The sequence below is a fragment of the Podarcis erhardii genome (genome assembly GCF_964252035.2).
Source record: "Podarcis erhardii genome assembly, chromosome: 14".
NCBI classification, from domain to species: Eukaryota; Metazoa; Chordata; class Lepidosauria; order Squamata; family Lacertidae; genus Podarcis; species Podarcis erhardii.
Window position 1 is genome coordinate 19386220 of NC_138503.1, and position 71216 is coordinate 19457435.

Genomic DNA, 71216 nt, shown 5'->3' on the forward strand with positions numbered 1-71216 from the left:
GAAAAAGAGAGAAATTTGCTTTTTATCTTCCTGCTACCCACATTCTGTTCTCCCTTTGCCATAATGCTGCCTAAATCTGCCCACCCAAAGGGAGTAAACAAGGAGTATTCTCTTTGCAAGCCAGTTTGTGGTATTTCCCCCCACAGTTAAATAGTATATAATATTTTTGGAAATAAAACATTAAAGGGGAGGGACATGCCTTGCAGCGCTCAGGTGGGATTTAATTTTGTAAATAACTGGAAAAGCAAAAGGTAGGCCTTTCATGTTGTTTCAGATGCATAGTGGCTGTCCATGTCTATCACAGGCACAAAGGGATGGCCTTGTTAACTTGCGCTGGTCATTGGAGACCACAGTACAGACATGGCCCAGCCTGATCCATTGGTCAAGACAAAGAGCCATCTTCCCTCCAGCCACATTGAATGATTGGCACATTTTTGGACACCCACCCAAAATTCACAGCTCCGTAATTTACGTCTCGGTCCAGCTGTCTGAGGATCAGCCTTGGTTGTATCTTGCCAGTTCTCATCAGGAAGCAAAGCCTTTAACGGAGTATCTTTGGGGGGCATTCCCAATGGAGGGGAAAGCACTGTGCATCTCACTCTCTCATTGCACTTTCCCACTGCTGTGAGTAGGTGCAACAACTGTGAACATTTGGACCTTGGGAGGTCTGGGTGAATTCCCATGAGATCTAAATGAGCGCCACTGAGCAATATCTTAACTCTGACCTAGGAACCTGCCTTGTACCAAGTCAGACCATTGGTCCACCTAGCCGAGTATTGTCTACAGTGACAGGCAGTGGTTTTGCTTGGTGTCAGGCAGGGTTCTCTCCCAGGCTGACCTGGATATGCTTCCAATTGAACCTGGGACCTTCTGCATGCAAAGCTGATGTTCTGCCACTGAGCTATGACTCTTATTTGCAATAGGTAACTTTCTGCCGTCTTGGTCCTGGAAGGTCCTTTTGAGCAGGATCACCTGCCTCATTCACTGTTCATTCAATCTTGCACTGTTCACCCCAAAAGCTGTTTAGCTTTAGAAGATTCTCTTTGCTTCTGTGGAACAAAGTGACTTGCAATCGACATCCTTGGGCCTTAGCTTCCGGAGACAAAGAATGCATGTGTCTAGCATCCCTGTTTTCAGAAGCCCACAAGCACGAGCTGAGCACAACAGCACTCGGCAGTATTCAGAGGCATACTGCCTCCTGTGGTGGAGGTAGAACATACTGTATTTTTTGCTCTATAAGACTCACTTTTTCCTTCCTAAAAAGTAAGGGGAAATGTGTGTGCGTCTTATGGAGCAAATGCAGGCTGCGCAGCTATGAGATTCATAATATTTTTTTTCTTGTTTTCCTCCTCCAAAAATAGGTGCGTCTTGTGGTCTGGTGCGTCTTATAGAGCGAAAAATACGGTAACCATTTTGGCTAGCAACCATTGATAGATTGAAAAGTGCTGCGAATAAGACCTGGCATAGCTCAGTTGGTAGAGCATGAGACTCTTGATCTCAAGGTCGTGGGTTCGAACCCCACATTGAGCAGGGGGCTGGACTAGATGACCCTTGTGGTGCCTTCCAACTCCATGATCCTGTGTTCACAACTATGAAGTATTAGGAGTGTATGCTAAAGGGAGGTGGGAATCACAGTGCAGCAGGGCAGAGCCTATCGCTGTATTATCTGCAACAATGTATGTTCTTCCTCCCCTTTGATGTCTTTAGGAAACCCAAACGGATAATATTTACACCTGATATTTTTGTTTCCACCAGGGATAGGGTGTGAATTTGTTACCTGTGCAACGTTAAAAGCAAAATAAACTGGAATTCTATTTTTTAATACAGCTTTGTCTTCTCTTTGCTTTTACATACATTTTGCAGAGGTTGTAGAACAGACATAGACGAACTCGGCCTTCCAGATTTTTTGGTACTACAACTCCCATCATCCCTAGCTAACAGGACCAGTGGTCAGGGATGATGGGAACTGTAGTCTCAAAACATCTGGAGGGCCAAGTTTGCCTATGCCTGTTCCAGAACCTTTTGCAGAGGTGTTTTTCCATAGCATCCAGACACATGAAGTCTAAGGGTGAAGCTGGACATAACAGGGACACCCAAGTTTTTTTAGTCACATCTCTGTCCTGGTTGCATCTAAGCAGGGTCAGCATATATTTTCATAAGAAAATCTCAGGTTAGGTTGGAGAGAATGACTGACCAAAGATCCCTCGTCAGTCTTCATAGCATCAACTCATCATGCCTTAAGACCATTTGAACTCTGATTTCGTTGGTCGTAGACTGAAATTCTTAACCAATACTATGCTGACTCCTGTGCTCCAAAAAGCACATGACTGACATGGGACAGGATTATGTTTGTTCACAAATGCATGTCACTTGATTTCTCTACACTTGTCTGCTGTTATCTTAAAGGCTAGCTGCAGAATGAATGTACAGTGGTACCTTGGTTCCCGAAAGGCTTGGCTCCCAAACAATTCAGCTCCTGAACACCGCAAACCTGGATGTAATGTGTTCCGGTTTGCGAACGTTTTTTGGAAGCCGAACGTCCATTTTGGCTGTCGGCATTGTTTCCGGGGCCAATCAGAAGCCACGCCTTGGTTTGCAAACGTTGTGGAAGTCGAATGGACTTCCAGAACGCATTGAGTTCGTGAACCAAGGTACCACTGTATAAACTGAAAAACATCATGAAATGACATGCAAGTGCCTCTCCTGTGGGAGCCCATTCTCCCATGCCCAGGATGCTGCAGTCGGCCAAGGGATGAGCCTTCACGTGTGAACTAGCTCTTGATGACTACCAGCTGAAGGCAGCCAGTTAGCCCACTGGGAGGAGGCAATGCCAGCAGGGAGGAGCATCATTGTCAGAGTGGACCCGCCAGACAGCACTTTGCAAGGGATCCAGGGCTGGTCTGACACAAGGTCATGATGGTGCCCCCCTCCCCGCCTCCACAATTGCATGTACAGAATCTGACCAAACTAGCAGTTGACTCTTTCTCCAGCGCTAGTGATAAGGCAACAGCTTCCGCCATAGCCACGGGCACCTCTTAGAAGATTCACGGGGATGGTGGGGCAGCTGCCTCCCATTATATAATAGCAGAGCCACAACAGCTGCAAGTGTATTGTTAGCCCAGAAATGGAAGCAAGAAGAAATTCCGACGGAAGAAGAATGGCAGACAAAATTAATGGACTACACAGAATTAGACAAAATGACAGGAAGGATTCGCAACCTGCGGAACCAGAGATTTACAGAAGATTGGAAAGAAATATACGAATTATTTGAAGAGCAACTGTAATCAACAAATTACGCTAGTAGGACTACAAGAAGTTTTGTAAGGAGAAATATATGAAATATTGCAAAGTAGGGAAAGAAGAATAGAGATATTAGTTATGAGATTTAAAGGTAATCGTGAAAGTAAGAAATATATATTAAGTGAATAGATTGGAAATTTTTCAGATGTGATTGATGGAAGTCAAAAAATTTGTATAAGATGTAAAAGTATGTTTAATTACTGTTGAAAATGATATGTTAAAAACATGTGTGTGTGTGTGTGTGTGTGTGTGTGTGTGTGTGTGTAATAGCAGGGCCAGACCTGGATGGTTGCTACTTGGGTCAAGCATAGTCTTCCATTTATTTGTTTTTTAAAAAGATCCATTGCGTCGCCTTATCAGGTCACAAAGCACTTGATCCATACAAGGGAACGGAAGAGTCGCTGCCCTTTTGCATGCATAGAGTGGACAAACAACCGCTCTTTTCAACTCGGAGCTGCACTGGGAACATTCCGTGTAGGGGGCTGCCTCTCCTGGTTGCCATGGTGACTGTGATCAGCAAGAGCTCCATCCACGGCGTGGCCGTGGGAGGGAGAAGGGCAAACTCTCCCTATCCCCTCAAGTGCTCTCCAAGGGCAACAGGTACACATAATCCTGGCGTTGCTGCGTTTTCAAGTCCCCGGCGAGCACCTAAGAGCTACTAAACGGCCAACTCTAAGCTTTGCACCTGTTGTACCGGGAAGGCTCAGCACATGGCTTCTTCTCTGATTAACGCTTTAAATTAAATCTCGGGGAGGGAATTGCTGGATGTGTTCCAAGACACCTCCATTTCCTGCTTTGGCTCAGTTCCAGTCAGGGAAAACCCTTCCTTTCTTGCCAGACATTGCCTTCCTTCTCTCGAAAATCTGCAAGAAGGATGACCACCAGCCCCAACTAGCCCATTTTCAGACGTTCAGTTCTACGGAAAGCTGAAGCTTCAAAGCTTGCTCAGCCTTGCAGGCCCATTGCTTGGAGGCCGTAGCATCAAGTGGAAGAAGAAGAAGAGAAGAGTCTGGATTTGATATCCCACTTTATCACTACCCGAAGGCGTCTCAAAGCGGCTAACATTCTCCTTTCCCTTCCTCCCCCACAACAAACACTCTGTGAGGTGAGTGGGGCTGAGAGACTTCAAAGAAGTGTGACTGGCCCAAGGTCACCCGGCAGCTGCATGTGGAGGAGCGGAGACGCGAACCCGGTTCACCAGATTACGAGTCCACCGCTCTTAACCACTACACCACACTGTGTAAACAAATCATGGCAGATCAGGGACCCACAGGCAGGGCCTTCAGATTTTCTTTGGAGCATCCACACCATTCTCCTTTTTCAGTGGAATCGTTCCACATACGCAATCAGGGAACATGCGAACATAGGAAACTGCCTTACATTGAGTTCAGATCCTTGGTCCATATAGCTTAGTATTGTCTGCATTGCCTAGCACTGACTCTGCGGGATTTTAAGCAGGAGTCTTTCGCCAGCCCTGCCAGGAGATGCCAAGCATTGAACCGGGAACCTTCTGCATGCAAAGCAGATGCTCCACCACTGAGCTATGGCCCTTCCTTGGGTTTGGCTCCTGGCAAGAATGACCCTACCATTATGGAGAAGGAACCAGCTGCCTCAGGCAGCAGATACTGAGGGACGGGGACCAGGCAGCTTACCTTGCACCCCATAAACTAGCCTGCCTGCAAATCACCCAGCTCTGCCCAATCAGTTGCAGATGTTTCTTTTGAAATAAACAAATAAAAATTCTAACCTTAAAGGTGCCTAGCACAGAAATCATACAATTATTTGCCTGTAATCTGGCAGGCTTTATCCAGCTTTGCCTGTCGCTGATGGGAGTTGTCCAAAACATCTGAAATCACCTGTATTAGAAGTTTTAAATGTTTTTAAATGTTTTTATATGTGTTGGAAGCCACCCAGAGTGACTGGGACAACCCAGCCAGATGGGCAGGGTATTATTATTATTATTATTATTATTAGGGTTAGTGAAAGCTAGTCTATTTCAATTCCAGCTTCTTGCTATAGTAGAGGATGGGGAAAAACAACAACAAACACCTCTTGAATGAAGATGGCCTTACCTTCTGCCAAGGCATGACAGATTGTCATTTAAAGTACACTTCCACCAGCATCTCAAAAAGGTACCTACAACCACGGATTTGCTAATATGCAAACTTCATGAATCCCTTAGCTCATTGCCATGGAAGGCTGTGTACACATTGCAAGCTTAAAATGTTCTCCTCCCCTCTCAGCTCAGATTGAAACTGCTTTATAGAAAACACATCCAGATGCATTATTTCATAAGAAATGACAGAATACATGTGCTGGCAAGAGTGAGTGCCTGCCAGCATATAACACCTCTGCTAAGAGATCTGCCCTGGCTGCTCCTGGGTTAAGTTCAAGGGGCTACTGTTGGTATATATAGGGTTGCCATATGTCTGGGAAATCCTGGACATGTCCTGGTTTTTTGGGGGGTGGGGGTGACTACATGCCCACCCGGCGGGATTTTTAAAATCGTAAGCAAATGTCCAGGTTTTGGGTTTCTTTTAAAAACAGTTTGTGTGCACGGCTGATTGGGTTCAAGCTTGAGCTCTGGCTCTGGTCTGGGCTTGGTGGTAGCGGCTGCCCCAGGGGTGACCACCCCAAAAAAGTCCAGATTTTTACATTTGGAAATATGGCAACCCTATGTTATATATATATATATATATATATATATATATATATATATATATATAAAACACTGCTCTTATATCCCTTATGGGGTATCCAACCGCCTGTATAGAGTCCTTATGTAGGTTCTCTATCGGTAGGAGAAAATAACAGAGGCCAAACAGAGAATATTGAGAAGCAAAGTAGCTATTATGCCTGATCTTTATTAAACTGTTGAAACAGGGTGCTCACTCACCACATGCAGGAAGAAGGAGGAACCCAGAACAATGGTGTGCAAGCCCCTATATACTTTTGAAATTGCCCACCCTGTAGCTCAAGACCCCCCCCCCCAAAAAAAAAATCATACATACATCACAGAAGGATCAACCCACAGGGGCAGACTCGTTCCGTGTGTGGTTTACCCTTGAATCTGCCCTGCAATAAGGCAGATGGCAGCACATTGAATCTAGCGAGGGTAAATGACTGTAATTCTAAATTTGGTGTTTTTCTACTGATAATTCCATCCATTGTTTTATTCTCGTTGTAAACCGCTTTTGAGGTTGCTGCTTTTTGCAATCGAGTGCTATTTTAATTTTATGAAATAAATAAATGTGGTTTGTGGGTAACTGGGTATGTAAACTAGCTTCCAAAACCAGCAGTAGACGCAGAGTAAATGGGAAGGGTGTATGATAACTGGAAACGGTGTTAGGAAGCTTGAAGTGTGAGGATGAGAGATCAGTCGCCGAGACAAAAGGACACGGAAGAAGAATGCACCTGGATTTTGCCAGTGTAATTCTTGCTCTGGTGACCAGTGATGAATGTCTTTCTGTGTCTCTGGTCATCAGCACTAAACTGGGCTCTCCAAATTATCTCTTTTGCTATATATGCCTTGGAGGGGGTGAACACGGGAGGCAGCTGCATTTGCTGCACAGCGGAAAAAGCTTCAGCCTTGCTCGGCAGCTCACCTTACAAATTAATCTTCCTTCCCATCTGTCCGGTACAGGCCTGCTTGGGCAGACCTGAGTGCTGACAAGGCAATGGATTGATGCGCATCTGCCATAAACCACACCAAAAGCAAATGAAAGCCTTCGGTTGTTCCGTAAAGAGTGGCAAGAGGGCCGTTTCTGACAATTGCCCTGCGAAAGTCGGTCGCCTTAGGGCAGGAGGAAAATATTGCAATCATCTTTCTTCGCTTTCACTCAAGGATCCACCATGGGACCTTGTGGGAAGACAGAAGAACCAAGCCGCTAAATCTTGCCCAAGCAAATTCCTTCGCTCTCATTTCAAGGGTTTGCAAATAAGGTGACTTACCTTTGAGTTACAGTGGTACCTTGGGTTACAGATGCTTCAGGTTACAGACGCTTCAGATTACAGACTCCGCTAACCCAGAAATAGTACCCCAGGTTAAGAACTTTGCTTCAGGATGAGAACAGAAATTGTGAGGCGGCGGCGGGCCGGCAGTGGGAGGCCCCACTAGCTAAAGTGGTACCTCAGGTTAAGAACAGTTTCAGGTTAAGAACGGACCTCCAGAACAAATTAAGTTCTTAACCCGAGGTACCACTGTACAAAGGTGCTAGGATTGGAAGCCTCTGAGCATGTGCAGAGCTCTGCACCCAAGACACCAGAGCACAGTTGCCTTTTTTCTTTCCTTTATCTTAATCACTTGCCTCGCAGGGTTTTTGCAAAGAAAAATTGTATGAGGAAAGGGATTGTATACAGTACCTTCTACAGATAAAGGGAATGAAATGAAATTATAGCGGGAAGCTGCCTTGAGTCCCTGTCATGGAAAAAAGCATGAAATAATAATGATAATAATAATAGAAACTGAGAATGATCAGGAACATACCAGTGAGTAAATCCTATGGAACTAAGTGGGATTTAAGATTTTAGCAAAATGCTTTAGATGGCAGTGACCCAGTGTTGACCCAGTTACCTGGGAGTAAGCTCCATTGAATACAGTGGGACTTTCTTCTGAGTAGACAGTGTCAGGCTCCATTTACAATCAAGGAATCAACACTCTCTGTGTTTCCTAAGAAATGTCTGCCTTTGCAGTGAAAGACTTTCAAGTGGTGACCTTTTCCTTCGAAATTATAGGGCTTCTCAGCATCACCGCTTCCTTCATTTGGTGCAGGGATTTTATTTTCCATATAAACAGGACTCTGTTTTTGCACTGGCACACATTCTGGGATCAAGTCAGAAACCGGGATGGCTTCTGTCATTCCGGACTGAATCTGGAAAATTGGGACACTTGGAGGGTCTGTCTGTAGTAGAGACTGCCCTCCCCATTCAGCGCTTCCAAGGAATGAAGGAAGCTGCCTGCTTCTTCCATCTGCCTCCTTTACCAAACTCCTCCATCAGGGCAAGGCCTCTTGGAGGCTTTTAGCCGGCTCAATAACAAAAGCACCCTAGCAGCTCCAGAGATGGAAAGAGTACGCCAATTAAAGCCAGGGTGTCTTGCAGAGAGTGGAGAGGGTGGCCAAAGTACAGAAACAACAACTGAAGGGCCCTTGATCTTCTTTGCCCTGCAAAAAATGTGTTTAAGGAATGTGGAAAGGCGAGCCGGGTGAATAAATGCCACCTGGGCTTGTGGAAAGCAATCGGAAGCGACTCCCGAAGGTTGAACGTTTGTTGTGATCCGCACCGCGCCGCCATTTTGACCGAGGTACATCAGGGCATTGGGTCTCTGCCCCAAAGAGCTTACATTCCAAAGGTTGAGCAATAAGTTAAAATAAGTTATATTAAGTTACAATAAGGATTTGCCGAGTTAAGAATTTGAACTGGAATACAAAAGGGGGAGGTGAGAGGAGGTCCGGGAAACAAGGTAATGGAAATAAGTGATGGGAATTATAGTTGTTTTGTCTTTTTAATTGTGTATTTTTGTATTTTTGTTATTTTTTGTTTTTTGTTGGCTTTTTGTATTAAATTGGAAATTCTAAAACAAAAAAAATCAAAGAGCTTGCATTCCCCGCACGGGACACAAGAGGACCAAAATATTATGCATCCTGTGCAGGGTTGAAAGCGACGAAATACGAGAGATGTGCAATTGGTCCCTCAGGGGCCTTCAATTTCCGAGAAGTAGCGCTAGGGGAGGGGTTCTCAACCCTGTACCACCCTCCTGAAAATAATGCAGAGATGGGGAACCACAGGCCCAGGACATGAAAGTGGCCCTTCAGGCCTTTCTATCTGGCCCTCAGGATCTCAAGCCAGCCCCTTCCCTTCTCCCCAGGCTACACCTCTCACAGAGCCTGCATTGCACTCTCCTCAAATATTTTTTGAACGGCTAGTCTGTGTTCTTGAATCAAAAGGAGATGCACTCTGCTGCAAGTCAGAGTGGATTGAGGGCCATGAGATGCGAGCACCTCCTGCCTGTCGGGAAGATCATGTTCAGCAGACCAACCTGTCCCTGCAGAAACACAGTCGCTCTGGCATGCAGAGGTTTTCCTGCTTCAATCCCTCGTGGAATCTCCATATAGGGCTGGCAACCTATAACCCTGGAAAGCCACTGCCAGGCAGCAGAGCCAGTGCTGAGCTAGACGGAGCCATTGTCTGACTCGGGCATAAGGCTGCTTCCTTGGTTGCATTACGCATATCCCATCGGGCAGGCGTGAAACAGTTCCAGGGAACTTGCTTCCCTCGCCTCCCTGCCACAAAGACATCTCAGCTCCAAATCTCAGATTTGGTGAAATTGGCCAATGGGAGCACCTTCGCTTCATGGAGGCACCTTCCCTTTGAGAATGTCCAACTATTGGGTGCAAAAGGTAAAAGACCCGCGGACAGTTAAGTCCAGTCAAAGCCGACTATGGGGTTGTGGCACTCATCTTGCTTTCAGGCTAAGGGAGCCGGCATTTGTCCATAGCCTTCCGGGTCATGTGGCCAGCAGGACTAAACTGCTTCTGGCGCAAAGGGACACCGTGATGGAAACCAGAGCACATGGAAATGCTGTTTACCTTCCTGCCACAGCTATATCTATTTATCTACTTGCACTGGTGTGCTTTTGAACTGCTAGGTTGGCAGGAGCTGGGACTGAGCAACGGGAGCTCACCCCGTTGCAGGGATTCGAAATGTCAACCTTCTGATCAGCAAGCACAGGAGGCTCAGCGGTTTAGACCACAGCGCCACCTGCATCCCTTTTGCAGTCTATTGGGTGCAGTCGGGGAACAAAACGTGCTTTTATTTTTTGAAAACAGATTTATATTAAACTTTTAAAAAATAAAACACTAAGGATAAAACAAAAAGGTTTAAAGGTTTAACAGATTTTAAAAATCTCAGTGACTATACAAACTGATTAACCATTCATTTTTCCTTAGAGAGAAAATAACTCAAAAGATCCACAATCCAGAATACATGGCGGAGGGGGGGGCAGGCATCTTTTACATTTGTGTAATCAATAAACGCTTCCCATATTTTCTCAAACAGGTCCTTCATCTTTTGCCTCCTGGTCAGCCCTTAGTGACCTTAGCTTTTGTGTTAATTTCTCTAAAACATTTTCAAAGTTCTGGGTGTCAGTGGTCAGTATTTACATTCTGAAGCATTTTCCAGTCCCAAAACATTTGAACTAGATGGAACTCCGATGTGATCCAGGAGGACAAAGCGATCCAAATATTTCCATGTAGAAGCTGCCGTATTTCCCTCCTTGGCCAAACTTGCATAGAGAGCAGCCCTTTCCAAAGAACTCTCCTGAAACTTCAGTTCATCTTTCCAATCTGTCCTCATTCCTTCCCAGTGTCGCCCTCTCCCCCACCTGCTGTAGTTAGTGCTGCCAGGTATTTAAAGGCACTAACCTTTAATTAACTCTGTAATTGAAAATTTGAATAGGCACCAGAACTTAACACCTGACACATTTCACTGACAGAAAGGGAAGCGGAGATGCTTTTGGCGGGGAGGGGAGGGGTTCAAAATCTCAAATAAGGGAAGAATGAGAACTAGCTTTGATTTTATTTTTAAAAGAAAACTATTGCTGATTGACTTGGCACAATTATTTTCCCCTTTCATATTTCCTCCTCAATTTTACTTAATAGGTATTATTTATTTTATACCACACCCTTCCTCGCAAAACAACCTGGTGAGGCAAATCAAGTTGATTATTGATGTCGGGTGTCCCCCCCCCCCACCATCAACAAGTTGAGCAGCCAGTGAGAGTAGCTCAAAGAAGGCTGAATGGAAAAGATCAAACAGCAAAAGAACACTTTTGCAAACTACATTAAAAAAACTTTAGGGATGTTGGTGGCAGGCTTAACTCAAGTCCTTCTTCATGGCTTAATGGCAGAGGCAAAGTTCAGACAGCCTGCTAAGCCATAGTTTGTGCAAACCATAGTTTAGAACAGGCACCTCCAAACTTGGCCCTCCAGATGTTTTGGGACTACAATTCCCATCATCCCTGACCACTGGTCCTGTTAGCTAGGGATGATGGGAGTTGTAGTCCCAAAACATCTGGAGGGACGAGTTTGGGGATGCCTGGTTAAGAATAACCATGGTCTGCGCTTCCAAAAGTACAACAGGCAAAGCATGGTTTAGACTGCGCTTCCTCACTGCTTTTCAATTCACGTACTATTTCCAGCTCTACAGTGGCTTTTTGCGGCGAGACAATGTCTGTCAGGACACTTTGACAGTTGAAAATGTCGCACCACACCTTGGTGATCACAACAAACTTAATGGGAGTGAATCCCAAAATAGGGTTAGTTTTCAAAAAAGGGAGGGGGAATTTGACAGCAGCATAAGGGCTAGGAGAAAAAAAAAGGATGTTCTTTAGCTATAGCCAGCTCCAGAGTACAGTATAGGAAAGTTCTCGGGAGCTCATCTTCGTCAGCCATATCGCTGCCATGGAGTCACAAGATACCCCACTAAGTCTGAAAGACAAAGGCAGAGAGGCCGATGTTTACAAACCTCTAGTGGAGATTCTGCTGAGCTGGAGGATCTGCAAGGAAGCAAACATGTCAAGATGTTACATTTCCCTGGCCTAATGGGCAGCTGGAAAGGTAACAAGCCCGCCTTTGCCCAAGCGAGAGATGCACAAGGATCTGAAGAGCAAAGCAAACACAAATGTATAGAAGGGCAGGCACCAGATTGCTCCCAGGCAATAATGGGTCACATTCCTCACTGAGACAGGCTGGCTTGCCAGGCCAAGCTTTGCAGCTTACACAAATGTTAATGGTGCTATTTTAAAAGGGGAAAGCTGAAGGGCTGCATCTTGGGGATGGATGTTCATGTGTTAACCTCTGAAAAAGGTGTGGTGTTTCGATGCTAGCGGATTAAAGAGAAACTTGGGTTTTCTGTCCACTTGTGACAGGACACGTTATGATGTTGTGCAACAGAGGAATCCAGTGTGACAGCTGTGCTAGCAGAAACTCATTACAGGAAGTTGTGCTATTGTGGAACAGATTCAAAGGCAACCAGCTTGCGCATCCTATTCTGCAACAAACTTCCGCTGCCAAAACTCATCATGAATGCCTCCCTTGTTCTCTTATAATGGCAATGGCGCCCACTTGAGCTGCAAAAAAAGCTCTGGATAGAACAAAAAATAAATATATATATTTTTTAGCCTATGTTGTGTATTAATTGGCTTTCCAATGCCAGGAATTCTGTGTACCATTCTATGAATTATTTCTGTTAAGTGCAAGATTATCACTGTACTTTTCTGCATCTCCAACCTCACTTCTTACAATTGCTGCCTTCTTCCCACAGATGTGTATATATGTACCTGAAAATCACACATCTGATCAAATGTAGTCCTTTGTCTTTTAAGGAGCCCAAAGACACTTGGGTTGTTTTCAGGAATAGAACTGCGTTCTAATTTTGACATTCACCCCTGTAGGCAACTTAGGTTTCATATTGTGGGTGCAGGAGGTCTTGTTGAATCAGCCAAAGGCCTGGTTTTAGAGAAATGTTTTTGCCTGGTGCCTAGAGAGATGTAATGAAGGCACCACACAGGGCTTCCTGGGAAGAGCATTTCACAAGCAGGGAGCTACCATCGAAAAGGCCTGTTCTTGTGTTGCTGTGCTCCAGACCCTGTCGCAGAGGAGACACGTGAAGAAGGGCCTCAGATAATGATTGCAGGCTCCAGGTCTGTTCATCTGGGGGGAGGTGGTCCTTGTGATATTGCGGTCCTGACTGGGTGAGCCACTGGGCTCATTTTGCATTCTTCCTAAGCGGTTCAAATCCAACCCCCATCTCTGTAACTGCCTTAAAGCAAAACAAGTTGATTCCAATCCTCCCCCTCTCTGCAAACACAAATAAATGAAAAAAGAGAAGCAATAAAAGTTGGGGAGGGAGGGAAAAGAGTCGTTTTTTCAGCAATGCATAACAAGGGCAGTCAGGAGTTAAAATGGCTGCCTGGTTGCCATGGCACCCTTTCTTTTAAAGAAGAGCAGAGTTGATTACAACATTAGGAACCAAAGAAGGAAAAATAATGGCATCAAGGGGAGGGAGTCAGACACAACAACATTCACTTTGGAGCTGGCAGCTGGACCGAAGGGGAGCAATCTACGCCCCATTAGCGCTCATGACAAAACAAAGTATGTTTGCTGGCTGTTCATTAACTATAAGCATCGGCTCTGCTCAGCTTTCTTGCAAGGCTGGCTTTGAGTAATCAGCCAACCTCCCAGCTGCAATGGTCAACATTTGTGGGTCGCAGCTGCGAGGTTATCGGGAACAGATAACAGGGCTGTTTAAACTGGGGAACTGGGGAGGGGGGACTGGGAGCAACCTACCTTCCGAGCTGTGTGGCAGGGTGCAGGGAAACATATTGTGGCATGCTCTCACACCCATCCACTCCCCTGAGAAGTTCCAGGAACAGCCCTACCTCCTTCCGGTCTTCTTTGGACAAGAGACTCTCCTCCACATTAGACATTTAAAGCACATGGCTTCACCCCCAAAGAATCCTGGGAAGTGTAGTTCACTAAAGGTTCTGGCAACCGCAGCTCTGAGAAGGGGCAAACTAAACTTCCTAGGATTCTTTGGGGGTGAAGCCGTGGGCTTTAAACGTAGGGATATGACCCCCTGTTTCCTTCACAGAGCAGCAGGTGACAGAGTGGCTTGGTCATCAATCCCTCTTCCTGGGGAATTCCAGAGAGAAAATAGAGTAAAATAAAAATGTGGCAGCCTGAGAAAGGAGACATTTAGAGGCGGCAACTTTAACCTACAGATTTTATAGGCAAAATTTGTTTGGATGATAAAAACAGCCACTTGCTTGTTCTGTGACTGGGCTAAGCTCAAGGCCATCTCTATTTTGACATTTGGACGGAGGAATGAGGGGCAGGTAGCGCTGCCCCCTCAAGATGGCTACAGGAGGCGCATTAGAACCAGACTTGCACGAGCCCCAAACACAGTCTCTCTTCCTCTCTCTTTTCGACCCTCTGCTCCCGGTTCACAGCCTTCGTGCCTTTCGAGGCCGGCAGCCATTGTGTGGGATCGGGGTGTCGTCTGTAATGGAAATCACCTCCAAGCCACCCATGGTAAGTCCTTTGATGGCTGCCTGAAAGAGAAAGAGATGAGTGTTTTTTTCCACCCTTCAGACAACACAACATTTAGCTTCCTGCATGGGAAGACGAGAAGCTGACTCAGGCCCCATCTGCACTATACCTTTAAAACACACTGTGGTTTAACCAATTTAGCAATCATGGCTTCCCCTCAAAATGCTGTTTGTTAAAGGTGCTGAGAGTTGCCAGGAGACCCCCTGCTCCCCTCTCGGAGCTATAATTCTCAAGAGTTCTCTGGGAAGAGGGAATGATAGTTGCACCACTCTGCAACTCCATGAGAAGAATTAAGGAGTCTTAACAACTCTTAACAAACTACACTTCCCAGAGTTCTTTGGGAGGGAAGCCATGATTGTTTAAAGCAGAGTGCTGATTGGGCCTTATATGAAATCAGACCAGTTTGTTGTCGAAATCAGGCTTTCCAGACCTTCCACCATCCCTGACCACTGGACATACTGCCTGGGGATGATAAGAACTGTAGTCCACAACAGACGGAGGGCATGGGTTGGGGAATCCTGGGTCTACATACTGATTTGCAGCGGTTCTCCCAGCCTCACCTGGAGATGAGCCAGTGTAGTGTAGTGGTTCGAGTGGCCGACTAGGAGCTGGGAGACCAGGGTTCAAATCCCAGCTTGGCCATGAGGTTTGGGTCAGCCACTGCCTCTCAGCCTAGCCTACCCCACAGGGTTGTTGTGGAGAAAAAGGAGGGATATAAATGCAATAGATGAATAAGATGCTGCATATTGAACCCAAGACCTTCCCTGACCACCTTCCTATCCGGTCTGTGGTGTCCTCTCTATCCTCTTCCCACTATTGCAATTCGGTTTGTGGGAAAAACCCTTCTATTAGAGCCAAGCGAAAGTTCCCCTCTCTCCATGCTTAATTACAGCTTGGGGGTAGGCGGGGATGTTTTTGGGGGGGCTACAGTGGGAGAGGGAAAGCTTCTCCCCGTGTGCTGTGGCCCCTGTGAAAATGGCACCCTTTGTATGGCAATTAGGCTTTAGTGTGGGGGACGCAACTCTTCTATAGGTTCCCAGTAGAAGGGTCTATTCCCCCCCCCCAAGCCTAACTGCTTCAGGGGTGTGGGAAGGGTGGGGGGAGAGATGTATTTATTTATTAGATTTATATACAGCCCTTTAACAAAAGATCTCAGGGTGGTTCACAAGATAAAAACATGATATCAAACCACAAATAAGTAGTTAAAACAGAAGCAAGAGAACAATAAGGTAAAGGTAAAGGGACCCCTGACCATTAGGTCCAGTCGTGAATGACTCTGGGGTTGCGGCGCTCATCTCGCTTTACTGGCTGAGGGAGCCGGTGTACAACTTCCGGGTCATGTGACCAGCATGACTAAGCCGCTTCTGGCGAACCAGAGCAACGCACCGAAACGCCATTTACCTTCCTGCCAAAGTGGTACCTATTTATCTACTTGCACTTTGACGTGCTTTCAAACTGCTAGGTTGGCAGGAGCAGGGACCGAGCAACGGGAGCTCACACCGTCGCGGGGATTCGAACCGCCGACCTTCTGATCGGCAAGTCCTAGGCTCAGTGGTTTAACCCACAGCGCCACCCGCGTCCCTTACAATACGCCCCCCCCAATCCACATTTTAAAGGCTGTAGAATATTAATCAGCTGAAGGCCTGGTTGAAGAGGAATGCTTTTTTGCCTGGCACCTAAAGATTTATAAGGAAGGTGCCTGATGAACCTCCCCAGGGAGAACGAACAGCAGCTAAGGAGAGATGGGGAGGCTCAGTGGCCAGCGAGTTCAGGCAGAAACAAGACTCCAAATTGAGGCTACTTCCTTTGCCATAGGTCAGTTTCTCAATGGAAAAATTGCTTGACCCTTCATTTCCCAGAGTCACCTATGCATATAAATTAGCAAAGGCACGTTTTACGGAAAGTTTCACCCCAGAACTGTGTCTTGAGCCATGTAAGTTCTTGACAATCCCCATTAGTCCTCATCGTCAACTGAAACAATTGGCTAATGTCCGTCCCCCACATTTGTTTCTGCTTCTACCTTTTAATTGTTGCATCTCTCCTGCTTTCAAAATTTAAAAGGCTGTGTGTTCCTTGGAGGCAGGGGAAGACTTGCCTTCTTCTATTTTGCCACCCTATAATGTGCCATCTGCACCAACAGCACCCAGGGTGGATTAAAATAGAATGGAATTAAGCTTGTAATGTCCATTAATTTCAATGAGCACAGCAGGACCAATGAGAATCCTCAGTAAGGAAACGCAGGCACTTACCAACCGGCCAGGTCCTAGGCCTTTCACCACAACTCGGACGTGGGACACACCCTTCGCCGATGCTTTCTGGGTGGGGAAAACAAAGACGTTTTGCACATTTAGCCAAAGAGCCACCCCTACGTTCGGTCTCCACATTTGCTGTTGCTATTAAACAGTTCTCAAGCACTTGACATTTTCTGAGCGCTGCATATATAAAGACTGTCCCTGCCAGCAAGGTCATGCTCTCACAGACATCTCATCAAAGGAAAATGGAACAGGGAGGGAAGAGGAAAGCAAGCTGCTCCTTCTCTGGTCGGTGGATGGGGCCAGGTTGGTCTGTGTCTTGCTTGGTTTTTAAGCACCTTCACATTGTGCTTAAGCCAAAAAATCACCCCTCCCCACCGGAGCAGCTTACTAAATCTATACAAAGACAGTCCCTCAGGCTTGCAACAAGAGCATGAGCTTTGAATGTCATTGAGGTGGGCAGCCTCCTAGAGACAAACCTTCCTGTTTAGGGTCAGTACCTGAAATATAATAATAATTATAAATATATTATTATATATTATATATTATTATAAATATAACATGCCCCTAGAACAGTGTTTCCCAACCTTGAGTCTCCAGCTGTTTTCGGACTACACTTCCCATCATCCCTGACCACTGGTCCTGCTAGCTAGGGATTATGGGAGTTGTAGTTCAAAAACAGCTGGAGCCCCAAGGTTGGGAAACACCGCCCTAGAATACAGTGGCTTGGGAGGAGACCTCTCTCCATAGCAGGAAGGATGAAGGGGGGGAAATAGTACGGTGTGTGTGTGGGGGGGGAAGCAGACAATTTTAGGATTGTGTCTGTCATTTTGATGGTCACATTTCTTTCTATATATTTATTTACATACTTATTGCATTTATACCCCACCTTTCCTCCAAAATGCTCAAGGTGCAGTGCATCGTTCTCCTCCTCTTCTGATTTAACCTCCCAACAGCCTTGCAAGGCTGAGAGCGAATCCCCCAATGAGCTTTGTGACTTTGGTGGGGATTTGAACCCTGGTCACCCGGGTCCGGGTCCAATGCTCTAACCACTACGGCACACTGGATTAATGATTTCCTTAGGAAGAATGGGAAGTCAGCAACTGAGCAGCTGCTTGGTGGTGAAGAGGGAGAGAGAGCAGAGTTGCTAGATCTTGACTGCAAGGAAGCTTTTTGGAGTTGCATAAAACTGAGAATCGCAACAAATGTGGCTTAGGAAAGCAGCTGCCGTCCGAGAGAAGGTTACAACCCTTTTCAGCTTAGGAAAAACGGTGGGTGAGGAGCAACGTGATAAGACGATGGGATGTTGAGAACCAAGTAGATAAGAAATCGTTCTCCTCCCTCTTTGGTAATGTTACATTCCGGAGCCATTCAACAAAGCATAACATTGGCAGGCGGAAGGCAAGCGAATCTTTCTTCACACAGTTGAGCTGTGGAAATCACTGCTACAAGAGGCAGGGATTGCCAACACCTCGGATGGCTTTAGAAGAGTAGACAAATTCATGGAGGCTATTGACAGCTAGTAAACCACAATGGCCACGTTGTACCTCCACTGTCGGAGACCATATTGCCTCTGAGTAAGAGTGGTTGGGTACTGAAGATGGGAAAAGTCATGATGCCTTCCAAGTTCTGCATGTGAGCATCCCAGAGGCATCTGACCGGCCCCTTGGAGGCCAGAATGCTGGACTAGATGGGCCCTTGGCCTGTTCTAAGAAACCACAAATAAGAGAATTATCTTCTTTTTTTTAATAATGGTGATGGATTGGAAACTGCAGGAAAAGAGCTTTGCAGTTGCAGAGGTACCGACGGGGCTTGTGCAAATAGGCTCTAAGTGGTAGCGGTTTCCTCTCTATCAGCCATATTGCGTTAAAGGGAAAAGGGCATTCTGGGAGGAAGGGAACTGTAGGGCAGTGTTTCCCAACCTTGGGCCTCCAGCTGTTTTTGAACTACAATTCCCATCAACCCTGACCACTGGTCTTGCTAGCTAGGGATGATGGGAGTTGTAGTCCAAAAACAGCTGGAGGCCCAAGGTTGGGAAACACTGCTGTAGGGAATGGGACTGGATGACGCTTCGGGTCCCTTCCAACACTACAGTTCTATGATTCTATGAATTAAGATGCAAAAAAGAGAGATAAAAAGCAGGCTGCGGATGAGAATTATGGCCTTGTAATGTGAGAGAACTTGCTACATTTGCAAAACTGAAATGTTAAGTTCTAGGGCATTTAATCCTACCGCAGTGGCATTGTTAAATGTCTTCTACTTCCAAACTGGCTACTGGCAACTTTCTAGAGAGAATATGGGATACCCTGACTATAATATGGGAAGGTTGCCATCTAGTGGCTATTTTAGTTGTCTTTTCTTCTACAGCAATACTGCAAATACAAATCTTAGAAATAAATAATTAGGGTGATAGTCACATGTTTGTCCTACTCAGAGTAAGCCCACTGAATTTAATGAATGTGGCTGACTTAGGCCCATTAATTTCAATGAGCAGGACCAGTGCTCAATATAAGTCACCCGTTTCAGGGCACACTGGAACTTTTCCCTTTATAATGCTCATTCCCGTTTTCTGAGCCCACTTAAAACATACACCAACACCCAGAAAGCTGTTAGCAAGACCCTTGGGACACCAAGAACTGACAATACACATCCATCATCTCTGCGCAGAAGCTCTTCACAAGCACTCTGGACTGAACTAGATGTAGGAGAAAACCAATTTCCATCTTGAAAGAATGTGCAAAACTAAATGGGTTAATGAGTCAATCAAGTGAGGGAACGAGCCCCCAAATAATAAGGGGGCTCTGTTTCAACGAAAGAGTGATCACTGCAGCCCTTTTCTCACTGGCCTTAGTGCTGTACTCAGATATTTCCTTTTACACTATGCAGCCACAAGCCTGGGTTTGCCACTGAACCAACGGCATGTTTTCTATTGCTTGTGCAAACATCTTTGTGATCAAGATCTTGCTGAGAATTGAGGGCTCCAATGTCTTCTGGGTGGAGAGGGGAAGATTTCAATATCAAAATCACAGGTTGACAAGCTAATGGAGGTGAGTTTTTTTTTTATTATTATCTGCTGGTTACTGGGTGGGAATATTGTTTTGTTTCTTGGAGGCGTGCTGCCAATGTTTTCTATCACTGTTATTGGGGGGGCTGCCCCCCTCATACGTTCCTTCAAACATTAACGTGTTATATGACCCCCTCCTTCACTTTTTCTACAGTACAATGTACAGTGGTACCTCAGTTTTCAAACGTAATCCGTTCCGGAAGACCGTCCGAGTTTGAAATGGTCAAAAAGCCCAAAACTCAATAACTGACAGCTAGGCCTCAGGATCCTGCACTCAGTGTTTCCTGTTCGACTTCCGAGGTGTGTTCGAAAACCAAAGCATTTACTTCCGGGTCTATGGCGTTCGAAAACCGAAACGTTCGTCAATGGAGATGTCCGAAATCCGAGGTACCACTGTATTTATGCATATTTTTTTCAATGTCACTTGGAGACTCTTTGGCTGACAAGTGAACAGTAAGTTTAACATCTAATAAAATTACTAGCATATATTTAAATGTGCAAAGAGTTTTGTGGCCATCATTTAGGTACAGGACGCAAGTGAGGAGCTCTGTGCAAATAACACAGAGCCAACACACTGGGATTCCCCGCCTGCGTCAAGAAGATCCGTCCAAGCGGGAAAACTGGCCCTCGCCCTCCCCCCTGGGGAAAACCTTTGCCTCCAGCGGTGCCGCGACTTTGATTTCACTCACAGCTGCTACTGCGATCCCCGTGGTCTGTGCTGCAATGGCGGTGGCCTTCCTGGCGCTCTTGAACCCTTCGCTACCGCAGGTCGACAGGGTCAAGGCGACGTTCTCATGCGAGGTGATCAGGATGTGAGTGCTGCAAGGAGGGAAGAGAAGAGGGCATGGTTTCCACACTTCTGTCACGTCACTCCTCGCTTGCCTTTTCTCTAGACTAAAAAAAAACCCAAATGCTGTAACCTCACAGCGGAAACTGCTCCACCCCCTTCGTCATATACCTGAAGGAGCATCTCCACCCTCATCGTTCAGCCCAGACAGTGAGATCCAGCTCCGAGGGCCTTCTGGTGGTTCCCTCACTGCGAGAAGTGAGGTTACAGTGAACCAGGCAGAGGGCCTTCTTGGTAGTGGCACCCACCCTGTGGAACACCCTCCCACCAGATGTCAAGAAAATAAACAACTATCTGCTTTTCAGAAGACGTCTGAAGGCAGCCCTGTTTAGGGAAGTTTTTAATGTTTGATGTTCTATTATGCTTTTAATAATGTTGGGAGCCGCCCAGAGTGGCTGGGGAAACCCAGCCAGATGGGCGAGGTATAAATAATAAAATCACTTTTAAGGATAAAGAGATACAACAAATACAATAACATCATGAAACACCCCAATAAAAATTGTGACCCTCCCTCCCTTCTCTTCCCCAAAGCGTTATGCTTTTACAGAGAGATGGCTGAAGATTGTAAAGACATTACCAGTCAGCTTTCACAGTCTGACCGTCATATACTTAACCCTCGAATGTCCGCCAAAGGGAGTCATATATTCAATAATAACTCCAGTCTCATACATGTATTAATTTTAGCTGTACAGTGGTACCTTGAGTTACATACACTTCAGGTTACAGACTCTGCTAACCCAGAAATAGTACCTCGGGTTAAGAACTTTGCTTCAGGATGAGAACAGAAATCGCACAGCAGTGGCGCAGCGGCAGCAGGAGGCCTCATTCGCTAAAGTGGTGCTTCAGGTTAAGAACTGACCTCCAGTACGAATTAAGTTCTTAACCTGAGTTACCACTGTAATTCAATATCCTTGTAGATCTTTAATATTACAGAGGGCTACAGCCAATGGCTCTAAACATATAGCAAATAATTGTGGGGAAGGAGATGGGGGCATCCCTCTTTAGCCCTGCTCATGAGTCTCACAGAATTATAGGAATTAGTGTGAACCGGTGCATAATTTTCCTTATATAGAACCTTAAAGGTAAATGTAAAGGTACCCCTGACCGTTAGGTCCAGTCACGGACGACTCTGGGGTTGCGCACTCATTTTGCTCTATAAGCCAAGGGAGCCGGCGTTTGTCTGCAAACAGCTTCCGCATGACTAAGCTGCTTCTGGTGAACCAGAGCAGCGCATGGAAACACCGTTTAGCTTCCCGCGGGAGCGGTACCTATTTATCTACTTGCACTTTGAGGTGCTTTCAAACTGCTAGGTTGGCAGGAGCTGGGACTGAACAAGGGGAGCTCACCCCGTCACAGGGATTTGAACCGCCGACCTTCTGATCGACAAGCCCTAGGCTCTGTGGTTTAGACCACAGCGCCACCCGAATCATATAGAACTTTAATGGCATTTGATATTATTATTTTTGCAAAACGTTGTGTAAAACCATCCACAGCTAAGTCAGGTTGGCTCTCACCTCAGACATTTCCATGTTGTCTTTATTCAGCTCCATCGCTAAAAAGGGGGACAGATCCCCACCCCAAACTGCACGCTTGGGGCAAATCCACCACAGGAGAAACTTGCCACTTACTTGTTATATGTAGCTTTGATGTGAGCTATTGGGATCTCTTCGAACTTCTTCCCATCCCACCGCAGAGTGCTCCCTTTCCCTGGTGCCGGGGGGTAATAGCTGAAAAGTGAAATGGGAAGGGAGAATGTGAAGTTTTGATGCAAAACTTAACATGGTCTGGGCATTCAGAGAAGAACCTCTGTGTGGCCTGGGGAGGTTTAAGAAGTCTTAACAGCAAACAGTGCACTTGGCTTACTCTTGCTTCACCTTGCCCATTCTCCTACCTTTAAGATGCTCAGGTTTAGTAAAATTAAATTGGGACTAAGCAGGCATCTCCCCCACCCTAATTTCATTAACTCATTCACAGATGGCTCAGAGGCCCCCTCACTCAGTGTTAGAAATCAGCCAGGTGCCCGGTGCATTTCTGCAACTGGCATGGGTCCAATTGCAACCCTGTGGAGATCTCTGGATACCAGATTAGCGACTGACATCTCTATCTGGCTGCAGCCTCCAGCTTTCTTAAACAGGCAAGCAGAAGAGCTTATATATTGCATTTACAGCCCATCTTTTTCTCCAAGGAGTACACCCCCTCCACAGTTAATGCCTGCAATGACCCTGTGAGCTAGGCTAAGAGGCTGTGACTGGCCCCAAGTTACCCTTTGAGCATCATGACTGAGTGGGGATATGAACCCTCATCTCCCAGGTCCTAGTCTGACACTCTAACCACTGAACCATACTGGCTTCCTACAGTACTTCTGTTACGGGGCAGCTATATAAATCACGTAGGTTAAAAAAATATATAGGGAAAGCAAAATGTCACTTAGAGAAGGATCTCAAATATTTTCCTTGAAGCTTGTATTTGTTTTATTCTCGGTTGGTTTATTTGAGGTTTTAATGTGCTGTAAACTGCTTTGAGATTTTTCCTGTAAGCTGCACCTGCAAATTAGCCGCACCTTTAAAATTCAAGGTGGTGGTGGTGGTGGAGACAATACCCAAATATGAGCCAGCTATTTTATTTTTCTTTACCTGAAGATGCAAAAAAAAAAAAAAAGGGGGGGGGCAGGAAATCTAGGGGAGGGACTGTAACTCAGAAGTAAGGTGTCTGCTCTGCATACAGAAGTCCCCAAGGTCAATTCCTGCTATCTCCAGGTAGGGCCAGGAACATCCGTTGCATGAGATCCTGGAAGTCAGTGCAGACAATACTGAGCTAAATGGACCAATATTCTGACTTGGTATAAGGATCCTATAGGTACCACCCCTCAGTGTGGTTTTGTATCACACTGCGAAGTTCAGAGGCTTGGCAGCACAGTGACACCTGAAGCCACATCAGAGTGAGGGCAGTCCTTCTCGCTCTCTGTCTTTGCATGGACACAAAAGAAGAACAGGTACACAGCAGGAGCGAAGTCACTGCCAGGACCACAAACACTGGTTGAAGGAGGAGAGGGATGTGTGCAAATTGGGACCTCCTGGGTGCACACTGGCTCTCTCCCCGAAATTCAATTTTGAAACATGTGAGACTAAGCTGCAAACAAAACAATTTCAAAGCATTTCACACAATTCTAAAGGCAGTTTGCAACCACAGGCAGAAAGATGCAACTCCAGAAGAGCTGAGATCAATAAGCGATCTTCTGGAAAGGGACTCCAGAAATCTGTTTTCAAATTTCCTACGGTTTCTGCGTGTTCCTCAAGGTGGTCCCTTTGGGTCACAGGATACTGGGCCCTCTGAATGTCACAACAGCAGTGCCTCATGACTTTTTTCAAAACCGCGCAAAACGACGCCTCACCTGAAGTCGCTGTTGTTCGCAGCTTCTGCCTCTTCTTCAGCAGCTGGGCTGGCGGAATTCCCAGTTTGCCCTTGAAGTCTCTGGATACATGTCTGCACACCGCGAGACAGGGTAACCCTGCAGTTGCCATAAGGAGAGAGAAGCCGGAGGTTGCAGGTTAGCATAGCTAGAGCAGTGACTGGAAAAAACAACAAAACAGCAGACTGATGGAGTTTTAAAAATTAATTTTCAGGACTGGCCAATCAAATTCCACCTGCTGATAATCGCTCAATTTAAAGGATGGGGGCACTTTTAAAAGGCAAAAGTTGTACATGCAGTGTGTTCCTTTTCAGGGTACCCAGCTATCACTTTCCGGGATGCTCCCCCTTCTAGGTTCCCTTCTGTTCCATCTCCTCTCCCCTAGAATCCCCCTCTTTCCCCTACCCATGAATATTCTGTGACTACCAAGCAATCTCCCTCCTTCCACAAGTTATTTTGTACTTCTGAAGCTCACCCAATTTCGCCAAAGCATCCTCCCCGAGTGTGGATACTGCCATTTTGTCTACGCAGGAGGCCACAGTGGGAGAACGGGTTCCGGGTTCAAATCCCGCAATGGCACTCACTGGGTAGCCTAAGCCCGTCACACTCTCTCGTGGCGTGAAGAAAGGAAATAGATGGATTTTTGCTCCCCTTCTCCCAATTGCATAATACTAGAGCCTAGGGACCGCCCAGTGAAGCTGAATGTTGGATGATTCAGGACAGAAAGGCATGAAGTACTTCTGCATGCAGCACTGAGCTAAACTCTGAGATTCGCTCCCACAAGATGCGGTGAAGCCTCCAAATACCAGTTGCTGCTGGAAATCACAAGTGGGGAGAGCGATGTCACACTCAAGTCCTGCTTCTGAACTTCCTACAGGCATCTGGGGGGCTACTGTGAGAATCAGATTCTGGATTTGATAGCTGTCTTGGTCCAATTGAGCAGGAAAGTACTTGTAAATGGTCTACCATGCAGGGCGGTTGTGAGAATAAAACAAGGAGGAGCAAGGGTAAGAGAAGAAAACTCACATATACTGCTCTGAATAATTTGGAGGATGCTTAAGGGTTTGTTCTTGTTTTTTTAAAGTAGTAAATAAATCAACTAATGGTTTCCACATAGAGAGAAAATATATAGATCAAAGCCTCACTGTTGATTTTCAAACTGACCCACCTCACAAGGCTCCCCCCCCCCAAGTGGTTTTCAAAAGGCCATCAGAATTGTTCAATACATTTGCAAGACATTTACGATTGTCATTCCAGCGCACCAAAAGAGGCAATTAAAAACCAGACAACACTTGAAATACTAGTCAAGAATAATAAAAAGGGCAATCAGTTGTGTATTTTAACACCCACTCCCTGAAAACACCTTCTTAATTCAAGGATGTCTAGAATGAATGGGATGAGGGTGGGGGTGGGGGGGACCCATGCATTGCCACTTCAATAGGAAGAGGGCCATTTTCACTGCAAGTCTGTATTGCTACTTCAACAGCATACGTTATGAAGAGCGTATACAATTAAGAATATCACCCACAAAAGAAGTTCATCTGCAGACCTTGTCCAACCACGCAACATTGTGCAACCACTCCTAGCAATTAATTAAACGGGCTCATCTATAACCTTGCTGAACAGGATGGAGAGGAAGAGATTGCTATCGCTTCAGCAGATCGCAAGCGTCTCCATGTGAACCAATGGCCTTGCTGCAATAGGCACCAACTCCTGTGGCATCAGAAGAGCTGGGAGGATTTTAAAAAACAAACCAACCCAAAAAAAACAATGCCTCTCACAGCTCTGGGGACTTTAAAATATTTGATTGGGTTTAACAGTATTTTTTAACCTGCTGATAAGTGCAACGGTGCCCTCACAAAGAGTTGAGTGCTTAATAAAAAGTTGCAGCAGAAGAACAGGAGAATCTGCTCCAGAGATGCAAGTGATGGATGGATATCAAGTAAAGGCAGCCATGAAGTGGAAGGTGTTCAAAAGGCCTCCCAAGTGCCAGAGCTGAAGGGGCAAGTCCATGATTGTTTCAGGACCCTTGCTGAGTAGCGCCCATCTCGTTTGCTAACCATCCTAAAAGGCAGGCACTGAAGAATGACCCTTGGTAGATCTCAAGTGTATGGGCAGGGTTATATAAGTCAAGGTGGTCTTCACAAGACCTGGGCTGTAATATCTTCATCCCTGGTCTACCTACCTACACAACAAAACAGTATTAGTGGTTCTGTCCCCTTTCCCCCAACAGCCGAGAAATTTGGTAGCATCTGGAAGGGAAAGAGATGTGTCTGAAATACTACAGTGGTACCTCAGGTTAAGTACTTAATTTGTTCTGGAGGTCCATTCTTAACCTGAAACTGTTCTTAACCTGAGGTACCACTTTAGCTAATGGGGCCTCCTGCTGCTGGAGCACGATTTCTGTTCTCATCCTGAAGCAAAGTTCTTAACCCGAGGTACTATTTCTGGGTTAGCGGAGTCTGTAACCTGAAGCATCTGTAACCCGAGGTACCACTGTACTGAACTTCAGACAATTTTCAACTTATGCAAAGGCTGCATTCCAAGGATAGTACGTAAACTAAACTTGTGTATAGCTGGAACACATTGGATGTGTTGGGGGTGAGGATTGCCAAAGTCGTTCCCCCCCCTCCAGATGCCTGCCCCCTTTTATTTTTGCCAAGCACATAAAGCTGAATGTGCAGAAGTTAAATGTGCAGTTGTGTGTTATCAGCCTTCCCTAACTTGGTGCCCTCAGATGTTTTGGACTACAACTGCTGGCTGGGGCTGATGGGAGCTGCAGTTCAAAACATCTGGAGGGCACCAAGTTGGTAATGGCGCCTGCCCTGTGGAACGCCCTCCCATCAGATGTCAAAGAAACTAACAACTAATAATAATAATAATAATAATAATAATAATAATAAAGCTGTATGAACATATGAATCTGCTATGTATCCAACACGGTCATCTGGGATAACCTAGTGGCAGCAGGATTCCCATTGCCCAGGTTTTAAGAACATAAGAGTCTGAATTAAAATAAAAAACTAAAATAAAAAGATCAAATTATAGTCCAAATCAAAGTATTATGATTGGATGTATTAATTGGATGTTTTTTTATTGGAAAATAAAAAAAAAATGATTTTTTAAAAAGAACATAAGAGCCTGCTGGATCAGGCCAATGACCCATCTAGCCCAGTTTCCCACAGTGTCTTTAAAATGCTGTGTGCTACTGCCAGTAGTTCCAGACAGGCTGGGGCAAGGGGCATTTCCCCAAACCTGCTACCTAGGATGCTTTTAATGGAAGATGTCTGAAACTGGGACTTTCTGCAGGACTCTCCCCACACAGATCTATGGGCCCATCCTTTAAAGGTAAAGGGACCCCTGACCATCAGGTCCAGTCGTGGCCGACTCTGGGGTTGCGGCGCTCATCTCGCTTTATTGGCCGAGGGAGTAGGGGGAAAGCTTCCGGGTCATGTGGCCAGCATGACTAAGCCTCTTTTGGCAAACCAGAGCAGCACACAGAAACGCCGTTTACCTTCCCGCTGGAGCGGTACCTATTTATCTACTTGCACTTTGACGTGCTTTCGAACTGCTAGGTTGGCAGGAGCTGGGACCGAGCAATGGGAGCTCACCCCGTCGTGGGGATTCGAACCGCCGACCTTCTGATTGGGAAGTCCTAGGCTCTGTGGTTTAACCCACAGCGCCACCCGCGTCCCCTTTAACTATCGGTAAATCACTTTACTCTCTCAGTCATGCTGATAAAGCCCAAGGGAGGTTCTCATCCCGTGTTCTTGAGATAAACACATTATTGTACTAAAGCAGAGGGGAGCCCGCGGCCTCTGAATCGGGGAGCAGCGCCCAAAGTGACTGCGGTGGTGGTACTCAGCTATTTCTGGTGGGCCACAAACCCAGCCGAAAAGTTGCCTCTCAAGATCCCTGCTTGAGAGATTGCACATACGAGAGACTGGTTGGAGGTCATTGAGCATGGCCGAGTAGGGATTCGAACCTAGATCTTCCCAAGTCTTATTCCGCCACTTTTTCCCACTAGCTTGTGCATCCACGATACTGCAAATCGTTAATAGAATCACCAGGTACAGATGTCCCCCAGCATGGGTGAAAGCTCCACCGGTTGGATTTCTGCCTTCCCTGCAAATTTTAAAGGCAGAAGAGCTCTGAAGGGGGACAAGCCGCCTGGCATCCCCAACAGCAGCCTGCGCAGTGATGGCAGATGCTCCACCTGTTGGATTTCTGCCTTACCTAGTGACGTCAAAGGCAGAAGGGCCTTGAAGGGAGACAAGCCGCCTGGCATCCCCAACAGCAGCCTGCCCAGGGATGGCAGATGCTCCACCTGTTGGATTTCTGCCTTACCTAGTGACGTCAAAGGCAGAAGGGCCTTGAAGGGAGACAAGCCGCCTGGCACCCCAAACAGCAGCCCTCCCAAACTGAAGCTCCAGAGCTTTCCCCCCGACCAACCCAGCCCTTTCCTGCCCGGCCTGCGACTTCTTACCCCGAGCCGCCCCCCAAAAGCCCTCGCCGGGCAAGCGCCAACCAAGGAAGCATGATCCTTCCCCGCCACCGTCTGGATCCCTCACGCCGGGAACCGCGAAGCTCTCGCAAGGCAGTAGGGGCGGCGCAACAGCGGAAATATCTTCTCGCGGTAATAGGTGTTGGAAAATGGCGGCGCCCTCTCTACGTACAGAGCCTCTGCTTACGACTAATCCTAAAATGGCGGCGCCCAGGCCTGGAGAAAGCGTGGGCGGAGAGACGTACGGCGCCCAGGCCTCGACCACGGTGCGTTGTCGCCCCCTGCTAGCCAAGCATTGGAAACTAGAGGAGGATTTCCACCATGGAGATGGGAATTTCCTAGAGCTACAGGACGTAAACGTAACGAAAAGTCATAAATATATTAACGAAGAGTGATCATATCATTGTTCGGACACGGGTCCATTTTCGTGGAGAAATTTCTTTTAAGTTCTTTTACCTTCTTGTGAGTCGTATTGAGACTTTATTGTGTGTATGTGAAAAACGGCACAAATAATAGTAATTTTAAGAACCATTCTAAAAATAAAGCAGCTATTATGGTGACTGTCAGACTAGGACTTGGAAGGTGAGGGTTCAAATCCTCATTCGCCCATGAAGCTCACTGGGTGACCTTGGGCCAGTCACTGCCTGTTCAGCTTAACCTACTTTGCACGGTTGTTGTGAAAATAAGATAAGGAGAGGGCGTTGCACTTCTTGGCGGAAAGGCTAAATAATTGTAATTATAAATGGGAAAATGAAATCGCCAGCAGCGTGTAACTCTTCATTCCTACCTCTACGGTCGGGTTGCCGCCGCGGTGCATTGTGGACCGGCGGTGACAAACATGGCGGCGCCCTTCGCCAGGGTGCTTCTGAGCGGGGTTGCGGCGAACTGGCCGACCCGCGCTTGTTGGAGGGGCCTTTCCGGCGGCTCCGCGGCAGCCGGGCCGAAATGGAGGCTTTTCGGGGCGCTTTGCTTGCAAAGGCCGCCCAGAGTCAGTCAGGAGATGAGTCCGGAGGAGAAAGAAATGACGGAGCTGCTGCAGCAGGTGAAAGAGGCAGAGGGGCGCATGCGCACATCGGGTGGCGGGAGCAGCGTGTTGAATGGGAGAGGGGAGCCTCAGAGTGGCCGATGTAATAATTTGTTATTTACAAAAATTGAAAGATATATATATATATATACATATATGCAGGTTTTGGTGTCCTCGGGTGTCTTCCCGTGTAAAAGTTGGGGTGTCTAGGCGACGTTTCGACGAGGTCTCACTCGTCATCTTCAGGCTGGTGCTTTCGGCTTCTTGTTACTGGAACAGAGCAGGATCTCAGTGTTTGAGTTCCTATAAATACTGTAGAGGGGGTGTGGTGTATAGCCTCCAATGTTCTGGGCAGAGAGGAAGTTCCCAGGCTAGTGTGCCTTTTCTTCTTTTGTTCCTTAATTACTTGAGAGATATCTTGAGTGATTTCTTGAGTGATATCCTGAGTACCACTTAGGTGGGTCATTAGGTGTGGATTAGTTGCTAAAGTCTTTGTGTCTTGACCTCTTGAACTTTGTGAAGAGTTTTCATGAGAAGATGGCTGTACTGTACTTAGTTGTGCTCTGGCTTGGCTTCGTGTATAGGGGCGAGCTGTGGTTTTGTGGCTTGTGTCAGCCAGATCTGTGTAGGGATTGCAGGGGGGTGCAGCATCCGGAGGTGCCACCATGGATTGGCTACTGGATGGTGTCTGTAATTCATCTGTGGAGAGGGTCTGGGTTTGGGTCTGGTGTGGTTGATTGGTGTTGGCGTTCTGTGTGCCTCTGGATCTGGTGTCAGTTTTTGTGGGGAGGGCTAATTTCCAGATGTCTGGCAAGCGGGATGTGTCGTCACGCTTGTTCATGTTGTGAGGGTGTTTCTCTATCTCGATGGCTTCCATGATTATTCTCTTGTGGTGATGTTCCGTGTTAAAGAGCAATTTGGAATCTGCAAAATTAATTTCGTGTCCTGTTTCTTTCATGTGTTGGAAAAGAGAGGAAGTTTTTTCTTCTTTTTTGACGGCATTCTTGTGTTCTGCGATACGTGCATTTATTCGTCTGTTTGTTTGTCCAATGTACGTGGCTGGGCAGACTTTGCAGGGTATTTCATAGATCCCTTGGTTTTCCAACTGGATTTTATCCTTGGGGTTTCTGAGGATATTGGCTATTTTTTGGTTGGTGCAAAAGGCTGTTTTGATATTGTGTTTATGGAGGATTTTGCTAATTTTATCTGTAGTGCCCTTGATATAAGGAAGGAGGGCCATGCCATTGTTTTCTTCTGTGTCTTGGTTTTTGGGGGGTGTTTCCTTTTGGATTAGCTTCGTAATCCTGTTTTGCTGGTATCCATTGGCAATTAACACGTTTGAGAGATTCTGTAACTCAGTTGTCAAGTGGTCTTTGTCAGCCAGGCGTTTGGTTCTGGAGATGAGAGTCTTGGCTACGGAGTTTATTTGTGCAGGGTGGTGGTGTGATTGTGCATGTAAGTAGCGGTTGGTGTGTGTTTTTTTCCGGTAGATAGTGTGTCCTAGGGAGCCATCAGGTTTTTTGTAGATTAGGACGTCAAGGAAGGGAAGTTGGTTGTTGGCTTCTATTTCCATAGTGAATTGTATTTTGGGGTGTAAGTTGTTGAGATGTGTGAGGAAGCTATCCAGTTTTTCCTTCCCGTGTGGCCAAATTACAAAGGTGTCGTCAACATATCTGAGCCAAAGTTTGGGTTTGTGTTCTGACTTGTCTAAAGCATTGGTTTCAAAGTGTTCCATGTACAGGTTTGCGATGACCGGTGAGAGGGGTGATCCCATAGGTGCTCCTTCTATCTGTTTGTATCTATATATATATATATATATATATTGTGTGTGCGCGTATATATATAGAGTGTATATAATTAACACACACACAACAAAAATAAAAGCTATATATATATATATGCACACACACACGCACACATACATACAGTGGTACCTCAGGTTACATACGCTTCAGGTTACAGACTCCGCTAACCCAGAAATATTACCTCGGGTTAAGAACTTTACTTAAGGATGAGAACAGAAATTGTGCTCCGGCTGCAGCAGGAGGCCCCATTAGCTAAAGTGGTGCTTCAGGTTAAGAACAGTTTCAGGTTAAGTACGGACCTCCGGAACGAATTAAGTACTTAACCCGAGGTACCACTGGATATAGCTTTTAATTTTGTAAACAACAAATTGCCAGCCAATCTCTCCCCCGCCCCCATTCAAAACCATATACTGTAAAAGGTTTTTTGCTGGATCAGATTGATAAAACTGCAATCCTAATCCCATTTACCTGAGAGTGTAGAATCACAGAATGGTAGACCTGGAAGGATATCTGGCACCATTTAGTCCAACCCCCTGCAATGCAGGAATCTCAACAAGTTAGTTGGACTTACTTCTGAGTAGGCATGGCTTGGTTTGCAGCCTAAAGCAGTGATGCGATTGTTGGGACTCCCTTCCCGGATTTCCCTAACTATTGTGGGCAGTCGTTGGGGGTGATGGGAGCTGAGAGTCCAGTAATATCTGGAGGAACCACAGGTCCCCTCTTGCTGCTTTAGGCTGCAATCTGAATCAGCTTTGCTCAGAAGCAAGTACAGTTAAATTCAGCAGGGGTTTCTCCTATCATCACTGGCTGATGGAGTTGAATGACATCTGGAGGATCAAATAGCACCCTTCCTTCCCCTCCCAGTCAGCAGCTTCCCAGATTTCTCTGAGATGTTTACTTGCATGTCAACTTGCACGCAGATGAAGACAGCAGTATAGTGGTACCTCGGGTTAAGTACTTAATTCGTTCCGGAGGTCCGTTCTTAACCTGAAACTGTTCTTAACCTGAAGCACCACTTAAGCTAATGGGGCATCCTGCTGCTGCCGCTGCGCCACCGGAGCACGATTTCTGTTCTCATCCTGAAGCAAAGTTCTTAACCTGAAGCACTATTTCTGGGTTAGCGGAGTCTGTAACCTGAAGCATATGTAACCTGAAAACGTATGCCACCTGAGGTACCACTGTAATCTCCTGGTTTGTCCCTCCAACCCAGTAACTGGTGTTCACATGCAGTGGTCTGATGTTCAGAATTTAGAGGTCCCATTATCTTTATCTAAAAGATAATATGGAAAATTATTATACCATGTCTAAGGAATTATGCATTTATTTACTCTACCGTTTTATAACTGTCCTATGATTTTCAAACGGAGGGTGATATACAAATTTAATAAAAAACAATCATTAAAAAATAAAGGTTGCACTCCAGCATTGCCTACTCTTAAAAAGGCAGCAGCTATCCTGGGTCTTGGGCAGAGTTCCACCCTTTAAAAAAAACAAATCTGTTGTTTTACTGCCTGGGACTTCTTTGGGACGAAAAGTGGAACAGAAATTTAACCAATTAGGGCTATATTCCTATTTAACTCAGAGTAGACCCATTAAAAACAATGGGCACGAGTAAGTTGAGTCCATTAGATTCAATGGGTATAGCCTTAATTCAGGTGTGGAAAACTCCAGATGCTGCTGAACTACAGTTCCCACCAACCCTGCCCATTGGCCATGCTTGCTGGGACTGATGGGAGCTGTAGTTCAACAATGGCTGGAGAACCAAAGGTTCCCACATATATCTTAAATAAATAAGAGGAAGGGGAGAATAAATGTACAAACAATTATCATGAGATTCAGTGGAGCGAGAAAGATGCTCTGAAAGGCAGGCACTTGAGCTGAGTCATATTAAGTCCTCGGTGAGTGAATGCAGATAGTGAAGGGGAGGATGAAGCTGCGCAGATGGGGCTCCCAAGGGGCTGGTGATTTCCATTGTCTGTTCTTCCATGTGGTTCCAGCAGCTGGAAGCAGCTGCTAGTGTGGGAGAAGGAGGACAGAGCAGATCCTGCCTGCTTCCTGCATGATTGTTTCTGAAAGCCACTCCAAAATTGATTTCATCGTGTGGCAGAGCTCAGTTTAGTGAAATATGAATAAGGGCTGGACGTCTGAGGAAGGGGAGGTGAAATAAAGATGTTGAGCACTGGCAACAGTTCTGAGGCATGTAAGCCTTGTGTTTGGAGGGCCTTTGGCTGATAGCAACAAGGCTAAAAAACCTTCAGCGTAACAAATAACACATCTAATCTTTGTAAGAGGTAATTTTCACAATTACCACTCAAGGGACAAGGTGTTTTTTTTTGGGGGGGGGTGACTGAGGTTCCCTGGATTCTGTTCAACATGCTACATCTTGTGTTACTGGTGTTGTATCTTGCATGCTGAAATCAAAAATCTCTTTCTTGCACATCTTGGAACATGTGGCCCTCCAGATGTTGCTGGACGGCTTCCCCCATAATCTCGGACCGTTTGCCATACTTGATGAGAGTGGGAGGACCACAATTTCCCCAACCTCGTCTTAAACAATGCAGCACTCAGGAAAGTGATTTGCAGAAGGCTGCTGGCTGGGCTCTGGATCAGAGAGTTTTCTATTTATTTTGCTTTGCCAGGTCGAGATGGAGAAAAGCCTCTATTCAGACCACGAACTCCGCCGCTTTGCAGAGGAGGAGCGTCTGCGGAGGAAAAAAGACGATGACGATGCTGGGCAGGAGATCGTGCTGATTCAAGATGTGGAAGACTTGTGGGAACAGAAATTCCGGAAGTTCAATCCTGCCCCACGGATAACAGGTTCAAGCCCATGCTTCCTCTACCTACCTCATTGGGGTGGTGTTGGGCCAGTGGTAGGGGAGCCTCCAGTCTGAAGGCCAGACTTTGGCTTGGCAGGGGATTTTCCTTAAGCTGCAGCTACCTCCCCGCTAACATATGTCAGCTGGAAGTGAGCTCTGGGTTGTTACTTTGCTGGAGCAAGACTTGTTTCAGCTGATGGGCAAGACAGGAGCATATTGCTCCAGTAGCACCAACGGGTATGCATTGAAAGTGCTGCTAAAACAGAGGGGGGAAGACCAGTGGTTTAGCAGCAGTTTCAGTGCAAACCACTTGGTTGCTACAGGAGCAGCCAAGCCACTTGTGCTGCAGTTTCTGAGTGCTTGGGAAGCTCTGTGCAACGGACTTTGACAGGGGGGGGGGGACGGGCCACATGTCAATTAGCCAATGGCATAAGGACATCAGATGGCTGGCAGGTGGGTTGCCTTGCCCATCTGATGGCATGATGACAAGGTGATTGACAGGTGTTTTGTCCCACTCACCTGTCCAAAGTGGGCCCATGGGATGGGGTCAGATAAGGACACACCCCTCAGGTCCAAAAGGGTCCCTTAGCCCTGTTGTTGAGGATGCTTGGTTCTAACTAGGCTTGGATTAATTCTAATCTGGTGAGAATAAAATACAGGGCAGTGTGCTAGGAAGGGGGAAGCTTTCATTAACTATGAGAAACTGGATTGTGTCCACAGGGAGTGTTATGTTCTTTACAGGAAACAGTAGAGCCCAATGATATCACTTCCAAATGATTAATGAATTAAACAACATTTATATATTGCTTGATTCTAGTTAAACCTCTGCAGGATTTATCAGAAATACTGAAATTTGAAAAAAAAAAGTTTTAAAAACATTTAAACAAAATGTTTTAAAGCAGGTGCTCAAAAGAGTACAGCAAACACACACACACCTCTCAAAGTACTGAGGAAAGCTATGGTTTATAAAGACATTTAAAGTTTTCTACCCCCTGTTCAAAAATGGACACAGAAATGAGGCTTTGATTCTTAATGCTCCTGTTTTGATTTTTATCCTGTAAGCAGAGCAAGGAGTCCTTTAATTTCTCCGCTTTCCTTAAGAAAACAACAGCTTGAGCCCACGTTACTCATTAATAATCAGTCTAATAATCAGATGTGGCATAAGAACCAGTGTAGTCATGATTCCTCCACTTGTTCACCTGGAGGCAAGGCAAGTGGCTATTTGCAACCCTCCGTTGAGCATCCAGCTGCCCACTCTTCAATTAGAAGTGGAAAGCTCACATTCAAGCTCTCTGTTTGAAACAAACAGTGTTAAATGTGGCTAAATCCAACTTCTGTGCCTTAAATGATTTTGTGAATTGAGCGGGAGAAAGAAGGGCAGTTTATTTTTAGAGGTAGACGTTGCCAAAAGGTCACGCACTTCAGAATCTGTGCACCCCCCTGCAGGTATTTTTGTCTGAGCCCTACAAACTAAAAGCCAATTTTAATAAGTCTAATAAGATTAGACACTGAACTATTTCAATGACCTTTTTTAAAATAAAAAGAGAGGTGGGGGGAATACGCAATTCTGCTTGTCACCCGAAGGTGCAAAATATGCTGTATGCTGTTCAGGTTGCAAGCGGCGTCCAAACTCTTCCTAGCGTGTTGTCTAGGCAACCTGAACTGAGTGTTGCTACTTGACATGGTTTCATGTGGCCTTTTCAGCAAAGACTTCTGGGAATCCCATTCATCACTGGCTGGCTGAATTCCTTTGACTCGTGGCTTCTTTCTTTGGCAGAGGCTGACAAGAAAAATGACCGGACATCTTTGAACAGGAAGTTAGACCAGAACCTTCTGCTCCTGGTTAAGCAGAAGATTGGGGACCAAGACATTTGGCTCTTGCCTCAAACAGAGTGGCAAGAAGGGGAGACTCTGCGAGCCACAGCAGAACGGGCTTTAGCCTCTCTCTCAGGTCAGTGATTAAGGTGTGCATGGGTGGCACTGTGGGTCAAACCACAGAGCCTAGGGCTTGCCGATCAGAAGGTCGGCGGTTCGAATCCCCGTGACGGGCTGAGCTCTCGTTGCTCGGTCCCTGCTCCTGCCAACCTAGCAGTTCGAAAGCACGTCAAAGTGCAAGTAGATAAATAGGTACCGCTCCGGCGGGAAGGTAAACGGCGTTTCCGTGTGCTGCTCTGGTTCGCCAGAAGTGGCTTAGTCATACTGGCCACATGACCCGGAAGTTGTACGCTGGCTCCCTCGGCCACTAAAGCGAGATGAGCGCCGCAACCCCAGAGTCGGCCACGACTGGACCTAATGGTCAGGGGTCCTTTACCTTTATCTGAAACATTCTCACTATCTTCCCCTCACTATCTATTTCCCTTTCCTTTCTCCGTATCCTCCCTTGTGTCTTATTTATCACAATTTTTTGGTAGATTGCAATCCCCTTCGGACAGGGAACTTGTTACCAATCTTATCTCTTAAATTACTTCTTGGCCCAGTGGGGGGTTTGGGGGGGGGGAGAGCAGGAAACTTTATAGAGAAGGGAAGTTCCAGACCACTGTTTCCCAAAGTGAATTATATTGCCAGCTGGGGGTGGCACTAGAGCAATCTAGGGAGCGGTAGTAGCCTTGGGTGCAATTGGGGGGGGGGCGTTGGATAAAAATAAGGGGGCAGTGGAAGCATAAAGAAAGAAGAAAATTTTGAAAAGCCGTTTGGAAGTGTTTCATCTGTGTAATGACACTTACCGGTGTAACATAGAGTTAAATGTTACTATGCTTGATTTTCATAAATAATTTTATAATTTCAAGCTTCAAGGTTGTCTTTATTTACAACAACATCTTTACTATGTTGTAGGACGTAGGTAGAAATAAAGATACATAAATAATGCACCTTTGTCACTGCATCTTTCTGTTTGTTTGCTTAAAGAAAGTAGATTTCCAGAGGGGCGCTGAGTAATATATATTTTTTTTCCTGAAAAGGGGGCAGTAGGCCAAATAAGTTTGGGAATCTCTGTTCCAACAGTTTGTGGATCTTGTGTGTGAAGCACTTTCAGCATGCTGTACAAATGCTAAATATTATTCAGCATATTTGAGGCAGTTGGTGCCAGGGTCTATATATTCCAGCCAAAGACAGGCACCTTAAAATGGGGTACAGGGGCAAAAGTCTTCATCACCAGGTATATTTTGCTGTCTATGTATCACCTGATCTTACAAATATGTTTCCTCCCTTGTTTCTTTTCCTGCCTGACTCCTGAACCTCCAAGGAACCCACACGGAGGCCAAGTTCCTAGGCAATGCGCCATGCGGCTTTTACAAGTACAAGTTCCCCAAGGCAGCCCAGACAGAAGACGGCACGGGAGCCAAGGTCTTCTTCTTCAAAGCCCTCCTCCAGGGCAGCCACTTGCCCTTGGCCAGTGAGAAAGTGGACTATGTCTGGGTCAGCAAAGGGGAGCTGGCGGACTACTTGAAACCCAAGTACCACTCCCAGGTTGCTCGCTTTCTTGTGGACTTGTGAGTGCTGGAGATGGTGTTTTTATCCCTGTGTCAAGATTACTGCCTTGGGCGAAGAATTTGTTCAGTGTTTGTTTCACGTTTGCAGAGCCGTGTTTGGCCCTGGACAAGGATCCCATTTGTGTGCGTATTTTCCTCTTCGCTAAATAAAAAGAGTCCAAGAATCAACGAATCTGTCCTATGTTTAAGCTGTGTGCTCTTAAACACACACACACCTCCTGGCAAGGCTAGCGCAGCACAATAGACAGTACAGACAGCTGCCTCATGTAGAAGAATTAGAGAGGCTTTAGGTTAATTGGGAAAACCCTCTTGGGGTAAAACAGCCTTTCTCCTTTGGGCATCACAGTCTCAAGTGTGGTACCTGTTGCATGTCCACACACTCACACACTCACTGATTGCTGTCACTTATATGTGAATGGGGTGAAAGCCACTTCCTTTTTGCACAGTTCTGTATGGGACAGGCAAACAGAATTGGCTTTAATTGGATTTCTCACCTATTCCGGTTTCTGGGCACATTCAAGACCTGTCTGTCTCCCCATCTCTTTTTATAGATGTTCTGAGTTTTACTACTTTTTAAAAGCACCTGGAAGATCAGGAGCAGATGATGGGCTGAAGTTGCCAGGGAGAAGACTTTAGATTTGACTGCTGGTTCCCCAATTCTTTGGTCGCCCATTGTAAGGCAATATTGTGGTACTCAATGGAAATGGCAAAAATTATTTAAAAAATCATCCTTCCACAATTCAAATATAAATGTTTTAACAAAATTCAAAATTCCATTTCACAGATGGCAAAGGGATACCTCCTCTACACTTGGATCGTGGAAGCAGACTGTAATATATTTGGACTGCAAAATTTATAGGGTTGGAGGAGGTTCGATACACTTGCAACTCCAGCAACTGTTCCAAATTTAGTGCCTTCCGTTTTGCCCTTTCTGTGACTTGATTCCCCAAGTATCTGTTGGCTCTAGAATACAGGGAATTTGCAAAGATTACTTCAGTGAGTTCTCTTAATTTAGAAGAGGTGGGGCAGCAAACAGGAACCTGATCTAATTAGGGCAAATGGGGTTTTGCTCCACCAGCCTCGGCTTGCCAGCTCCCACCTGCCTCCCTTATTACACCCAGTCCAGGGAGTGCCCCTGACTATCAAGTTCCTTCTCACTCTCAATGTTGCCCTTGCAGAACTCCACAGTGAAAAGGATGGGGACAAATCTAGAAGCATTGGGCTTCATCTGTTATTGGCTGTAAAGGTAAAGGGACCCCTGGCCATTAGGTCCAGTCATGGCTGACTCTGGGGTTGCGGCGCTCATCACGCTTTATTGGCCGAGGGAGCCGGCGTACAGCTTCCGGGTCATGTGGCCAGCATGACTCAGCCGCTTCTGGCGAACCAGAGCAGTGCACGGAAATGCTGTTTACCTTCCCGCCAGAGAGGTACCTATTTATCTACTTGCACTTTGACATGCTTTCAAACTGCTAGGTTGGCAGGAGCAGGGACCGAGCAATGGGAGCTCACCCCGTCGGGATTCGAACCACTGACCTTCTGATCGGCAAGTCCTAGGCTCTGTGGTTTAACCCACAGTGCCGCCCACGTCGCCTATTTGTCAGTCTCTGCCTTCTGCCCTACTAATCCTAATGGGCAAATTGAACGTCCTCTTGCGGTGCCTGCAGCCTCTGTGCACTGTGAGTATTTATAAAGTCTCTGTGCATTTTGAACAGGGCTGGCCCAAGGCATCTTGATGCCTGAAGCAAAAGGCAAAATAGTGCTCCCCTTTGACAAAAACATAATTCTATGGATGGGTTAAAAATGACAGGTTGTATCCAGAGTTAGTACTTCTCAAGAGTAGGCCTATTAAAATAAATGTACCTAGGGCCACATTAACACCATAGGCTTAAAATAGCACCATTCCTCTTTAAACAGTCATGGTCCCCCCACCAAGATTCTTGGGAATTGTAGTTTGCTACGCATGCTGAGAGTTGTTAGGCGGTCCCTGTTCTTACAGAATTCCCTAGCAAGAGGGATTGGTTGTTAAATCACTTGGAGAACTGTAACTCTGAGGGAACTAGGGGTCTTGTAACAACTCTCGGCCCCCTTAACCAACTAGACCTCCCAGAATTTGGGTGCGGAGGAAGCCATGACTGCTTAAAGTGGAATGATAGTGCTTTAAATGTACAGTGCAAATATGGCCTATGTCATCCATAAATTTCAACACGTCTACTCTGAATAGGGCTAACAGTACAACCCGTTACTTTTCTTTGTTTTACTCTAAATCTGGTGTTTGTCAATGGACACTGGATTGCCATATACAGTGGTACCTTGGTTCTCAAACTTAATCCGTTCGGGAAATTTTTTTTACTCCCGAAATGTTTGAAAACCAAGGCGCAGCTTCCGATTGGCTGCAGGAGCTTCCTGCACTCAAGCAGAAGCCGCGTTGGACGTTTGGCTTCCGAAAAACGTTTAAAAACCGGAATACTTCTGGGTTTTCTGCATTCAGGAGCTGATTTGTTCATCAACTAAGCCGTTTGAGAACCAAGGTTCCACTGTATTGTTATTTTCTGCAACTTTTAAAAATATATATATCTCAATTTTTAAAAAGTTGTTTAGCCTGTTCAGAGGCATTGCCGTTTCATTCTTTTAGCATTGATTTTTATTTATGACATTTTAGAGTTCCTAAGATATGAGCATCTTTCCTTTTCAACTAGCATCATACTGATACTTTAAGTGCCTTTAATGTTGCTCGTGACCTGAGACATGGTCGCAACCGCAAGTTTAGATGGCTTTAAAAGGAGCTTGAATAAATTTGTGGAGAAGGAGAAGGGCTATCAGCAGCTGCTCACCATAACAGCTAAAGAGAACCTTCTTATTCAGAAGGTATAAGTTTCCCAAACTTGGGTCTCTAGCAGTTTTTGGACTACAAGTCCCATCATCCCTGACCACTGGTCCTGCTAGGTAGGGATAATGGGAGTTGTAGTCCAGAAACAGCTGGAGGCTCAAGTTTGGGAAACCCTGGAATTGACCGTTGCCTACCAACCGTGTGTGTGTGTGTGCATGTGTGCATAGAGTCAACAATAAGGGAGTATTGCAATCACTGCCTACTTGTGGGCTTGCTAGAGGCATCTGGTTAGTTATCGTGTGAAGCAGGATTTGGGGCTAGATGGACCTTTGGTTTGGTCCCGCAGGGCTCATTTTACATTCTTTGATTCACAGCTCTCCCTGGGAACAGAATTTAGCAAACTATTTGGGCCAGTGGATAACGTTTGGTATTTGGAGGCTGTGTGGGTGACATTCACCAAATGGCTTCCGTGAGATGTGTGACATAGCATAAAATGGCTGCCACACCCGAGAGAGCAGAAAAGTGGGCAGGGACACAAAATGGCGTCAGTGCTATTTTTCTTGAAAAAGAGGTGCCGGAACTCACCATGAATGCTTCTCTTGTTCTCTTATTATAATTTACTGAATTTTTATATCGCCCTATACCCAAAGGTCTTGGGGTGGTTCACAGAATAAAATCAAAATATTAAAACCACAAAATACATAATCAAAACAAAAACCCAATAACGCCCCCTACCCCAAATTTTATTTTTGATAATAATTTCTGTTAGTTTTCAATTTCAACAATCCAATATTAGCCTCATTATAACAATGCCAAATTATAATACAATGAGTAATACCGATCATTGAGATGTCAAATTATACAATTTAGGCGCTAGAATTGATGGTTTGAGGATTTATTTCTCCTTGCAGAGAAACATTTGGTCATTTTGGGAGTCAAAATGGTTTCAGGACTGTCTTCCTGTGCTGCTTCAGACATGTGGTTTATATATTTATGTACGTGTTTGCTTGGTACATTTATGAACATTTATTATAAATCTAAGACCTTAAAATTACTTGTAACATGTGGTAGGGACATTTAACTGCCCCCCCCCATTCCTGGTTTTAACAATCGCAACTGCAGTTTTAATGACTTCCACTTTGTACTGACACATTAAATGATTTATACACCTATAGATGAGGCATTCAAACTCTCTCCTTCTTGTGTGTGGCAAAAAAACAACACATTTTCAAAGGACATAGGATAGTAACGGTACTCACCTGAGAGGTGCCGGAACTGAGCTACAAGTTCCATCTGAAAGAAAGGCCCTTAACATTGCAGATTTTTGAAGTGACATTTACTGAGATCGTATGAAGTGCTGGTAGGTGCCAGTTTGGGGGACCCCTGTCCTACAGAGTAGGCTTACAATCAATTGCTACTTGTTTGTTGTTTAGTCGTTTAGTCGTGTCCAACTCTTCGTGACCCCATGGACCAGAGCATGCCAAGCACTTCTGTCTTCCACTGCCTCCAGCAGTTTAGTCAAACTCATGCTGGTAGCTTCGAGAACACTGTCCAACCATCTCGTCCTCTGTCATCCCCTTCTCCTTGTGCCCTCCATCTTTCCCAACATCAGGGTCCTTTCCAGGGAGTCTTCTCTTCTCATGAGGTGGCCAAAGTATTGGAGCCTCAGCTTCACGATGTGTCCTTCCGGTGAGCACTCTGGGCTGATTTCCTTAAGAATGGGGAGGCTTGATCTTGCAGTCCATGGGACTCTCAAGAGTCTCCTCTAGCATCATAATTCAAAAGCATCAATTCTTCGGCGATCAGCCTTTTTTATGGTCCAGCTCTCACTTCCATACATCACTACTGGGAAAACCATAGCTTTAACTATACGGACCTTTGTTGGCAAGGTGATGTCTCTGCTTTTTAAGATGCTCAATTGCTACTAGTGCAGCTTTGAGATCCCCTCTTTCCGTTCCCCCCTCAAGGTTTTCTTCCTTCAGTCATCTTGTGGCCCTGGCAGATACCTGACCCATCTCTCTCTCTCTCTCTCTCTCTCTCTCTCTCTCTCTCTCTCTCTCTCTCTCTCTCTCTCTGATGCCAGAAGTGCCCAGGAGCTATGACTGATTGAAACACTGCTTTCTCCAAGGTGGGATTAGCCTGAGTTTCTGCAGTGGCAATTTTGTGGCTTTTTCCTCTCTGTGTGAGTTTCTCAAGCATTGAGGAAGGACCCATTCTTTAATTACCTGGAGACCGTGGGGCTTCGAGCTGAAGATTACTGGAGATATTTTGCCAACCCACCTTGGGAACCTGTCTTGCTAGAGGCCTCAAACTTTAAAAGAAAAGAAAAGAAAATCTAGTATTTTTTAAATCACTCGCCGAGCTGCCTTTAAGTGCGGCACGGCAGCCTTTTATTTTGGAGCAGTCGGGCTGCTGCTACGAAGCTGGAGGCTTGCAATAAATAAAATAGATTTCTGCAGCACACCCTTCCTCATCCCTTCCTCTGTTTCGAAACCACCCTGGGAGCCTCGGCAGGGAGTCAGCTCAGCTGCCGAGACCTGGGCAGGCAAGAGTGATGCAGGTTGCAAAGGGGAAAATAAATAAAAGGCGAGTATGAAGCTCAGGCCAAAGAACTGCAAATTAGTTTCCCAAGGTCTGGTAACTAAAGCTCTGCTTGTGGGGGCTGGAAGGTACTGGGGGGAGAGAACCGCATGGCTAATTTTAGTTGTACCCTTTCTCCACGGTCTAATATTGAATCCTGATGGCTGCACCCGTCCATTAAAGGACATTATTTCTCCCAAAAAACCATGGGAGCTGTAGTTTACCATTAGAGAACTACAGTTTCCAGCACCTTTAACAAACTTGGTCCTCCCATCAGATGTCAAGGAGTAGCTATATAACCTTTAGAAGACATCTGTATAAGGAAGCTTTTTAATGTGCAATGTTTTATTATGTTTTTATATACCACCCACAGTGGCTGGGGCAACTCAGCCAGATGGGCAGGGTATTATTATTATTATTATTATTATTATTATTATTATTATTATTATTATTTACACATGCACAATACCCCAGTTATCCTGGAAAGGGGTTCCAGTTGAGCCACCTGTCTCATTGACCTGCTTATCTTCTGCATGCAGGGAATTTGCATTCCTTGAGCTTCTCCCCAGCTGCAGTCTGGAGTGGCACCATAAAGGAGTATATTGCCATATTCTTTATAACATGTACTTTGAGGCCTGAGTTGGTAAACTTGTGTCAGGGCTAAACAGGTAGGAGGGGGTGGAAGGAGGAAGCTCTCGCTTCAAAATACGGTAACAAAATCATTTCCCTGCAGGAGAAAAGGAGCCTCTCAGGGAGAAGAGCAGAACGCTTCTCCCTGACGCTTCTCCATGTTCAGGCAATTCAAAATATATGAGAATATGGACAAAGTGAAGTGATACGCTTCAGAAACAGGTTAATCTCATCTGCTACTTTGGAGAATCAGGTTCCCACTTTTCCGAGAAAGCAGCCTGCACTTTTGGGAACACTTTAGCTGGGCTTTTGCTGTTCTCCCCTTCTCCCCTTATCTCCTTATTAAAAGCAAATCAAGCTCAATCAAGCCCTGTCTGTTTTGTTTTCTTTAATGCATGCATTCTGCTGGAACAAAAATGGGGGGTGGGGGGTGGAAGAAAGATTTCGAGCTATCTTGGCAGGCATTCCCTCATGTGAAAAATAAAATAAAATAAAAAATTGCTAGTTTATTTGTGTTGGAAATTCTTCCCTGTGAGAAGCCTGAGGAGTTTTGGACAGCAATGGCTTTGCTGCTCTCCATGTCCAAGAGTTCTGGCTGTTTCTCCCATGAGTTGGCATCCATGGTCTGATGAAGACGGGGGCCTGTGATGCTGTCAGAAAATAAATCCCACTCACGGCTGCCAGGTGGCACAACAGTTTAAGACAGCGATTTCCTGAACTTTCCAGTCTCATGGAATCTGCACCAAGTTCTCTGCAGAGGAATCGTGGCTTGTCCGCCGTGGAATTTCTGCACAAGGCAGGGGATTCTGGGAAGTGTTCCAGGAGGCACACGGTCCGTGAAAGATGGCGGAACACTTGCATGATGCAGGGGATTCTGGGAAGTGTTCTGGGGGCACACGCAGGTCAGGAAAAGTGATGTGGAACTCCTGCATAAGGTAGGACAGCTGTGATGGCTTGAGCTGATGACAGTTTTAGTTCAAGGTATCTGAAGGGCACCAGGGGTCGAATCTACACCTGTCATTTATAAAGTTAAAATGCATTATTAAAATGTGACACCAGAGGGCGCTGCAGAGCAGCAAGCCACCGGCAATGGGAAAATGCCATTAAGTGTTATAGAACTTATATTTAATAATGTTTAGAAGATCAGTGTAGATCCAGCCCAGGTTGGTGAAGTCTGATGTATATCCTTACATTTGGCAACATGGATGCCAGGTCAGGACCCAAACATCATCATCATCATTTATTATTTATACCCCGCCCATCTGGCTGGGTTTCTCCAGCCGCTCTGGGCAGCTCCCAACAGAATATTTAAAACACAATAAAACATCAACATTAAAAAATTCCCTAAACAGTGCTGTTTTCAGATGTCTTCTAAAAGTCAGACAGTTGTTTATCTCTGTGGCATCTGATGGGAGGGTGTTTCACAGGGCGGGCACCACTACCGAGAAGGCCCTCTGCCTGGTTTCCTGTAACCTCACTTCTCGCAGGGAGGGAACAGCCAGAAGGCTCTTGGCATTAGACCTCAGAGTCCGGGCTGAACGATGGGGGTGGAGACGTCTGTTATGTTTTCTTTAATACATGCATTAAATGATGTCGTGGGGTGTGTCCTGGAGACTGAGGTTGATTGGGAGAGAGGAGCAAATGAGGGCAGACACCCCCCCCCCCGCATGTCTGTGCTATAATTTGCAGCCTGCTGCTGCTGCTGGGCTGAAACTTCCAGGCTGCATGCATCATCTTAGAAGCAGAATCATGGAGTTGGGAGGGACACTAAGGGTTGTCTAGTCTAACCCCCTGTAATGCAGGAATATTCCCCTGTCCCACACGGGGATCGAACCTGCATCCTTGGCGTTATCAGCACCATGCTCCAACTGACTGAGGTGTCCAGCTGAAGGCGGAGCAATGAATGTAAAAAGTAAGCTAGTTTCTACACAGTCAGACACCTTTGTATCCTCCGTCTTGACCAGTGAGAGGCATTAGTTCAAGGGCACATTCCAGCCGGGCAAAAACATTTGGGGGGTGAAGCAGCAGTGTGGCTTGAGGCAAAGGGAAGTCGCTGGGGGTGGGGTGGGGGAGGAGGCCTGAGGGCTTGATAGGGAGGCCTGGAGGGCCGCATCCAGCACCTTGAATGTGTGGAAAGTGGAACCAGAGCCTCAGCTTCCCAAAGACTGTATCTTTGTGGCTCTACAGCTCCCGGCTTGCCACGCGCTCGCTCGCTTTCATTTATCAAAGTAATAGCGCACATTACATTTATCTGGCTGGGTTTTACCCTCCCAGCCACTCTATTCCTGAACATTAAAACGGCGGGTGGGTGGGAGAGTGAAATATCTGGGAAAGTAACTAGATTTAATCCACATTTAATGGGCGCGTAAAGAAGCAGGACAGCTTCGGAAGGATAGCCAGCGCCCTCCTCTTTCTGGGCAAATGGGAATTTATCGAGATGTCTTTCTCTAGCCAGCTTAGTGATCTGTGAGCCCTGAATAATTGGTTTGGTGACCTGTCAGCGCTGCTCATTTCCAAGAGAAGGGGCGGGGGAGGGGGGAGGATTCCACATCCATTTCCCCCCATTCCCTGGGAAATACAATGTGCCACAAATCCCATTCATGTTTGAATTCTGAGGAAATCATTCATTGAAAGCACATGGCTTCCCACCCCAAGAATCCTGGGAACTGTAGTGAATTAATATCAATTATTTCATATAAACAAAGATGGATGTATTGATGGCTGATCTATTCACAAGGTGAGCCTATGGAGTCCCCCCCCCCCCCTTCGGTCAACCTTAAATTTTTCTTTTCTTTCTTTGTTAGATTTGTTATGAAAATGAATAATAATAATGAAAACAAATAGCCAGCCAAATGCTTCTAGGAATCTCGCAAGAATACAGGCGGCAACCATCCTCTATTTTTGGTCCCCAACAGGGACGCGGGTGGCGCTGTGGGTTAAACCATAGAGCCTAGGACTTGCCGAACAGAAGGTCGGCGGTTCGAATCCCCACGACGGGGTGAGCTCCCGTTGCTCGGTCCCTGCTCCTGCCAACCTAGCAGTTTGAAAGTACATCAAAGTGCAAGTAGATAAATAGGTACCACTCCGGCGGGAAGGTAAACGGCATTTCCGTGCGCTGCTCTGGTTCGCCAGAAGTGGCTTAATGATGCTGGCCACATGACCCGGAAGCTGTACGCCGGCTCCCTCGGCCAATAAAGCGAGATGAGCGCTGCAACCCCAGAGTCAGCCACAACTGGTCAGGGGTCCCTTTACCTTTACCTTGTGTTTAGAGGTATACTGCGGCTGAAGCCGGAGGCTCCATATAGCCATTAGCAGACCTACTCACTGTAATCATCCCGTTCAAAGGCTAATAGTCACCATCAGCCCATCTTGTGCTTCTGAATTCCTTAAGATAATTAGCTGTCGTGTGAAGAAGTGCTCTCTCGCTGCCTAGTCCTGGCCCTATCAACACTTGTCAATTTTCCTGGGTACTCCTGAGTTCTAATGTTACAGCGGAGAGTGAGGAATACTGAAAACCACTGTCTTAAAAGGTTCTTAGGGGCCTATTTTTAGACCGCTGCTGTATGGAATTAGATGTCTGGTTCCAGCACGTTTTTGGCTTGATTCGAGAAGTGCTTTTTGAGTTTGACCTAATGTTCTGCTGAAGGTTACTACTGAAAGATGCACACCAAATCTGTCTAGGCCACTAGAGGGCAAGCACTGACTGGCAAAGAGTGTGCTTGTAAAATTCCATATATATATATATATATATATATATATATATATATGCGCGCCAAGCTCTCTGGTTGCAGTTCCCAATTAGAACAGGATTAGAAGCACATGCAAACACTCATATGCCATCATCCTGCTTTGTTTTTCTGGCTTGGAATGCATCGTGCGCATGGCTAAGCTGACATCTAAAGGGTTTGACATGAGCCACATATATAACTTGGCTGCCATTTGGAGGTTGGGTTGTAAACCGGCCTGTATGTTGTTTATGAATGAGCCAGTGTTCTGCATTCCCTATTTTTAAACCTTTCCATTGATTGCCAGGGTCCCTTATTTCGCTCCACCTGCCTTTCTAGGTTTAACTCTGGAAAATTTGCAAAGTATATTTTGGAACTGGCACCATTTGTCAACATTTTTATTTTATCTCAACCCCCCCACCCCCAACTTTCAAGTTGCTGATGTGAAGGAGCGCACCGGCACATGCATTAATGCACCTTGATTAAATATGGACCTGATCGATTCATTGAATCAGGATTGCTTTTTGTTTGCAGTGTTTAAATCACTGCACAAATGCATTCCTGTGCATCAAGAACTTGCAATGCTGTTGGGGGTAGTGACACATAAACCATAAGCCCAGACCCTCCAAGTGTCCTTATTTTCCAGGGACAGTCCTGGATTTACAGAAGCCATCCTGGTTTCTGATTTGATCCCTGAATGTTCAACTTCCTTAAAGGTAAAGGGACCTCTGACCATCAGGTCCAGTCGTGGCCGACTCTGGGGTTGCGGCACTCATCACGCTTTATTGGCCAAGGGAGCTGGTGTACAGCTTCCGGGTCATGTGGCCAGCATGACTAAGCCGCTTCTGGCGAACCAGAGCAGCGCACGGAAACGCCGTTTACCTTCCCGCTGGAGCAATACCCATTTATCTACTTGCACTTGGACGTACTTTCAAACTTCTAGGTTGGCAGGAGCAGGGACTGAGCAACGGGAGCTCACCCTGTCGCGGGGATTTGAACTGCCGACCTTCTGATCAGCAAGTCCTAGGCTCTGTGGTTTAACCCACAGCACCATCCATGTCCCTAACTTTTCCTTAGGACATCCCTATTTTCACTGGAGAAATGTTGGAGGGTATGGAGTTATGCAACCCCTGAGCTAAGAAGATAAGATACAACCTTTAGAAGACATCTGAAGGCAGCTCTGTAGAGGGATGTTTTTAAATGTTTAATGTTTTATTATATTTTTATACGGGTTGGAAGCCACCCAGAGTGGCTGGGGCAACACAGTCAGATGGGCAGGGTATAAATAATAAAATTATTATCGTTATTATTATGCAGTAGGACATCCCTATTGTCATCGGAGAAATGCTGGAGGGTATGTAACCCATGAATGTGTATGCTCAGCTTCCTGAATAAAGTCCTGGAATGAAAAATAGTAGAATGGCAGTCTATGAACCATCAGGTAATTGGGTGGTGGCGAGGCAGAATCTAGTGAGCCCTGGACAGAAGAGCCAGGATAGTACCTGGAAGGTTATGAGCAGAGCCTGGCAGAATCAGATTTTCTGGAAGAACTTCCTAATGGTACGAGCTGCTGTTCAACAGGGGAAGAGATTGACTGGGAACTGACTGGTGGACTCTTCCTTGGCTAGAGGATTTTCAGCAGAGTCTGGATGGCTCTGTCAGGGGTATGTCTACATTCTCTTTTTCCAGGACCTATCTGCTGTGTAAGTTTAAAAGGGGGAATGTTACTCTGCTAAATTGTAGAACTTGTTAACACAAGTTGGGAAGGATTTAATTAAACAATGTATCCTCCCCTGCCTCCTTGAACATTCCCACAGTATTAGGGTTGGCCAGTGGCATAGTGTGGTTTTTTTTGGCACTGGGGGCTCACGTGTACTTTGGGGGCAGGGTGTGGAGGGTGAACCGAGTCTTCCGATGCTGACACCACCGGATTCTGAGAGGGTGCGAGACGGCACAACCAACCCCCTCCCCCCCATGACAGGTGCCCTGCGGGGAGGCAAATCACACCAGGACTGGGCCTTTGGGGCTGGGATGCAGCCTCCTTCTCCAAGAGAGAGGAGACTGCAACTCCATGTCGGCTGTCCAGGCTCCCCCCACCAGAACCAAAGCAGGACCATGCTACATACCTGCCTGGCACCCATGCAGGGGTTTGCCTGGCTGACCAACGCGGAGCTATGCTCTCCTCTCTTTCTAGAAGGAGGTGCCATCCCAGCTCCAAAGGCCTGGGCCCGGAGTGGCCTGCCTCCTTGCAGGGCACCTGTCACAGGGGCTCCTGGTTGTGACCTTTATTGTCCTCAGAATCATGCACCCGGGGCCACCACCCCATAGCCCCGGTCACGCTCAGCCAGTGGAGTTACCAACTGGCCAGAAAACCTTCCTGGCTCGCTCTTGTGCCTTTAACAGTAGCACGAAGCTTTTCACATTTAGGAGCAATAAAATGAAACAAAACCGCTAGCTGTTAATGCATGTACCTCAAAGTTGTAAGCGTGGCAACTCTAAGGAACATGCCTGCATTTTTGCCTAGGGAGAATTTATCTGCCAGGTAGAGGTTTCTGTGCAAAAAACCAAGACCTTTGTGCAAAAAAAATAATCTGCAAATGCTTGTGTGGGTTCAAGAAGACCCTTTTCACGGCTGCTTCATGGGGAGTTTGGAAGTTCAGCTGTGGCATAGACAGACCCACCGTAGGCCCAATTCACACATGCAAAGAGTGTTGGTGTTGTGGTAGCTGCCTGCAGAAAACAGTGTCATGTTTTATTCCTTTCATCAAGCCAAGAGTCTGCTTGGAACGGGGTGGTTTCCATGGCATTCGGAGGAGGAACTACTGGCGGAGGAATAATTCAGATCTCACATGGCTGGGAGGCGAGAATTGCTCCGGCAATGTCAGAGCTGCTTGACTCTCTCTCTCTCTCTCTCTCTCGCTGCTTTCTGGTGTTTTTTCTTTCTTTGTTTCCTTTGGGTTGGAGCTTAGTTTCTCTCCAGCATCTAAGGGTGCTTCCAGACACTTGCCATTTCGGATAGGGTCCAATCACATTCACTGCAGATTCAGGCTATGCAGTTATATGGAAATTATGTGGAAGTCTCATGCAGCGAAACCACAGTTCCTCCAAATGTCGGACTTGTTGCAATTGTTATACCATATTTTTTGCTGTATAAGACTCACTTTTTTCCTCCTAAAAGGTAAGGGGAAATGTGTGTGCATCTTATGGAGCAAATGAAGGCTGTGCAGCTATCCCAGAAGCCAGAACAGCAAGAGGGATTGCTGCTTTCACTGCACAGCGATCCCTCTTGCTGTTCTGGCTTCTGAGATTCAGAATATTTTTTTTCTTGTTTTCCTCCTCCAAAAACTAGGTGCGTCTTGTGGTCTGGTGCATCTTATAGAGTGAAAAATATGGTATGTGATGGGAAAATAGAAATGGAAAGTATAAGATAATGCTTGCTTTGATGCCTAACCTCTCTGCAAACAAATTGGAGAGAATGCTCATTCAAGAGCCTGTGTTGTGTAATCTGCCTCCAATAACAGATGGGTAGTCGTGTTGGTCTGCCATAGTCAAAACAAAATAAAAAAATTCCTTCCAGGAGCACCTTAAAGACCAACTAAGTTGGAACTAACTTAGTTGGTCTTTAAGGTGCTCCCTCCAATAAATCAGGATGAATGCTCGCAGTGCTATTTTTTTTTTCTAGAAAAAGAGGTGCTGGAACTCACCATGAACACATCCCTTGTTCTCTTATAATGGCAATGGTGCCCACCTGAGAGGTGCCAGAACTGATTTCGGGCTGAGAAAACCCCCTAAATGCTCAATAAACAAGTTTTATGAGCTCTTTCTCCCAGCTGTGAGCCCCTTAAACTGGCAACTGGAAGCCACTGAGCCAATTCCTGCCCTCATGCTGGGAGGCTCTGAAAGGTAGTAAGATGAGCTGTGAGGTCAAGAAGATTTGAGGGATCTGCAGAAGATTAAAGCAAGGCCCTTTGTTTCTGGCTGATCTTAACCAAGCTTGATAGTAACTCTGTAAATGGTTTATCTAGACTGGCATCAGCACTGGGCGACTGGTTTTGGGGAGCTGTCACATACATTCTATTCGGAATATCCCAGGTTCAATCCCTGACAGCTCCATGTCATACATATACATTGCTCTGATGAAAATAGGGATGTCCTCTTCAACAATACAGTGGTACCTTGGGTTACATGCTTCAGGTTGCAGACTCTTCTAACCCAGAAATAGTACCTCGGGTTAAGAAATTTGCTTCAGGATGAGAACAGAAATCGTGCTCTGGCTGCATGGCGGCAGCAGGAGGTCCCATTAGCTAAAGTGGTGCTTCAGGTTAAGAACAGTTTCAGGTTAAGAATGGACCTCCGGAATGAATTAAGTACTTAACCCGAGGTACCATTGTACCTCAATGACCACCTCTTTCCATATGAAACTACCCAGACCCTGAGATCATGTTCTGAGGCCCTTCTTCATGTGCCTTCTCCTCGAGAGGTCCGGAGGGTGGCAACACGAGAACAGGCCTTCTCTGCCATGGCTCTCCGTCTGTGGCAGGGGTCAGCAGCCTTTTTCAGCCATGGGCCGGTCCACTGTCCCACAGATCATGTGGTGGGCCAAACTATATTTTGGGAGGGGAAAAAATGAACAAATTCCTATGCCCCACAAATGACCCAGAGATGCATTTTAAATAAAAGGACACATTCCACTCATGTAAAAACACACTGATTCCCGGACCGTCCGCAGGCTGGATTGAGAAGGCGATTGGGCCGCATCCGGCCCCCGGGCCTTAAGTTGCCTACCCCTGGTCTGTGGAATGCTCTCCCCAGGGAAGTTTGCCGGGCGCCTTCATTATACACCTTTAGGCGCCAGGCAAAAAATATTCCTTTTTAACCAGGCCTTTGGTTGACCCAATTTACATCCTATGCCCTTTTAAAATGTGTGGTTTTTTTGGGGGGGGCTATTAGGTTGTTGTTTTTATTTTCATTATGTATTCTGTGGTTTTATATCTTGATTTTATTCTGTGAACTGCCCTGAGACCCCTGGGTATAGGGCAGTATATAAATTCAAAAAATAAAATAAAATAAAATAAAATAAAATAACAACAGCAACAGCAACAGCAACAGCAACAGCAACAGCAACAGCAACAGCAACAGCAACAATTTATCATTTATACCCATCTGACTGGGTTGCCACAGCCACTCTGTAGAGCTTCCATCATATAAAAGAATAATAAAGAAACATTGAACATTAAAAACACTTCCCTATACAGGGCTGCCTTCTGGTGACTTCTAAAGGTTGTATGGTTACTTATCTCCTTGGCTCAGGGGTCGCATAACTCCATATCCTCCAATGTTTCTCTGATGAAAATAGGGATGTCCTAAGAAAATGTTGGACATCAAATTAGAAACCTGAATGGCTTCTGTAAATCCAGGACTGTCCCTGGAAAATAGGGACACTTGGGGGGTGTCTGAGTAATCATTCCCAAACTGTATGTCAGATTACACCTGCAAGTCACATGAGAGAGCTGTCTGTGGATGAAGATAATGGTGATGATTGTTGATGTGGTTCATAACAATCAATCCCCCTCTTAGCTCAGTCTATCCATTTGCAGAGGAGGCTGCCCACTACTTCTCTGTGTGATCAAGTGCTCTGGTCTAACCTTCCCATTATTCCCTGGGTGCTGGTGGTGGTGGTGGGATGGCAACCCAGTTAGCAATGACACTGCCATTGTGAAAAGTCTGCCATGTAGGACTGGGAGCGCTGAAACCCTGGAGAGCTGCTGCCAGTCAGTGTAGACAGTAGTAAGCTAGAAGGTCTAATGGCCTGACTCTGCAAAGGCCAACTTCCTATGTCTCCCTGCCTTCTTTTGTATCTGTTTGTCCACTGTGTAGTGCATCCCCCCTGATCTGCAAAGTGTTGGAGACAGGCGTCACCTCGGTTGTGGAGCTGGCAGAGCCCCTTCTTGCCATTGCAGGCTCCCTGTAAGCACTTCCAGCAACAACAGAAAAGTGGGGATTATCTGGTGCTTGTCGGAGCCCTCGCAGGGATGGGGGGGAATTAGTCTCTTTGCTTGAAAATGTTCTCTTCGGCGGGATTACAAGATAATGCATACGGAACGACGTTAGCTCAGCCAGGTTTATGGATTACTTCAAAATCAAATTTCTCGTAATCTCATCTGCCATCTGGCATTGGTGGAGCGGCCTGTCGCCAGCCTGCTGCCATCCTTGCCTCCTGCCGCTGTGAAGCAGCCTGCAGCAATGCAGCTGGCCAAGGCACCATGGTCGTGAGCAGCCTGCCAGCGCGAGGCTTTGCAAACCACTACCAGCATCCCGGACTGGGCGGCCCTGTTGTCTCCCAACAGAGGCATTGAATAAGCTGGGTGTCAAAAGGTCGGCCTCTCTTCCTGCGTTTCCCTCTCCCCTCATCAGATGCTCTGTGCTCGCAGCCTGCCATGACTCCCCTGTGCAGAAGTTGCATGCCTTCCAAGCACACGTATTTAATGGCGATGGTTTGCTTATTTTGCTTCCTTATGTTTAGCAGCTGCCAGTGCATATTGAAATAATTGCTTTATATGGGAAGGGGTTGGACCTTCCCGATCTGAGAAAGCACTGAACAGATGATATTAAATGTTAAACACAACAGGAATTATTATTATTATTATTATTATTATTATTATTATTATTATTATTAACAGACAAAGAAACATTTTGAGTGATAGTCAAACCAAGGTCTCCTCTGACCACCTGTTTTATCAGCATTCATCCTGATTTTACACTGTACACTTAAAGCACTGTGATACCACTTTAAGAACTCACAGCTTCCCCCAGAGACTTCTGGGAGCTGGGGGTTTGTTAAGGGCATTGAGAGTTGTTGTTGTTGTTGTTGTTGTTGTTGTTGTTGTTGTTGTTGTTATTGTTATTGTTATTGTTATTGTTATTGTTATTGTTATTGTTATTGTTATTGTTATTGTAAAGGGACCCCTGACAGTTAAGTCCAGTTGCAGACAACTCTGGGGTTGCTGCGCTCATCTCGCTTTACAGGCTGAGGGAGCCCGTGTTTGTCCGCAGACAGTTTTTCTGGTCATGTGGCCAGCATGACTAAGCCGCTTCTGGTACAATGAAACCCCGAAACCAGAGCAGTGCACGGAAACACTGTTTATCTTCCTGCCGGAGCGGTACCTATTAATCTACTTGCACTTTTGGGCATGCTTTTGAACTGCTAGGTTGGCAGGAGCTGGGACCGAGCAACGGGAGCTCACCCCGTCACGGGGATTCAAACCGCTGAGCTTCTGATTGCATCCCTTTTTATTATTGTTATGTACTGAAGTTCTCACCGTGGGCCTGCAGGGGGATACTGTAGATAGTTATGCAAATAAGGGATCAAAAGTGACGTTCAGTGATGGGATAGTTTTAGAAAATTGTTACAGTTACGTTGTACTGGAGCTCTATATAAGCAGGCTGACTGAACCCTTCAGTTCAGTTCTGTTCTGGTCTGTGAATAAACAAGAGCTGTTTGAAGAATCGCTGTGTCCTTTGATATGTTCACCTACAACTTTTATTATTATTATTATTATTATTATTATTATTATTATTATTATTATTATGCCCCCTATACCCTTCCCAGAGCTACAGTTCCCAGTGTTCCCTAGGAAGAGAATTGTCGCTCTGTGAGGGGAATAGGGGGGGTCTCCTAGCAACTCTTAGCACCCTTAACAAACTATAGTTCCCAGGAGTCTTTGGAGGAAGCTGTGACTGTTTATAGTGGCATAATATTGCTTCAAATGTATAGTGCAGAGGGGTGATTTCTGACTTGCAAGAGTTTGACTAAAGCAACAGCTGAAAAGGCTTCATTTTTAATAAATTATGGTGCTGAAACAAAGAATGGATTTGGGGGGGGGGTAGGGGAGAATCAGGAGTGGATTTGTGCCTGAAATGACTGTAAGATCAGCCTGTTTGGGGCAAGGTCCATTGCTCAGTGGTAGTAGAGCATCTGCTTGGCATATATAGAAGGTCCCAACTTCTGTCCGTGGCATTTCCAGGGAGACCTGGGAGAGACTGAAAGCACAGAGGGCTGCTGCCAGTAGATGACACTGAGGTAGAGGGACCAATAGCATAAGGCAGCTTAATGAAACAATATCATCTGCCATCTATGGCTGTGCTTTAACTTCATTATGGTTATTGCAATGGAATGGCAGCCTTCTTTGAAACGCAACAGCACCAGACTAGTGGGCAGCCCTGCTTTTCAAGTTTATCTTGAATGGAATTTGCACCGAGATGCCTGTGTTTGTGCATTCCCTTGGCCTCAAGTCTATAGCCACAGGTCACAGGGAGGTGGAGGCCGTGCAGTCTGACCCATGTGAATGAGATCCTTCATGCGTAAGGACTGTTCCTGTGGCACTAATGGGATTTGAAATGATCTTCCAGACGGGGTCAGGTGAGGCCAGTAGGTCTGAGCCTGTGGAAAGACGCTGACTTGCGATTCCGCAAGTTTGTGTTTTCCTTATGAATATTAATCTGGAACTGTCAAAGCAGACCGAGGCTCAGCGTGGAAACTGGAGATTCCTTCAGAGTTGGGATCAGGGTGATGCTGGTGACAAATTGAACTTTTGCTTGCAGGTAATGCCAGTGGTGCAGCGTGGGTTGCCAGTACCCCGGGGCAAGGCAAATATTGTGTTCCCTATCTTGTGTTTCCTAGCAGGGCTGGGTGATGGTGGTGGGGAAGGGTCTTCTCAGGAGAGAGAGGGAAGCTGAGGAGACAACAGTGGCAGCGGCTTGTTATTTTATAATTATTAATTATTTCACCACTTGGTTTTTTTAAAAAAGCCTCAAGGCCAGGTATAGGCAAACTCAGCCCTGCAGATGTTTTGAGACTACAATTCCCATTATCCCTGACCACTGGTCCTGTTAGCTAGGGATGATGGGAGTTGTAGTCCTGAAACGTCTGGAGGGCCGAGTTTGGGGGTGCCTGCTCAAAGTGGGCCCCCCCTGAAATTTTGAGCCCCCCAAATTTTTCACCCAAGGCAACAGCCCCTCTACCACTCCCCCCAACTACACCATTGGGTAATGCAAATAGACATGAAATCTCTTGGCAGAACTAGGAAGAATGAGAAGCAAATAATCTCTTTTCCTCAACAAGACACTTACCAGTTAAACACATAAGAGCAACTGGAGATGCCTGGTGGCTGGAACTCTATATTTCCACCTGTTGGGCAGCTAGCAGGGCTGTAGAAAGGCATCATTTCCCGTTTTGCCCTGTACTAGCCACATGCTTCCATTCTGCTGCAGCTCATCTTCTGCCCCAAACTGCATTATTCATCTTGCTGTCCACTGTGGTGAAATTATGTAACTTTGACCATCAATATGATTATATTGTCATCATGTTACTCCACCCCATTCAGGTCAGTGCAATGGAAACACAATGCAAACTGTGTGTTCTTTGTGGACTAAAGGCCACAACAGTGAATATCCATCACATTCACGGGAGTGATTTCCGTTCCGGACATGGGACAAATAAGTAAATGCTGGCAATTTCTATTCCCATTTCCATCAGAATTCTTGAACGGACACAGCTCAGCACCCTCATTGAGTGCTTTTGCCTGGCTGGAATGTGACATTGAATTGTCATAATGCTTCTTGCTTCCCTGGATGGGAGATGGAGGGATGCAGGTGTAGAGACCTCTGACTTTTATGCGGCTGTAATGTAGCTTACTGCAAGGAAGTAAGAGCCACATCCATTCAGTGGTGTAGCTTGTGTTGCCAGTGCCCGGGGCTGCAAGGAGGCTGGGTTGGGAGGGAGCAAAACAGATGGAGTACACATGCACATTCAACCGCCTAACGGCATATACACCACCCAGTCCCAGAAGATTGTAGCTGCAGAGATAAGAAAAGAAGAGTCCTTCCATTGTCTGGAGAGGTCATTTCCTGGTTCTCATGGAGAAGCTGTTTTCAAAGGAGTCCAGCGATAGAAACATGCAACTGTATTGAGGCAGCACAAGGTGTTGAATTTTTGTGCCCCTAACAACCTTGCACCCAGGGCAACTGTTCCTGTGGGCTTCCCATGCTATGTTACTGCATCCATTGTCCTGCTGACTCTTGTCTCTGGCCCTGAGCAACCCTGGCATGCACCTCTCAGAAGTTTGCCCAGGTGGGAATGTGTGTGTGAGTGTGTGTGTGTGTGTGTGGGGGGGAGCTCTGTTGCTTCTCCACATGGATAGCTAGGCTGTGCCCACCTATGAAGAAGAAGAAGAAGAGTTTGGATTTGATATCCCGCTTTATCACTACCCTAAAGTGTCTCAAAGCAGCTAACATTCTCCTTTCCCTTCCTCCCCCACAACAAACACTCCGTGAGGTGAGTGGGGCTGAGAGACTTCAGAGAAGTGTGACTGGCCCAAGGTCACCCAGCAGCTGCATGTGGAGGAGCGGAGATGTGAACCTGGTTCACCAGATTACGAGTCAACTGCTCTTAACCACTACACCACACTGGTGTGCCCAAGCATGAAGTTAGCTGCCGTTCTGCTTGGAGCTGACAGCGGGAGAGCAAGGAATAGACAGAGCTCTGGGAGCATCTCCAGCGCAAGCTGTATCATGGCCTGATCAAGCAAGGTGATTCTTGCATTTTTAGGCTATTTTCCACGAAAACCCTCAATGAGCCCCATTCAAATTCTGGTCAGCAAGTAGACCTGAGGCTCTGCTAGTCCGGCTTCAATAAGAGAATGTGGCAAAAGAAAGATAATTTGCTGGATGAAATGACACACTGTTCTAACCTGCTCAGCTGAGTAAATGCTCTTTTCACCTCTCTGGGCAACGTCTCCTTTCCATTCTCCCCCTCCTCTGAAGATAAGAAGAGCCCAGCAGGATCAGGCCAATGTCTAGTTCAGCATCCTGTGCTCACAGTGGACAGGCAGATGTCTTCTGGGAAGCCCTTTAGCAGCACCAGAGTACAACAGCGCTCTCCCCACTTGCGATTGGATCCTGGCAACTGGTATTCAGAGGCACAGCGCCTCCAACACGGGTGGGGGGCAGAGCATAGCCATCATGGCTAGTAACCCCAGGAAGCCTTATCTTCTTTTTTTTAAATAAATATTTTATTAAATTTTCAAATACATAATACAAAATCCCTACACCAAAAAGCCAGAACAAATACACCAAGAAACCATATAAAAAGAAAGAAATAAAAAAGAAAAAAGAAAGAAAAATATAACCAACTGTTCAGAATAACTTTTCTTATATAACTAACTGGACTTCCTCACATCTCCTTACCCTGCATTATTTATAATAAGAATGTCAGCAAATTATTACCTTGTTTCATACCTTATTTTGTACTTTCCAAATATTATACTTCTAAATTTAAAATAATTTTTATCAATTGCTCATACCTTAAAGTTAAACATAGTGATGCCTTAAATTTCGACCTTTTCTTACTCATAACTTAATTTTCTATTTTACAAAGTCTATTTGCTGGAACTGGTGTTTTCTAAATCGTGCAAATACTTAACATTCATACAACTTATAATGTTTTTGTAGATAGTCCTTAAACTTCTTCCAATCCTCTTCCATTGTTTCTTCTCCCAAGTCTCAGAAGCCTTATCTTCACCACTTTGCCAATCCTCTTTTGAAGCAGTTCGAGTTGGTGGCTGTTGCTTCGTGATGTGGGAGCAAATCCCCTTGCTCCACTATGTGCTGCTGCTGCATGTGAAGAAGTGCTTTCTTTTGCCTGTCCTGAATCGTCCAACATTCAGCTTCAGTGGATGGTCCTGGGTTCTAGCATCATGAGAGGTGGAGAAATATGTCTGGACGTGGGTGGCGCTGTGGTCTAAAACACTGAGCCTCTTGGGCTTGCTGATTGGAAGGTCAGTGGTTCGAATCCCTGCGATGGGGTGAGCTCCTGTTGCTCTGTCCCAGCTTCTGCCAACCTAGTAAGTCGAAAGCACACCAGTGTAAGTAGATAAATAGGTACCGGTGCGACGGGAAGGTAAATGGCATTTCCATGTGCTCTGGTTTCCATCACGGTGTCCCGTTGCACCAGAAGCGGTTTAGTCATGCTGGCCACATGACCCAGAAAGCTGTCTGTGGACAAACGCCGGCTCCCTTGGCCTGAAAGCGAGATGAGCACCGCAACCCTATAGTCACCTTTGACTGAACTGTCCGTGGGTCCTTTACCTTTTATGTTTTACCTAATCAAATATCATAGAATTGTTGTGTTGGAAGGGACCCTGAGGATCATCTAGTCCAATGCAGGAATATGCAGCTGTCCCATACGGGGATCAAACCTGCAACTGTGGCGTTATCAGAAACATGCTCTAACTAACTAAGCTGATCACAGAAAGTCTAGCGTGTGTTTTTAGAAAACAACAACAACAATAGTGCCAGAACACTTTGACTGCAGAAACCTAAATTTACGTGATTGAATCCCTCCTGCAAAACACTGACAATCTGGAGGCGACCTTTGTCTTTTAACTTACATGCCATTCAACGCCTCTAAAAAGACACCTGGATCGAGGTTTTAGTAATAAGCAAATTGATTTCACATTTAAGCTTAAATGCTTGAAAGGGAGATGATGATTCATTAACTGAACAAAATTTAATTGGCCGTCAGCCTTAATTTTTATGGGCTTGTTTTGTCTGGATGTTTCAAGGTGCTGCCAGGCTTGGGGCTGTCCTAGGTTCTGGATTCTGGATGCGGGGCTACCGGCGCAGACATCAGAGGTAGGAGATGTGGTTGTGAATGAGTTGGAGTTCTGGCAAACAGGACTCAAGGGCTGGAGGTCGGAGATGTTGCCATTGACCAGCTGGACGTTGACAGCAGATTAGGTAGATGAGATGAAGTGAGATGATTCCAGGCAGAGCTGGGGGGGAAGCACGAAGAAAGAGAGAGTCTGTGTTGTCAACCGATGGGAAAGTCAGACCAGCATGTATGAAAGTGTTATATAGGGCTTGGTGGGGAATCTTGTTCAGCCAAGGGGCTGCGTTCCCTTCTGGGCAATCTTCTGAGGGCCACATGTCTGTGGTGGGCAGGGCTAGAGGCAAAAATGGGCAGAGCAATGACAGTAAAGTTTAAACAGCTCAGGACCGCCATATCTCCCCATATAAACCACCCCAGACTCTGAGGCCCTTCTTCATATGCCTCCTCCATGTGAGGTCTGGAAGGTGGCAACATGAGAACAGGCCTTCTCTGTAGTAGCTTCCCATTTGTGGCATGCTTTCCCCAGGAAGGTTCACCTGGTGCCTTCATTATATATTTTTAGGCACCAGGCGAAAAAGTTCCTCTTCAACCAGGCCTTGGGTTGATTAATATTCTACAGACTTTTAAATGTGTCTTTGGGAAGGGGAGGTTATTATTTTGCTGTTTTGTTTCACTTATTTACTTGTATTTATCCTGTGAACCACCCTGAGATCTTTGACAAACGGCAGTTTATAAATCAAACAGAAATAAAAATAGAAATAAATAAAAATACCTTAGGACAGTGGACTAGTTTCTGCACCTGCTCACACACCCAACTGTGTACTCTAGGAGGGAAATAAGTGTCACGGCCTGGTTTACGGGCGGTCAAAGTCCCAGCTGAGGACATTGGGACCGGGGGCAAGATGGTGGGGTGGAGCAGGAACGGGAGTCGGGAAACCAAGGGTCCGAGGGTCTGAGAAACCAGGAGTCAAGGGTTCAAGGATCAGGAAGCAAGGAGTCAAGAAACCAAACTCAGGAAGCGTGTTGCTGTGGCAAAAAGCCAAAGGGAAATGCTGACCTTATATCCCTTCCTGGCTCTTGCCACCAGGTGCTGTGAGTTACCAATCGGCCTCAGCTGTATGGCTGCGCCTTGCCTCTTCAGAACAAACTTAGGAAAACCCCGGTCCTGCGAAGCCCTACCGGTCACAGGGCCTGGCTCCTGCACGCACTCCTGACAATAAGAGGCTTTATCGGAGCTCAAGGACACATCCCAGCCAGGCAAAAACACCCAAATGAGATGTGGCCAGTGAGAAAAGTGGCCTGGAGAAAGTTCAGAGGGCCAGGCAGATGTGTCTGGAGGTCTGCATTCAGTCTTGTGGCCTGAAGTTCCCAAATGTAGCATAGGAAGTGGTGCTTCTCCATAGGGATGCAAGGTCAGCTGACAGAACTCAGGCCAACACTCCAACTTGTTGAGTATCCTTAGCCTATGGAGCCAGGTCTGGCAAGCTGGTTTTATGGCTGAGTGTACTGGCAGTTTGGGGTAAAGGTCAGAGACTGGAGACATCAATATAGGGCTTTGCGCCTAACCTGGAGCCATACCTGTGAAGAGGGGGAGGGGTTTGATGTCCTCCATCCCGCCAACTTGGCTTGGTCGAGATGTTTACTCACTGCACATTCTTACTTGGAAAAAAGTCCACAATGAGTTCAGTGAGACTTACTAAGCTCCAGATGGTCCACCTGGTCATAATAAGGTTGGCCACGGAAGCCACCCCAAGCAGGAGATGCAGGATCAAAAACAAGGGCAAAAGAGGTCACCAATATGCCTATTTGGAGGTTTCCAGAAGTTGAACCAGGGACCATCTGCATGCAAAGCAGTTGCTCTGCACTAATCTGTGAACCTTCCCTGTAAATGTGTACACAAGTAAATTTATGGACCCATGACACTTAGGTGCCGTGCAGCAACAGTTCCAACATTCCCTTCCACAAGGTGTATTTTGAATTGTTGCTAATGCACTCTAACCGTAAGGCAATTATTTTTGGGGGGAGGAAAAAAAACTTTAGCCAAAAGAAGAAACACTCTCTCTTAGCCTTTAAATAATTGAGGGATGGTGTATTGCAGAGTCATCAAATGCACCAGGCAGAACAGGGAGCCTCAGGTCGGGCAATCACTTTTGAGAATAGAACAGGGATGTTACAAGCACATTTCGTCTGTGAAATGCGAAACAGTATAATTACTTCCCAGGTTGGCACCAGAAGTTGTCATTGCAGGGCACTGTCCAAGGCTCATGCCTCAGTAAAGCCCCCCCATGCCCACCCCACACAATCTCTTGAGCCTCCTGGCCCTGATCCTCCTCCTTGCTGCTGCATCTGTTGACCTTGCCTCTTTGAGCGAGACGAACAAGAAGAAAGAACAACAGCCTTCTGTATGTTTTGCCCACACTTATCGGCTAAATTCAGATCTCTCCTCCCACAAACAATGGGTCAAGTTGGACAGGTGGGTGGGGCTCCTCAGCTGTTACTCACCACATGTCAGGTAACCTATTTTGGCTTGCACACTGCTGTGCTTTGCAAGCCCCAACCACCGCCTGATTTTGAGGGTTCGCAAAGCCCTTTGCTGGTGCTGGGGACCAGCTGATTAGTGGTCCCTGAAAACCCCTTGTGGCCCAGATGCATCTTTACCTGATCTACACTTATATGGCATGAGACGTAGGGCAGCTGAGTGTGGCTTGACTGAAGTAAACCTGCAGCCCAGATTAGGAGGTCTGGTAGGCCAAATTACACCCATGGACCAAAAGTTCCTCACCACTGCAATGGGGGATGATGCAGATAGAGCCCAGGAGACACAGCAGCAGCAGCAGCAACAGTGGTGAGGGGCAGCAGGAGCTGGTGGGCACACTCAGGGAGGGGTGCCACTGAAAGCATCTTTCCCAAGTGTCCCCCACAACCCTGGTTAGTCTCCATTAAATGTGCACAGGACAGTATTTTGGCAATGCAATTCCTTGCATGTTTACTCCGTTCTCGCTGATGGAGCTGACTCCCTAGAAGGGACGAGGGAGAAATTCAGTTACGTTCATGTTCAAAGGTGAATCTCTCTGATCTGCATTTTTAAAAAAACAATGCACAAACTAAAACATAGCCATCCTTTGGAAACCGGCACTCCTCCGAATTTTGCAATGCAGTTCTTCACCCCTGTAATGCGTTCCCTGAGTGTGCATAAAAATGCATACACTTGTGAAAAGCGACATACAAAAAAATGCAGTACATTGGCAGAAATGGCTTTGCAAAAAATGTGTCTGCAAGGGGAAATTGTATGCAAAAACTTTGTAGAGTAATACCAATTTGCAACTAAGATGAAAAAGGACTAAGATGAAAATGTGGAGGACTGGATTTAAGAATGGAAAAAGGAGAAATGGAGAAAAGCCGAAATTGACAGTTACACACATCCCCTACACCTTAATCTTTGTGTTTAGGCAGTGCTTTTTTTCTGGGGAGAAACAGGGGTACACATACCCCTAAAAATTTTGTGAATCTAAGTTTGGCCTCCTTGAGGGGCAGTATTTCAATATGAGTAGGAAAATGAGAGTACCCCTAAACATTTTTTAAAGGAAAAAAACAACACTGTGTTTAGGACTCCAGCTTTAGCCTTCAACATTGTACTCCACAGAGAGCATCACCGCACTGGCATCCCCTCCCCCCATAGGAGGCTTCTAAAAGGGGGGCTAACCTTATTATCAGGTGGCAGATCCCTGGGGACTCTGGAGTGGGGCAGAGATCGCTGAACCTGAACAATTTTCAGCTTAACAATCCTCACTACCAGTGCAGGGCCCAGGTTCAGCGATCTCTGCCCCATTCCAGAGTCCAGAGAGGGGCAGGCAGGTGGCGTGACGGTTGGACTCTTGGATTGGCTGAGATGCCTGGTCACCCCACTGACAGCTGGGGAGATGAGCCATATGCTTCCCTGCAGGGTTGCAGCCTTTCTCAACCTTGGGTCCCCAGATGTTTTGGCCTACAACTCCAATGATCCTTAGCTCACAGGACCAGTGGTCAGGGATGATGGGAGTTGTAGGCCCAAAACATCTGGGGACCCAAGGTTGAGAAAGGCTGGCAGAACAAAGCAGGAAGGAAAATCAGGCAGGCAAAGGTAAGAAGCCACCTTATACTGAGTCAGACCATAGCTCAGTATCATGGATACTGAATGGCAGTCGATCTCCAGGGTTTCAGGTATGAGGACATTCCCAGCCTTACCTGGAGATGCTGGGGATTGAACATGGGACCTGCAAAACAGAAGATCTGCCAGTGAGCTATGGCATACCCTCCAACATTCATCCAGTGAAAATAAGGACATCCTATTTCACAATAATAGGGGACTTGGGTGGCGCTGTGGGTTAAACCACAGAGCCTAGGACTTGCCGATCAGAAGGTCGGCGGTTCGAATCCCCGTGACGGGGTGAGTTCCCGTTGCTCGGTCCCTGCTCCTGCCAACCTAGCAGTTCGAAAGCACGTCAAAATGCAAGTAGATAAATAGGTACCGCTCCGGCGGGAAGGTAAACGGCGTTTCCGTGCGCTGCTCTGGTTCGCCAGAAGTGGCTTAGTCATGCTGGCCACATGACCCAGAAGCTGTACGCCGGCTCCCTTGGCCAATAAAGCGAGATGAGCGCCATAACCCCAGAGTTGGTCACGATTGGATCTAATGGTCAGGAGTCCCTTTACCTTTACCTTTATCTATCCATCCAGCCCCCAAGCCATTTGCCCAAATGGGCCCCCAGATGGTGGAACAACTGGTGGTACATGTACATGGGAAACTGCTTCGTACGGAGTCAGGCCAATGGTCTATCTAGCACCTCTCCAAGTTTTCCAGCAGGGGACATGTGCAGCCCTAGCTGGAGATGCCAGGGATCAAACCTGAGACCTTTGGTATGCAAAGCAGATGTTCTGCCACTGAGCTATGGCCCTTCCATAAAAGAGTTTAGCAATAAACAGCACATGGGGAAGCAGAGTGCTTGTTGGAGCAGTAAGGAGACTGTCCATGGCTCCATAACTTGTTTTGGACGCCAACGTCTTAAACTTCAACATCACTGCTTGTGTGAGATCATGTTTTGTTTTGTTCATTTTTCATGCTTCCACGATGACAGGGACACATTCCAGAAGAGATGCCGGAAAAGGACTTTGGTGTCACATCCAAAAATGTGAAGACATGCTTTTTATTCCTCCCAGCTGGTTCCATAAATCTGCCTTTGACGTGTTTCTGCGTGGATATATGTGTGTCAATGGTCATGGATGGACAGGGGTAGCCTGGCCATAGTGATTCACACACTGGTAACCTCAAGAGAGAAGTCAGTTCTGCCTTCTCTTTCACCATTCAGTGTCCTCCCTTCCCTCCCCATTAGGAGCTAATGGGCCAATGCAGGCATGTATTACCTCAGCAAGGATCATGCCACTCTGCCTGGTTGCTAAGCAGCACTTGCACTCACACTCCTATTGGCTAGTTAACTTTAACACCAACAAAATTAACCCCTTAATTGCACAAGGAATGATCTCTGTTATTGTACTCCAACACTTCCTCCCCCAATTGGTCCTCTTTTGGGAACTTTCTACATTCGCTGAAAAACATGGGCCTGTCGCCGTCGTGTCTAGCTTGGTCTTTCTCATTCAGTTCCCGTAGAAAATCAATAAAAATTGCATGGAAAATATTGCATCAGAACTGGCTTGAGACAGAAAACAGTTGGTGCTTTGCCAATCACATTGGAGTACAGGCCCAACAGCCAAATATGTCAGCTAGAAAATGTTAAGTGGACCACTGGGCAAACTGGACTGGTAAACTGAGGCAGCAATACCTTGTACTGCCTGTGGTGCATGTAGAGAGACTTTGTCAATCTGGGATCTTCCAAATATTGTGGACTACAACTCCCATCTGCCCCAGCCAGCTCAGCTTTGGAGTTTTAGTCCAAAACAACTAGAGGGAACCAGGCTGCCAAAGCTTGATGCTGAGGCTTGGCAACCCCAAATCCAGTTTATTTAGCAGCTTGCTAAAGCTCAGAGCAGATTTCAGTCACCATGGAGCTGTAGAGAACCTTTATTGTAAAAGAAAAAGTGTGGGGTTTTCTATAAATATTTTCCTTCTTAATTCAAACCATTGGGCTTCATCCCCTCCTTCTATGTAACGAAGAACACTCATGTGTTTCTAGCTAGGCAGCCAAAAGAAAATCATTCTGGGTTCCTGTTGGAATGGGCTTGCATCTCCACATAAGACATACGCCAAGCCACATGTGGCCAGACAGACATGTGCTTTTTCTCCCCTGGGAGCTGATCGGAGGCATCTTGTCCCTTGCAGTTCTCTGTCATGGGCCCCTTGGAATAGGGGTAGCTAATGTAGTGCCAGCCAGATGTTTTTGGACTCCATCTCCCATGATCCATGACTTAATAAGTTGTTGTTGTTTGTGTTGTTGTTGTTGTTGTTGTTCAACAATTATATAACCATGTATTCATTTCCTCCTGACTATGCTGCTTATGGAACCTTCAGCTGGTAGAGAAGCCATCTTATCCTTCCCTCTGAAGATATTCCCTCAACTTCCCCTTGAGACAATTTTGGTAACCTGACCTTTGGGTCCACATTCATGAAACAGCAGTCCTACTGAGAAAACAAATAATTCATAGGAACATAGGTAGCTGCCATATACGGAGTCAACCCATTGGTCCATCTGGTTCAGTACTGCCTACATTGAACAGCAGCTGCTCTCCATGGTTTCAGAGAGGGTACTCTCCCAACCCTACCTGGAGATGCTGGGGATTGAACCTAGGAACTTCTGTAGGCAGAGTAGATGCTGTGCCACTGAACTGCAGGTTGTCCTAAGCAAGAAGGAACATAGTCAGATCATTGGTCCTTCTAGCTCTGTACTGTCTACAGTGACTGTTAGCGGCTCTTCAGAGTTTCAGACATCTTCCTACCTAGCGATGCCATGAGTTGAACCTGAGACTTTCTGTATGCAAAGCAGATGCCCTGCCACTGAGCTATGGCTCTCCTGATGTAAAATTCATCCTTTCACATTGTGGGGAAACCTGTTTTTTTGAAGGCCAGAGGAAGACTACAGGGCATTAGGATTAAATGGCATTGAAAGGCCAGAGCACATGGTAATAGAGTCATAAATCTGGACTGGAGAGCATTGGAAAGTTGGGTGTAGGCCCAAGCTGTCCATTTCGGATGTCCTTAGCTTAAGGCAGCGATGCATCCTGAGAGTTGACAAGATGGAGTAGCTCCAGACCTTCCACTCTCTCTTGTGTCTGGAGAAGACCCACTTGCGCCACTATCTTCCCTTAGAACTTTGCTGGTGTCAGCAAAGTGCCGGGCACTCCCAATAAATCTCAATTCATTTGTGCTTGCCCAGCACTTAAGGAATGCAAAGTGCTACCTTCCTTGCAGCCAATGAGTCTCTCATCGCGGTGTAGGGCACCCTCCATTTCTCTTTCTGGCATTCAGGTCTTCCTCTGATTGTCAGATTAGCAGCCAGTCTGCTTGTTTAGGCTTCTTATCGCTCTTAAGGTCCATATCCTCCATTCCCAAGCACATGCTCTGAGCCAAAACAGAGACCTCATGGAAAACAAGGAGGTCTTCTGAGCTGCCAGCTGCTGCCTCCAAAGCAGGGGTGGCAGACATGTAACCCTCTAGATGTTGTCAGACTCTAACGCCCATCCACCCCAACCTGAATGGGTAACGGGAAGGGACAATGGGAATCCGGCACCATCTGGGGGCCACAGATTCCCCAGCCCGGTCCAAAGCCTTATTTGGACATAGTGATGCTAGATATTGATTTCAAAATATATGTCCTTCCTGTCTTCTTTGTGGGATCACATATGTGCAGGGGTAGGCAACCTAAGGCCCATGGGCCAGTAGCGGCCCATGGAGGCCATTTATCCAGCTCCTGAGCCGAGTCGTCTGCTCTGTGAGTCCCCACAAGCTGTGCTAAATCGATGCAGCGTGGAGCGGGGACTCTTTTCCGTGGCTCCAGAAATCACTTCTGCGCATGCCCAGATGCTGGAAATTGCATCTGTGCATGTCTGCGGCCCGGAAATCACTTCTGCACATGCCGAGACACCAGAAATTGCTTCTGCGCAGGTGCAGTTTTGGGCGTCTGGGCATGCGCAGAAGCGATTTCTGTCACTGCGCTGTGCTGACTTGGCCCACGGAGGATCTCCGCAGGAGTGATCTGACCCATGCCCGGCAAGCCTTGATGACCCCTGCTTATGTGCCTATCAGACCACAAGTGCCTCCATGAGGCCTAGTCTGTCCCTGGCATGGAAAAATCGAGGCCCTCCAGTGTTGCTGGACTCTCATCAGCTCCAGCCAGCATGGTCAGTGGTCAGGTGGCAGCAGCAGTTGTAGTCCAGCTACGACTGGAACGCAACAGGTTCTCATCCCCTGTGTAAAATCTCTGATGGAGGTCCCAGGCATATAGGAAGCTCCCTTTTATATGGGACTATCCAGCTCAAATTAGACTCCACATCCCACCAACCAACCCCGGCCAGTGGTTTCAGTGTAAATTTTATTTAATTATTCTTGTAAGTAGCTTTGTAAAAAGAAAAGCAATTAGTAGGTTTAATAAATAAAATAAATAAACAACTGGGGAGTTACGAAGGGAGGTGGCAGCATTTCTTTCTTCCAGGGGGTGGGGATGGGACATCCTGAAGGGGAATGATGTGTTGACAGAGTTGTAGGGGGTGGTCTGTGTCTGTATTCCTGATTGTGAGCTTCATTTCTGCTGCTGCTTTGTTTTCATGAAGCTCGTGCAAAAACCTTTTGCCATGCCGATTGCCTTCTGGACATGCCTGAGTTTGTCAATATCCTTCTTAAAATGCAGCACCCAAAAATGGACACAGATTTTTATTTTTAGCATCGAAGAGCATCCAAAAGTGCCCCCCCAATAAACACACACACAAGGCACAACTACCTCAGGCATCTAGCAACTCATTCTGTACACCTGCCTTGAGGTCATGTGACTACTTCACCAGAATAGTAATATCATTCAAATCAATTAACTCTGCACAGCAGCATCCTGGCATTACTGCTGTGAGCTTACATTTTTGTTGTACTTTTGTGGTTGTTGTTGTTGTTGTTGTTGTATGGGGGCTGTGAAGCCTCTGGCTGTGATTGGCTCATTTTCCTAGTTGTCACAGGGAGAATAGGAAGCCAGAATGATGCCCGCCTCCCTGTGGCTGGGTTATCTTAAGAACTAGGACAACCATGTGTCTATTTGAAGGAATCCCCTATTCCATTTTTTTGTAGTGTTAGGTCCTTAGATGTTCCTGTACTACAATACTCATCATCCCTGACCATTGGGCTCTGCTGGCTGGTAGCTGTAGTCCAGCATCATCTGGGAAACCAAGGTTGGAAAAGCTGCTCCATTTGGTGGACTCTGTGTTTTAAATGTAGCAGCATAGGAAGCTACCTTGTACCATCTACCTTGTACCATCTAGTTCAGCAATCTTGATTGGACATGTTTTTCAAGGGTTTTAGGCAGGGGACATTCCCAGTCCCAACTGGAGATGCTGTGTGTGTGTGTGTGTGTGTGTGTGTGTGTTGAGCCTGGGACTTTTTGCATGCAAAGAGACACTCTGCCAGTGAGCTACAACCTTAAGAAGGGAGAGCAGAGGCCCTGAATTTGCCCATCAACTGTTAGCAGCACCAGGAATGCAAACTAAGGAGACACACAGGTCATCATTGATCACAGTCTTCCCCACTATGGTAAGAAGCACTGTATTTCTAATTATTTATGTTTTTTCAACCACATATAAAAATAGATACTCAGATAATCAGCACATGCAATTTATATGCAGATCTGCATCTTCTTTTGTCCTCTATTTTTGATGGGGCATTTCCTGTTTCTTGGTTATGTGAGGCACTGATCTTTGACTGACATGCCTATGGAAGGAAGAGCAGAAGAAACAGGGGGTTAGGAAAGGACTGCTAGAAGACCGAGTGATCTACAGAAAATAAAAAGTCAAAGGAAGGAGTGTGAATGGAAGCAAAACTGGGAGAGATTTAAAGAGCGAAACAATGGGATTTGCTTCCATGGGAGGCAGACACTCCAATGTCTCTCCAATGAAAACTGTGTTGTGTTTAGTCGTGTAGTCATGTCCGACTCTTCGTGACCCCATGGACCAGAGCACGCCAGGCCCTCCTGTCTTCCACTGCCTCCCGCAGTTTGGTCAAACTCATGCTGGTAGCTTTGAGAACACTGTCCAACCATCTCGTCCTCTGTCGTCCCCTTCTCCTTGTGCCCTCAATCTTTCCCAATATCAGGGTCTTTTCCAGGGAGTCTTCTCATGAGGTGGCCAAAGTATTGGAGCCTCAGCTACAGGATCTGTCCTTCCAGTGAGCCCTCAGGGCTGATTTCCTTCAGAATAGATAGGTTGTATCTTCTTGCAGTCCACGGGACTCTCAAGAGTCTCCTCCAGCACCATAATTCAAAAGCATCAATTCTTCGGCGATCAGCCTTCTTTATGGTCCAGCTCTCACTTCCATACATCACTACTGGGAAAACCATAGCTTTAACTATATGGACCTTTGTCAGCAAGGTGATAAATAGGGACATCCTATATCACCACCACCACCACCACCACCACCATCATCATCATCATCATCATATTATTATTATTATTATTATTATTATTATTATTATTATTACCATGCCCTTTGAACTGGGTTGCCCCAGCTACTCTGGGCGGCTTCCAACACATATAAAAACATAATAAAACAGTAAAGATTTTTTTTTAAAAAACCTTCCCTATACAGGGCTGCCTTCAGATGTTTTCTAAAGGTTGTATAGTTACTTATCTCCTGGTCCAGGAGTTGCAGAACTCCATACCCTCCACCATTTTCTCAATGAAAATAGGAAAAGCGGGACATTCAGGGGAAAAGGAGAAACTGGGACGGCCTCTGTAAATCCTGGAACGTCCCTGGAAGATAGGGACACTTGAAGGATCTGGGGAGGGAATGGTGGCTTTTAAGGCAGATTGAAGAAATTCATGGTGGACAAGCCTATCAGTCCACCTACTAGCTACTAGCCATAATGGGTATGCTCAGCCTCCACAGCTGGTGGCAGTAATGCTTCTGAATATTGCTGGAAACCACCAGAGGGGAGTCTTCTTTTGCTTGGTTCTTGCTTGCATGCTTCCTACAGCCATCTGGTTGGTCACT

At 46.3% G+C, this 71216-nt stretch overlaps 2 protein-coding genes across 2 annotated transcripts; one reads left to right on the forward strand and one right to left on the reverse strand.

Moving 5' to 3' along the window:
• Positions 1 to 14068: 14068 nt before the first annotated feature.
• On the reverse strand, positions 14069 to 28623 carry MRPS11 (mitochondrial ribosomal protein S11). The gene is made up of 6 exons (XM_081839362.1): positions 28467 to 28623; positions 23963 to 24079; positions 22200 to 22298; positions 20414 to 20543; positions 16658 to 16723; positions 14069 to 14410 (listed from the first exon to the last, which is right to left on the reverse strand). Exons 1-6 carry the CDS (start codon positions 28517 to 28519, stop codon positions 14303 to 14305), a joined length of 573 nt encoding a protein of 190 aa, XP_081695488.1. The 5' UTR covers positions 28520 to 28623; the 3' UTR covers positions 14069 to 14302.
• Positions 28624 to 29293: 670 nt separating this feature from the next.
• Positions 29294 to 37785, forward strand: MRPL46 (mitochondrial ribosomal protein L46). The gene is made up of 4 exons (XM_081839302.1): positions 29294 to 29526; positions 33953 to 34130; positions 35907 to 36080; positions 37371 to 37785. Exons 1-4 carry the CDS (start codon positions 29323 to 29325, stop codon positions 37619 to 37621), a joined length of 807 nt encoding a protein of 268 aa, XP_081695428.1. The 5' UTR covers positions 29294 to 29322; the 3' UTR covers positions 37622 to 37785.
• The last annotated feature ends 33431 nt before the right edge of the window (positions 37786 to 71216 follow it).

What these genes read in the sequence shown, in the direction of transcription:
- MRPS11 (XM_081839362.1), bottom strand. Translation starts at nt 28,519, where the DNA reads ATGCTTCCTTGGTTGGCGCTTGCCCGGCGAGGGCTTTTGGGGGGCGGC. An exon ending in CTTTTGGGGGGCGGCTCGGG is followed by an intron (nt 24,080 to 28,466) that starts GTAAGAAGTCGC and finishes TGGCAACTGCAG; the next exon opens with GGTTACCCTGTCTCGCGGTG. An exon ending in GCCTAGGACCTGGCCGGTTG is followed by an intron (nt 14,411 to 16,657) that starts GTAAGTGCCTGC and finishes TTTCTCTTTCAG; the next exon opens with GCAGCCATCAAAGGACTTAC.
- MRPL46 (XM_081839302.1), top strand. Translation starts at nt 29,323, where the DNA reads ATGGCGGCGCCCTTCGCCAGGGTGCTTCTGAGCGGGGTTGCGGCGAAC. An exon ending in TGACGGAGCTGCTGCAGCAG is followed by an intron (nt 29,527 to 33,952) that starts GTGAAAGAGGCA and finishes TTGCTTTGCCAG; the next exon opens with GTCGAGATGGAGAAAAGCCT. An exon ending in GGCTTTAGCCTCTCTCTCAG is followed by an intron (nt 36,081 to 37,370) that starts GTCAGTGATTAA and finishes TGAACCTCCAAG; the next exon opens with GAACCCACACGGAGGCCAAG.